The sequence below is a fragment of the Phocoena phocoena genome, chromosome 13 (assembly GCF_963924675.1).
Source record: "Phocoena phocoena chromosome 13, mPhoPho1.1, whole genome shotgun sequence".
NCBI lineage: Eukaryota > Metazoa > Chordata > Mammalia > Artiodactyla > Phocoenidae > Phocoena > Phocoena phocoena.
Window position 1 is genome coordinate 66,964,214 of NC_089231.1, and position 60,948 is coordinate 67,025,161.

At 44.8% G+C, this 60,948-nt stretch overlaps 1 protein-coding gene and 1 pseudogene across 2 annotated transcripts; one reads left to right on the plus strand and one right to left on the minus strand.

Moving 5' to 3' along the window:
• Positions 1 to 22,000: 22,000 nt before the first annotated feature.
• Positions 22,001 to 60,699, plus strand: MORC2 (MORC family CW-type zinc finger 2). 2 transcript variants are annotated; one of them, XM_065890044.1, is made up of 26 exons: positions 22,001 to 22,068; positions 30,658 to 30,711; positions 32,921 to 32,955; positions 38,625 to 38,693; positions 39,201 to 39,291; positions 42,432 to 42,540; positions 46,146 to 46,305; positions 46,410 to 46,521; positions 46,980 to 47,105; positions 47,644 to 47,723; positions 48,332 to 48,414; positions 48,961 to 49,046; positions 50,186 to 50,326; positions 50,421 to 50,575; positions 50,669 to 50,797; positions 51,300 to 51,405; positions 51,698 to 51,830; positions 52,962 to 53,036; positions 53,122 to 53,502; positions 54,055 to 54,186; positions 54,613 to 54,667; positions 55,072 to 55,213; positions 55,316 to 55,543; positions 55,635 to 55,728; positions 59,164 to 59,352; positions 60,631 to 60,699. In XM_065890044.1, exons 1-26 carry the CDS (start codon positions 22,001 to 22,003, stop codon positions 60,697 to 60,699), a joined length of 3,102 nt encoding a protein of 1,033 aa, XP_065746116.1. The 2 variants fall into 2 exon arrangements, with proteins under 2 accessions (XP_065746116.1, XP_065746117.1); XM_065890045.1 differs by having other exon boundaries at positions 59,164 to 59,343.
• LOC136132868 (small ribosomal subunit protein eS27-like) lies at positions 23,077 to 23,325 on the minus strand (annotated as a pseudogene).
• Positions 60,700 to 60,948: the final 249 nt, after the last annotated feature.

Sequence of the window (60,948 nt, forward strand, 5' to 3'; positions counted from 1 at the left end):
GGGATCTTCCAGGACCAGGGCTTGATCCCATGTCCCCTGCATTGGCAGGCAGATTCCTAACCACTGCACTACCAGGGAAGCCCTATTACTTTTCATAATCAAGAAATCTTAAAAAAAATTTTTTAAAAACCAGGCAGTTTGGGCTTCCCTGGTGGCGCAGTGGTTGAGAGTCCGCCTGCCGATGCAGGGGACACGGGTTCGTGCCCCGGTCCGGGAGGATCCCACATGCCGCGGAGCGGCTGGGCCCGTGAGCCACGGCCGCTGAGCCTGCGCGTCCGGAGCCTGTGCTCCACAAGGGGAGAGGCCACAACAGTGAGAGGCCCGCGTACCGCAAAAAAAAAAAAAAAAAAACCAGGCAGTTTGATACATGCCCTTTGTCCTGCTTGGTAAGTCCACAACTTGCTTCTAGATAGAAGTAATAAAAAGAGGAGCCATCCATGCAGCCTTGTTAGTGGAGATTGTCAGATTGTCTAATGTATTTGTTTTCCATTGCTGTGTAACAAGTGACCAGTGGGTTAGTGGTTTATAGCAGCACACGTTTATGATCTCACGGTTTCTATGGGTTGGAAGGCCAGGAGTGGCTTAAATGACCCCTCTTCTCTAGGGCCCACAAGGCAACAATCAAGGTGTTAGCCAGGCCGCATTCTCATCTGGAGGCACGAATGGGAAAGAGCCTGTTTTCAAGGTCACTCAGGATGTTGGCAGACTTTTGTTCCTTGTGGCTATAGGACTGAGGGCCCCAGCTTCTTGCTCTTCCTTTGGTTGGAAGCCACCCTCAGCTCCTAGAGGCTAACTGTAGTTTCTTTCCCCACGGGCTTTCCCAATATGGCCACTCCCTTCAACAGACCAGCAAGAAGGGCCTCTAGAGCAAGTTTGCTAGTAAGATGATATCTTATACCATGTAATGTAGTTACAGGATGATATCCTATCACCTTTGCCACATGCCATTGGTTAGCAGCAAATTGCAAGTCCCACCTCTGGGGGATGTCTCACATTTAAAAGAAGGTCAAACCCTAAAAGTTCTAGAATGGTGCTCCAGGAATCGAGTTTCAGCTGCTGTGGGGGCCCGGGGAGAATCAGGCTCCATGGGTGGTGGGCTGGCCAGGTCTCAGGCAGAGGGGTACTGGGTTCACCCTATTCTAAGCCCCTCTCATTAGGGGTGAGGCTGTGGCTTACATAAACTGAACTCTGACAATAATCCCAAAGGTAACAGCTTTGGGGATACAGCAGCTCAACTACAATGTTATGAGGAGTTTGGAGGGGCAGTTTGGTGAGGTCAGCTGGGGGATGCAGATAAGGGCCAGTGTTACTGGACACCAGAAGGAAAAGCAGTCTTCGGCCATGCTGTGCACGAGCGGGTAGAGCAGCCTCTATGTGGTGACTGCCATGCAGAGGCCGCAGTTTTCTGGCATCCCAAAGAGTGCTTGGCTAGGGAGTAGGGCTGTGTGTGGGCAAGTTGACTCAGGACAATAGTAAGTGACCTTTAGAAATAAAGTATGGGAAACTTCTTGCACTAGGTCTATGAAATAAAATTCACACCAGAAACGTGTCAAATGAGAGGATGCATGTAAATTGCAGAGCCCCATGCCTGGTACATACTAAGCGTTTACTAACCAAAAGGTATTTTTCTATTATGTCAAAATCTCCTAGTTTGAATGCCTATAATGCCTTTGTTCTTACTTATCCACCATCATGGGTCCTATTATTTTCTAGGCTGAGAGATCTGTGGTTTGGAGGATGAGGCTTTACTCTCTACAAAGGGAGGGACCCTGGTTTTCCTCCTCTGTGGTGACTGGAGTACTCTGAATATTAACTGATACAATAAAGGCAGAGGGCTTAGCTCCATTCCTAGCCCTAGTAAATGTTAGTTATTACCCTGTATTGTAATGATGATACCAAATGCTGGCAGACTAGGTGGCAGGGACGTGTTTTAGTCTGTGAACCAAAGGGTATTTGAGCGAAATATACTACCAGGGCCAGATTCCTGGATATATGCCTGTGCAGTCACAAGGGCCCCATACTTTGAAGAGCCCCATGCTCAGGAGGGCCTCGCATTTGGTTTAATGCTCTGGTGTCACCATTTTGAAATTCTTCATACTTTTTGAACAAGGCCCCTGCATTTTCATTTTGCACTGGGCCTCACAATTATGTAGCTGGTCCCATCATACTACATCTTGACTTAAGTTCTTTGGAGCCATCTGCATGTGGAGTTTCTAAATTTCTTATAGCTCTTTATCTTGTACGAGTCTTGATGTATCTTGAGTGCCTTCCTCTATACGAAATTTCAGAAGGCAGGGGTAGGAGAAGGTGGACACTTGAGGATTAGAAAAAGGGGAAGGCGCCAGAGCTGGGGAGAGTGTTGAGGATCCCCTTTGTATAGACCTGGCACCTGCAGCTGTGTAATAGCATGTGCTTTTCTGTAAGGCCCATGTGTGAGACACAGGGAGGCTTGACTCGAATTTTCTAAGTGGAAGACAGCACGGAATAAGAGAAGCAAGATACTGGGGGAGAAGCAAGGAAGGAGGGGAACGAGCAAGTTCTGCTTCTCCTTCTTAGGCTGTTAGGCCCAAGGACAAGTACAGAAAGCGAAGCCAAGGGTATCTAGTTATCATAAAACAGGTCCACGCAGGCGAGGCCAGGCTCTGGGGGACAGAATGCTATTAGAGCAGGGCTCTTTGCCTAAAAGAGGGAACTGGGAGAGGTATCCGGGCAAAGAGTCATAAACACAGCCTGAGCCCTTGTTCCCGTTTTGGGTGCCCCAGGCACAAGGAAAGTGCATTCTATTTGGCAAAGTGCTAAGAACAACTTGGTATCGATTTGCTTTTCGGCTAAAGCCAAGGATGCCTGTTATTATAGACTTGAGGTTTCTTGAAACTTTTCCACAGTCACTTTTGATTATTGCAAGTTTTCCCATCGTTAGAGATAATGAAACAACCCAAAGTGGTTGGAGGGCTTGTTTTGGGCCAGGAAGTGATGGAAAGAAACTGTGTAACTACGCAGTTCCTCTGTAGGATCCTTGAGGAGGTCTGATCCTCTCCCGCCTTCCTTGGAGACCCCAGCTAGGCCCCCCGCTCTGAGGCTGGCTCCCTGGGCTGTCTCATCTCAGCGGTGGTGTGTGTGTGTGTGTGTGTGGCCCTGGACTACTCTGATTTCATGCTTGCTTTGTCATGTACTCTTTAAAACTTGTGGTATAACGCAAATGACCATGCTGTACATTTGCAGCATAAATTGTAAAATTCACAGAATATACTGCAGTATAATTGTGCTGGTCATGAGAGAAGCAGAGTATTTATCTTAAAATGTTAATTCATAGTGCACTACAAATGATGTGTCCTGAAGATGGGACGCAAGTTGAACGCTGTTTTCAGGACTGTTGTCACCGTCTTTTGAGCATGTCAGCAAATCTTTGTGATTGGAGCAAAGTCTGGGCTCACTGGTCATCATGTTCCTCCTTCCCTCCCCCCCATCCTACCCCCACCTCAACTCTGAAGCCTTTGAAGCCCTGATCTGTGTATGTCTCTGAAGACCTAGACCACCTAAAACAGCATCTGGACTTGAATACTTTCTCTGGGCTGTCTTCTCCCCAACTCTAAACAGTCTCCCAGGCATTTTCCAAACTTGAGAAGTCAGAGCTCCTGTCCAAAGAGGCCAGGCATTGAGTCAAGCACAAATGACTGGTGTGTTTCTGTTCCGCTGCTGTTGCCTCAGCAAATGACAAGGATGAGCCCAGGGCTCCCCAAGGCCCTCAGCACTTGCCACTTGATGCAGTTGGCTTTGGCCCATTTCTCAGACCTAACAACTAGGTCTGAGGTCAGCTACTTTCCCTAAGACTTGAAGGCAGTTCAGGATGGCAACCTGGGATAAAGCTATAAGGTCTTCTGGGATATTCAGAATTAGACTTGAGCAGAAAAATATCTTTTATTTTTGTTCATGTGAATGACCAGGGTTCTTAACTCTGTATATTAAACCTATATATATATATATATATATATATTTTTTTTTTTTTTTTTTTTTTTTTAACACAAGGAACAGTGGGGAGTCCTGGGCCTTGATCTGATCAACCCTCTGGAACGTGCTCAGGCTCCAGACTGGCTGTCTTCCCTGATACAGATGAAGGACATATTTCTATTAACGGGAATTGGACCTCTTTAATCCAGGCTTCCTACCGCATTTGCTAACAGGCCAACTGGCACAGGTGGTGTCCAAGGACCTCAGTCCACGACAGGAATGGAATGTGACATGTTTTGCTGCCACCAGCACTCCCAAGGGTGATGGGACAAATAAGGAATTGATTTTCCTTATAAAAGAGACTGAATAATAGCATGTGTGTGTTTCATGGACACTGGCAAGTTGAGGTTAAAAGGATGGCAAGAGAATGGCTGTCTGGCTGAGCCGAGAAGGCTTCCAGGGAATTGTTGCCTTAATAACATTATTATTAACATTTACTGAGAACTTACTAGGTACCAGGCACTGTGCTCGGCACTATGTGTGCATCATCTCTCCTAATCCTCACCATCTTTGAGTTAGGGACTGTTGCTACTCCTCTTTTTATGAATAAAGAAGCAGGCTCAGAGAGGTTAAGTAACTTGCCAGAGTCCTCAGCTTTGCCAATGCAGAAACTTCTGTAGCTCAGTCTATTGGAGATAACAGGTTCTAGCCTGCCTCCTACAAAATAATCTCATGTTTCCTAAACACTTACTATGTGTTAGGTGGTGGTAATAAGTTGAATTGGAATGGTTTAGTCAGGACTCTGTCCACTTCATGAAGACATGACAACTCAAACTGAAGAGGCAGAAAGTGGATTTATTGGCTTGCAAAAACTGTTCAGGGTTAGTTTTGCTTCAGGCACGGCTGGATCCAGCAGACAAAAATGTCTTTGAGATTCTCTTTCTTAGTTCCCTGTGTAGGTTCCAGTCTCACATGGGCAATCCTGTGGTGACAAGACGGTTACCAACAGTGCCAGGCTTGCAACCTTACAGATCTAAATTCAGAGGATTAAAAACAGAAGGAAATGCCTTTCTCTGTTGTTTAAACACCCTTCGCCCACCAACCTCTCAAAATTAGCTGTTTGTATAAGATTGGTTTGGCTTGAATCATATACTCATTCCTTTCCAAATACCTTGGCCAAGGGGCTACAGGGCTCTGGTAGGTCAATCTGGGTTATGTGCTCACCCTGGAGCCACGGGTAGTTAGCATATGGACAGGAAGTGGAGGAGGGCTGAAAACCCAGAGGGCAATTGATGTGCAGTTATCAAAAAAAGTGGGGACGGATACTGGGGAGACAAAAGCAGCAGTGGGGGGTTCTGGGAACATAAAGAAGGGGCACTTAGCTAATAAAGCAAGGGGCTTATTAATTTATGATGGGAAATGTATGCCTGGTTCATGACCCAACTGGACACCCACCTAGGGAACTGCCCTCTTGTCAGTAAGTCCAGCTAGGGGCAGGTTGCTTCAGTAGTATAAAATTAGAACAAATGGAATTACATGTTTCTAAGAAATACTTCCATCAAACTATTTGTGGGCAAACAGGTTCAATTGCAAGGAACAGAAAACCTTAAATTCCAATTATATAAAGAGGATAGAAGTTTATTTATCCTGTAAAGCAAGCCCAGCGGTAAACAGGTCAGGCCTGGTATGGTGGCTCCATGTTTATCACGTACCCAGGCTCCTTCTCACTTGTAGCTCTATCACCATTCACACATAGCTCCTTCTCCTTCACAGTCCAAGTGATGTGTTCAAGTTCCAGCCATCAAGCCCACATTCTAGCCAGCAAAATGGAGGGAGGAGGAGATGGGCACACACTCTTTCAAGGACAATCCCATAAGTTGCTCATGCCCCACAGGCAAAAATTTAGTCAGCAGGTTATACCTATCTGCAAGGGAGGCTGGGAAATGTGTTTATTCTGGGAAGAACAGATACAGGGAGACCACAGGTCTTTGTCAGAAGGGCACCTAACAGACAGCCCCTTCTAGGCTACAGACTGGCCTAACTAATGGTTGAAGACCAGTTACCTGGAACCCAAGCATCTTTCAAAGGCAACCCTAAATATGTAAGATGTAAGCAACTGCTAATCTTTGTTGCCCTCTTTTTTTATCATCAATTAGCATATTTTAATTTGAAAACGTCCAGTTGCAATTTAATTGCTTCTTCTTCAAATTATAAATTATTTTTCTTAGAAATGAGTATGCTTTCTCTTAAAAAAAAAAGCATGTGTTTCCTGTAAGTAGTGAAACAGTGCCAATATGTATAAAGTACTTTCTCCAAACTCCTCATTTTAAACCATAACAGCCTGCTGCATGTCCTTCTATCTTTCTTTCATGATCATTTAGACACATTTGTATGTTTTGTTTGTTTTCACAAAAATGGGTTCTCATGATATACATTACTCTGAAAATTTTTCTTTTTGCTTAAGAAATACATCATGGACATGCCAAGGGTTAAGAGCTAGAGATCTGACTCATTCTTGTTAACAGCTGCACAATGCTCCAGAGTATAGCTGTTATATAAATTATTTGGCCATTCCCTTTGATGGGCTCTCAAGTCATTTCCATTTTTCTGTGACCACAGGCCATGTTGCAGTAAACCTCTTGTACTGATGTCCTTATACCTCAGTGCTCTTAGTTCTTTGAGATGGGGTCTTTGAAGTAGGACTGTTGGGTTAAAAGGTACATTTAAAATTTGTAATCAATATGGCCAGATTACCTTCTAAAAAAGATTGGAACAATCCACTTTCCCACCCACAATGTATGAAAGTTTTCATTTACCCTAATTCTTGCCAGTACCAAAGGTCATTACTCTTCTGATATGTCATTGCTGTCTGATTGATAGTTGACCAATGGTATCTTGTTGCTTTGATTTACATCTTACTGACCACGTGTACACATGATCTTCTTTCATATGCTTATTGAAAAGCAGAAAAGCATAATGGTTTAAAGACTCTGGAGTCATTCCATCTGAGTTTGTGTCCTGGCTCAAGATGTGTGACAACCTATTGTATGACTTGGGCAAGTTACTTCATTCCTCTGAGCCCGTTTCCTTAGCTGAAAAACAGGGATATTATCTATTTCATAAGGTAAGTTGTGAGGATTAAAAGACATAATACTTGTAAAGTACCTGAAACTCTATCCAGCACATAGCAAGTACTAAATAAATGGTTAGTGACTATTACTGTTGATCTTTTAGATTTCTTACCTATTGAATGTTCTCTACTGGTGTGATTGTTTTGTAGTGATCAGTTTGTGGGAACTCTTTGTATATTAGCCATATTAATCTCAATCAGAAGAGCAGATTTTGAGGGGAAAATGGTGGGGTTAGTGTAAGTTATCTGTGTTAATTAAGTGGGGGAATATCCAGATTACAGGTGGTCATTCAGATCTGGAGCTCAGGATATATGCCTGGGCTTAAGATAGGAATCTGGAAGTTATCAACATACAGTTGGAAACCACAAAGCCATGGAACTGGATGAGATTTTTCAGAGCGTCTATAGGGCAAGAAGGCCTAAGACATAGGAGGGATACTGATTCAGCTGGGGTGCTCTGACTGTAAGCAAGAAAAAATCAACTCTGGCTACTGGGCCTCTGCATATGGTTGTACAGGGGATACCTTGTGCAGCCATAAGTAATTTATTGGAAGGATATGAGGAAGTTCACAAAAATTAGAGAAGCTTAACATTCAAGAAAATCAGGAACCTGGGCAACTGAGGAAATCTCAGTAACAGGAACTTACATGCCTCTTATGTATTACCTTCTGGCAGCATGGGAGAGGGCTAGCTTTCTGAAGGAAAGGTGAGGTGCTACTCTCAAAAGAGGGGGAAAAATAGAGTAGGTAAATGCAGCTGTCTGCTGTTCTGTCCCTTGGCTGCCCAGTACATGCATTCTTTAAGAACAATTTTATAAATGACTCCATTCAATGTACTGTAGAAAATGAATTCATCTTCTCCCCAGGGGAGATAACCTAAAATAATTTCCAGTTATCACAACCAGTGTCAAGTCTAGATTTCTGGGTGATAGTCATTCTTCTCTAGATCTTAACCCCCTGTCTTGACAATCTACAACATATGGATTTACTGTTGGATTTACCAACACACCCATATATATTAGTCTGGGGACACTGCCAGCAGAATAGCTCAGTTCCAATGGAGGGGAAGTCTGACTGGGCTAACTTGGATCATGCTCAAACTTCAGCCAGGAAATATGAGAGGTAAAGTACTGAAATGGAGAGAAAGGAGAGGGATAAAAAGGTAAGCTAGGAAATATGGGTAGAGGCTATATAGATCTTATTTCCACAAGTCACAGGGCTGGAGCTGGTAGTTGTCCCTTGGTATGCATGGGGGACTGGTTTTAGGACCCCAGTGGATACCGAAATCTGAGGATGCTTAAGTCCCTTATATAAAATGGCATACTACAGTTGGCCCCCTGTATCTGTGGGTTCCACATCCCCAGATTCAGCTATGGATTTTGATCCACATTGGTTGAATCCAGGTGCAGAACCTGTGGTTATGGAGAGCCGACTGTGCTTATCTCTTCCTCCTTCACTATACACTATATATTTTCTTTAGCCGAAGGTATTTGACTAATGGGAACACCCAAACTTTTATTCCTAAAGTATTTGGGGGTTGAAATTTTCCAAGTCTTTTGAATCTTCCCAGATATCAGTGCTCCGTAAGTCGGTCTCTTTTCTGATTGCCTTAATTTTCACAAAAGATCTTACCAATGCAGCAAATTCAATCAGCATCATAATTCTGCAACTTGTGGAATCAATCTCCAAGTTCTATTGCAATAATTTACAATTATACATTCCTAACTCAATGGTCTTGGCCTTCCTTATCCACTTCAAATTGTCCTATTGTCAACAGCTAACTGGTTATCCAAATGTTGCCTCAATAGGTACATGATTCCAAATGACAAGGGGGAGCATCTTTACTAGTTGTTTTGCCATTGCAAATTGCTCATTGTCCTCCTACCCCCACTGCAGCACACACAGAGGAAGTGTTCCTGCTGCCTTTCAGTCTCAGTGCAGTAATCAATTCCAGATCCCCCATGTTCCTGAGGGCTTGACACCTACTATTTAACTGTTAAAGCAACAGAAACCAGTCATTTGGTTGCAAGCAAGAGAAACCCACTTTGGCTGACAAATAAAAAGGGAACACAACGAAGATATATGGTGGTCTGAGAAACAAAGGAAAATCTGGATAGCTAGGCCTTGACAACAGAAACTAGGGCACCTTTGGGGATGTCACTGCATGAACTACCATCAGAAGGACTCAGCTCCTGTAATTTTGTGTCACCTCTCTCAAGACTCAAAGTCCTGGTGGGAGGGGAATTTAGACTGTACAAGCTTGGGTCACACAATCCAACCTGTCAGCCAGGGAGCATGATGCAAGAATACTGTCATTTATGGTATTCCCACAGAATGGGAAGGAGTAGCATTCCAAAGGAAAAGTGGAGATCTATCACTAAAAAAATGGGGAAATGATTTTTGGCGGGGGAGACAAAAATCAACGGATGTCTGCTATGCCAATATTTAAATGAAAAGAACTAAACCTACAATGGAGCAACAGCCAGGAAGGTAGGAAGAAAATTACACTTGAAGAGTATGCCAAGATGCTGGTGGCAGTTGTTTGCGCTGCTGAAAGTTCAGATATGATGTTTATGTAATGGACTTAACAATAAAAGGCCATTATTGACCTTGACTGCAGCGAGATCAGAATACTCAAAGATTTCAAAGAAAATGAGACTTTTTCCTTCTCTCTGCCTAGTGTGAACCTGCAGTAGAGGTCTTAAAGAGATTAATGTTGGTTGAGAACTGGAATAATCTTTCATGAACACTGAAACTATAAAGTTCATAAGCCAAATATGCTCAGACATTAAAAATTAAGGAAAAATTACTGAGCTCTGAAAGATCCAACAGTCTATCAGTTTGAGTAATGGATGAATATATTTATCTAAATATTCACAAATATAAAGGCAGGTCTTTAAAATTATTTAACAAAACAGGCTCAGTGTTGAGTAACTTGCCAAGGTCAAACAGTAAGCACTAAATTTAATTTTTAAAACTCTTTATTTTAAAATAAAGTTTAAAGTTTAAAATAAAGTTTAATGTGAGTAGTGTAAAATATTCAAATACAGAAATGTATAAAGTCTCATGTAATCTACACTGTTTAAAGAAAGCCATTAATAGATTTTTCTATGCATTATGAACATAAACACATAAATTTTAAAATGAGTTCATAGTACACATTTTTCTAGCAATGGTTTGTTTCACTTAGTAAACCATGGCCATTTTTCCATGCCCATACACAATAAATGTATTTTATTTATTTTAACAGACATGTAGATTTTCTTATATGGCTGAACCATGTATTATGTAATCAATTCTTTGCTGAGAGTTTTTTTTTTGTATATTTTTCTACCATGTAATTAATTTTTATGTTTCTGTAATAACCTAAACATTGTCAGTTCCTGTTCCATTTTATATTCTGGATTGGAAAATAATTTCAGTGTGGCCTTGACCTGTAGTTTAGCATTTGGATCTGTCAAGTTTTGCTATTGGTAGTTGCTATATATAGTAGTAATATTAGGACTCAGTTTCAAGTAATAGAAACCCAACTCAAAGTAACTTAAGCAAAGAAGGGTATTTATTGGTTCACATAACTGAAAAGTCCAGGGGATATACTTGCTTCAGGCACGGTTGGATCCAGGGGCACAAACATTGTCATCAGGACTCAAGTCTCTCCAACATTTGGCTCTGCTTTCCTCTGTACTGGCTTCATTCTTTGACTGGCTCATTTGATATGGTGGGCCCTGTTGGTCTGAGCTTTTCATCCTACAGAGCTAAGCAACCTCAGTAGAGCTTCTGAGCTTCTCCTCCACAGTTCACTAAACTCTTAGGGTTGGGTATCACTGGACCAGCTTGAATCAAATGACCATTCCTGAACCAATCACTATGGTCAAGGAGATGGACTGTGCTGATTGATCAGGTGTGAATTACATGTCCACCCATGAAACCTAAGATTAGGTCAGATTGAACCACATGGACTGAAAAGAAGGAGAGGAGGTTCCAAGAAACATCAGGGAGTTGTTGCAAAGGGATGGAATTGATGCTGGTCAATCAAAAACAACTGATGTCAATGGTAAGACCAGATACTGAAAAAGTTTAATCTCTGCTCATAAAATTGTATGGTAACAGCTGGCATTGTTCCTTCCTTGACAATAAATGTCTTCTGGAAAAAATCATGAGGAGTAAGTTTGTCTTCTACTCAGGAGGCTTGTAATCCATTTGAATGGAATAGTCATGTCCAATAGCACACTCTGGATGATACAATAGAGTTTCAATGTAAGTAAACTCAGTGGTCGTGAGTTTACTGTCTTGCTGACATGAAGCAGGACAACCAGCCTCCCACTGGCAAATAGTTCTGTGACGCTCATCAAGTGAGTGGTAAATTTTAAGCTCAGTGGAAAAGTTTTCTTATGTTCCTTTAAGTCTTTTGCCAGGTTGAACTGGTACATTTCTGTGAGTACTGGCAAATCAGATTCATCTCTGTATTACCGTAGAACAGAGGAATGGACAGTGACTTCAATCTGCTCTGCTCTTTCAGATCTGGTAGAAAGGGTCCCAAGTGCTGAAAATGAGCTAACATATATAGGCATAGAGGCTGACTTTGCAGTTTAAAAAAAAAAAAAAAAGCTGCTGGTCAAAGAGTATACAGCATGGTCCTTCCTGTTGTGAACATTTAAGTCCTGGTGGGTGAGGTGCAGGCTGCTTCTGTTCAAAACCTCTTGGTGGAACTGGGTATAAGGTAGACCGAGATCAGCTATAGTCTTCTCAAGGACAGCCAGTCTGATTGCAGCAATATGTCAAAAAAGCAGGCAAGGGCTGTGTCAGGTAAATAGGCAAGTAAGTAAGGTACTTTCAGCAGGGCCAGCCATATCAATAGCCAGGCTATGATCTAGAAGAACAGGCAGTTTAATATCAAAACTCTGTACATTAGTTTTAACCCTGAGTACTCCAGGGTTAATCCACAGCATTTATTCTGGATACAATTTTCTGATCTTAAAGGGCCAGTCAGGTACAGCAACTTTCATTTTCCTGCTCATCTGCCCAAGAACTTTCAGCTCAGGAGAAGGCTATCTCCTTAATCCAGACTTGAGGTTCTGTTTAGGAGTCTATGCTACATCTGGGAGTGATAGGGTTGGGAGAGCCAGGTTCATCAAGGTTGGCCCTACTTTCTTTGGTAATCAAGTCTCCATCTTCTGTAACTCAGCCCATCTCTGAGAATCATCTTATCAACAAGTCAAGGCCTCAGACTGGTTGAATGGTACTGCTGAAAGATGAGATCTGAGGCATGGAGATAGTAAGATACTAGGTTTGAGTTTTACGCTTTTTCCACCATCAATTCTTATACACAGTGTACATCAGACTCTTGAACAGATGATCATCTTTACCTTTAGTCCCTCATTTTGACAGGATTAAAGGGAATGACTGCCAGTGTAGATCAGTGTCTTTTTCAGTCAAGTACAGGAGAAAAGAAAATTGAGCTGACATTTTGAAGGCAATAGAAAATCTAAGCTTGTAGGTAATTTCTTCTTTACAGATAACAGTTGTATATACAAGCAGGCCAGTCATCAGATTTTATTTGTTGAGGGTGAGCAGTATAGAGTAACCAGACGTAGGCCTTGTTTGATGATTTGTAGACTGACTCATAATCACAATTAGTCTAGAGGATAAGAGACAAAAGATATAAAGAAACATTTCCAACATTTAACCAGTGCATTCGTTAAAGTAGCTGAGGACAGTGGGCCCTTAAGTTGACTCTGAAGAAATGAGACTTTTCTCATGGCACAAATCAAAGTCTACTTGTTCTACATGATCTGGTCTGGGAGGAGTTCATGAATCAAATCCCTCCTGAACAGGTAAGTTGTCTTAATACCTGAGAGTATTTCATGACAAGAAATGAAGTCAGCCACTCTGATTCAGTGTAAAACAATAGTACTGAGACAGATGAAATTCCATGAAAACATCCACAAGGACAGGGGACTGTGGTCTTGTGACATTAGGAAGAAGCAGCAGGAAGCTCTTGAGTCTACTGATAAAATCTTTAGCTGCAGGCTTTGGAGATTTCAAGTCAGTCTACATTTCCAGCAAAAGGTAGATGATACGCAATTTGAGATGCCCACCAAGTAAGCTATCATGGCCTGGTCAAAAGGCCTACCTCCACACATCATTAACATCAACAGCTGATGGTACCAGACATCAAAACACCCATCTTAAAATCTCTCTTGGCTGGAAGAAAATTTTCGAAATGGTCACATTTTAAATCACATAGATGAGAAAGGATGTTCAGAGATTGTCCCTTGTGGATCAGGTATTACATGTAGTTAGAGCTGAGTATTCATAATTTTGGAGGCTAGGCAGATGTGCCAGTGACTGAGGAATTGTTTTAGCGATTTTTCAAAGGTTATTAGCTCATTTATCCTGGAAACAGCAGTTAAACTGAATAAAAACCAAGAAGTAGTGTAACTGCCACTGGCTGATAGTGACACAGTCTGAGAAGATGAATAATAACCAGGTACCCTTTTAGGTAATGTTGCCAGTCTTTGAATTCTGCTTTCAGTTTATAGTTATCCCTTGCACATGAAGTAGAGTACCATGGCTGAGGATGGGCGGTCCAATGTACAGTTGCTCTAATATGGCCTCAATGAGACATCAACTTCAGCATCAGCTTCAATACCTGGCGATTCATGTATCCAAGGAGGATCAAGACTTCAAGGTCATGTATTTCAAGTACCACTAGAGCATCTGGTGTTTGTGAAAGAAGCTGGGTAAGGGGGTTTGTCAGTGTAGAGTATGTATGAATTGCTCTCTGGCTATATCAAATCCAGGAATCACTGGAAGTCCATCTGTAGGTAGAGGGCTATTACTCTAGGTCCATTTGATACCACTTTCGGCCCATATGACTACTCTGGGGGGCAAAGATATGCCCATCTTCTTGTACTTTTCTGAGTTTGCCCACAGTAGTATTCCTAAGAACGTTCAGCATCAACTGAACGTGGATGGTGTTGGGTAGAGGTACAGAACAGAATGCCATTCAGGTTGAACATACTGTTGTCTAGGGCAGTGGTTTTCAAACTGTGTTCTGAAGAATTCTAGTTGTTGTAAAGAAGTCTCCTTAGGTGTCACCATGGTGGTAAAGTAAGATGCTTGTGGCAGGTTTCAGGCCCCCCACTTCTGCTTCCTCCAGAGCAGCTTCACTTTTACTCTGGGCTTCCATAAAGTTTTCATTCAAAGGGCTTCATGGCCACAAAGCCTTTGGAAAACCAATGATCTAAGAATAAGTTGTTCACAAAATGCTGAAATACAAAAAATAGGTCACAGAAACCAGAAACTGTGTGAGCAACGCCTGTGGTAAGCCAAGGTGTTTTCCTATTTATTCTTTCCCTAATGTGGGCCACATTACAAAATGAAGTTAACATTCAAATCTGCTACAAATTCAGATTGCCTGAAATTGGGCTTGTAAGTGACTATCAGAGAACAAGGCTATTGGTTTTAAGTGACAATAGTGCTGGGGGTTTTGCAGTCAGCATACAGCTGCAAAATGCATTCATTTCTTTGTTAATATTATTTCAAAAATTCCCTGGCTGGATGACTTCTCTTCAAGTATTATTAAGATCTCAGTGGGCCACAACTCAAATCCTAAGAAAATATCTCCTTCTCACCCCTCCTCCCCCTTTTCTCTTTTCTCCTCCTCCCTTCCCTTCCCAGTCTTCTCACCCACCTGAGATGCAATTCCCTTAAACTAGATTTACAGCACAATTCTAAGGACAGAAAAGTATATTGCTAAATGTCATGGAATTCATCTAATTTTGTGGCAGAATTAACTCCCTCATCCCCATCCCATGTATCCCCACAAATCATCTAAAGGTTTCTTTGACAGAAAATAAAAGTAACTGTCAAAATGTGGGGCTCTCAGATGAGGAAGACATACTAATTCAAGTAGTTATTGACAAGGCATAAAAAGCGGGGGGGTTCAAAGATGCTGTTTATTCCTGGGTCTCCAGGGTAATCTGTTGGCAATCAGGAAGCACTGGCTATACTGCTTTAGAGCAGTTTTCCTATTCCACTAAAAGGAATGCTGCAAAAATAACTTTCTGTGCTTGATTAAACTTAGGACACACTGGACCAAACAGCTAAATGAGGCTCTTTACAGCAAGCCTTCTGAGATCCTTTAATACACTACACTGCATTATGAATCAGGGAAGGGGACACATTTACAGTATTTTACCACCTTACTGGACTACAGAAGCTCTATGATATATATTATATGTGTATATCAAATATATACATACACACACACATATATATGAACAGTACTGTTCTAAAAAAATTGATGGCTCATTCTATGTAAATATTAGTTTGGGGATAGAGGACCACAGGTAGATCTTGGTGTCCAGGAATATTAGTAAGAATTAAAAAAAAAAAAAAAAAGACATGATATGAACAGGGATCTCCAATCAACTAGGCCATCTTTGGGAAAACCATGAAGATGGATGAAAGATCTAAAAGCACCTCTGTGTTTCATAATGGGTAATCTTGCTGTCAAATGAACATTTTCTTTGTTGACTGGAGAGTCTACCACCATGGAAACAGTCTACTCCTAAACGTCAGAGATGCTGTATTGGAATTCTGGTCTAGGTACAGCTATCACAAGATTACATGTATGACATCCTGACTGACTGAGGGCACCAGATCAGGAAGTTGGAAACTTTTCTGGGGTTCCCACTCTCCAGTTATTTTAACACTGGGTAAAACAGAGGCTAAGTTAATTCCAAGGAGAGAACTGGACTAGGAGTCAGAAGGCCTGGCCTCTACCACTCTGTAGCTGTGTCACCTTGGATAACCTTTTAAATTTCCATTTCCTCATTTACAAAAAGGGATTATAATTTGTGTTATTTGATAATTGAGATTAATGCATGTAAAAGTGCTTTGAAACTGTAAAGTGCTATATAAACATAAGGGATTACCATATAGGTTCTACCTGGATGTATCAAGAGGCCTTTTCTGGAATCTGATTGGAGCTTTGTGAGATGCTGTTAGGTAAAGGGATTCCTTGGTAGAATTTCTTACATTTGTGTGAAAAGTTCTGGTTCCTGAGTAATCCCAAAGAAGATGCTGTGAGTTCACTGTGCCTTTGTTTTAATCCCAATGGGTCAGAATATCTGCTTGCTCATTCAGTAGGTTACTACAGATTTGACATGGAAAAAGAATGGGGTCCAGATTAGATACTTCCTGAATTTCAATCATTTAAGATAGTGGGGCATGGTCCAATGTGGTTCTCAAAAAGATGTTGCCATTCTTCAGACAGTGCTGATAACTAAAAATCCCCTGGTCCAAATTTATTATGTGTCTCTGAAGGCTTTAACTGAAGAAACGAAATGCACACTCATGGAACAAACAGCCTTTGTTGTGATAAAATAGCTTCAGCTATTTGGCTTGAGGAGTTTGACTTCACTACAAAGGGCTGTGTTGAATCTCGGTAGAACAGGACAGGAGTGGAGGTGAAGGCCACATCATGATGATTTGCTGGATGCCTCCTGGGTCACAGTGGTCCACTGGAATGATGTCTTCTTCAGTAGTAAGGTGGTAGAATCACCATGGGCAAAAATCCAGGTACCAGATCTGTAGGCTGATGGAATAGCACAAAGGTGGTCAGATGGTCCAGGTGAACACTCGGCAACCAGGAGGCACAGGACTGGAGGGGAGAGGGACAAAACATATAAGACAACAAATGCTTGGAATTACAAAGAAAGGACTCTTAACACTGGGGTGGGGCTGCTGTCAGCATATCAGCTGCTTGACGGATACTAATTCTTGACAAGCATGGCTTAGAAGCTGACAGATGATAAATGGGGGAAAAAGCCTTATGATTAACTATCAGTGATGATAAGAACAGAAAGAGTTCTCTGGTAAAGACTGTTTCCTGACTCTTGAGGACAAACTGTCTTGGGAAGCAGCAAATAGAAACTGCCCCAAGTCTCAAACTTTGGGGTAGTAATTTGATTGTATTCAGGTTGCTGGGCAGTGGTTGGTGGAGAAAGAAGTGGCTCCAAAGGTGGTATGAGAACTGGATTTAATTTTATATACCAACACCAAAGCAAAGCAAAGGAGATACTGTTGTTCTTCCTTTCCAATGCCTTTCACAAATTGTCTTATGGTCCTGTATTTGTAAAAGCTATCCTTAATTACATTTTCATAAGATTCCATCTTGAGTGCAAGAGAATAAGGTACGCAGGGAATAAGGCCCTGGCCCTTGCACCCCTCTATAATACCCTATGCAGCAGAGCAGTTTCTCTTTATATTTGAGGGCTCCCTAAGTCTCTCTCTTTTTTTTTTTTGTGGTATGCAGGCCTCTCACTGTTGTGGCCTCTCCCATTGCGAAGCACAGGCTCCGGACGTGCAGGCTCAGCGGCCATGGCTCACGGGCCCAGCTGCTCCACGGCATGTGGGATCTTCCCGGACCGGGGCACGAACCCTTGTCCCCTGCATTGGCAGGCGGACTCCCAACCACTGTGCCACCAGGGAAGCCCTTCCCTAAGTCTTTTTAGAGTTAGAATTAAAAAATAATAAAGCATGAAATAAAGGAAGAGACATGGCCCAAAACTAGTGACTTTTTCCCTAATCAGGAGTAATTAGGTTATCACACAGCAACTAAGCAAACATTTATTGAGTGCTTATTCTGAGATCGCCTGTTCTCTAAATTCCTTGTTTTTACTAATTGCTTCATCGTATGTGGTAATATGTCTGGGCAAAGATTCCCAAGACAAAGCCCTTGCTTTCACGGGGCTTGCTATCTGGAAAGAGCTAATGCATGCAAAAAAGGACTTTATAAGCTATTTGTATACAAATATAGATAAAAGATAAAAACCAGCACATTATAAAACTTAAAAAAGATAATTTCTGCCTAAAGTTAGGAAATTCATGAAGGAAAGAGCATTTGAGTTGGATATTGAATAAATGGCAGTTTTGATAGGTGACGAAGCGGAGGAAGGCATTCCAGGGTAGAGAAGAGAGCACAAACAAAAGTGCAGAGATGGTAAAGAATAAGGCATTTTGGAAAATGGCAAGTACCGTAGTTCACTGTGGGTGGAGCATCGCCAGAGTTTGCACTGAGAGTGAGGCGAAAATTCAGGTCTCCGAATTCCCAGTAATAGCGCTGGTGGCAGTGTTTGCTCAGTCATTGTCTCTTTTCTCAAAGCGAGGAAAACAGTCCCCAAATTCAAAAATAAAAAAATCCAGCTCCCAAGTTCCTGTCACATCTTGATAATCTCTTCCAGGTCCCAGATCCAGTTCTTGAAAATCTGGAAATCTGGAGTCCACGCCGTGACTACACTGAAGGACATCTGTTCCAAGAGCAGAACGCTGTAGTGAAACACTTTCAACCTCCTATCCTGGACAGCTCATGTTTTGTCACAGAATTTCAAGCTTTGAGTTCCAGTTGTTTTTTTCCTCCTTTCTCCTGAGGAAAGCATCTTATCACCACAGTCTTAAGATTCTTTTGAGGTACATCCAGATTTAATTACAAAAGAGCTAAAAGACCAACACATCTTTCTCCAAAACAGTCACTCCTCTGGAATTGAGATCCTTTGTCTCTGCCCTCTAGGTAAAGGTAATAGTCAATTGATTTTTTTCCCAGATGTTTGTATGAAATAGCAGAACCGGCTAACACCTAACAAACAAAACACTTAAGTGGGTTTGTGTTTGCTTGCTTAGAACTGTACCACTGGTAAGCACCACTCCACAAATTGAAAATGTTTGAAATCCAAGTGTTCAAACATTTCTATAGTGTTTGCTGGATAATGGCCTGGAATTTGATAAAAGCAGCTGACAATTAACAAAGAAGCAAAAACTGGCATTTTGGCCATCTTAGTAACACACTTGCAAGCAAAGAGAATACAAAGCAGGCCGGAGGCGGGGTGGGGGGGGGGGAGTTAGGTTTGAAACACTTGCAATCTACTGATTTTGAGGTTCAGCAAACATTCTAACAAAACTTTTCAGAGAATGTTAACCTTCAATTAATAAAGACAAACCCCCAAACATCTTCAGGAATTCCATGCCTGGTTCAGTTTGTTCCAGTCAGCCAGCTTGCTAAAAATCCACCTGCACCATTAATTAGCTGGACTTGGCAGCACCATTTAAAAATAAGCCTGCTCACTACCAACCACACAAACTAAGAATATAAAATAGGAGCAAGTAACGGATGGCAGCCATGGTCATGGAAAATGGTCAATGAAACAGAAAGGTAGTCAGGCACCAGAAAATAAAAAGTTGTTGGGCCAAAGATTAAACAGGCTTCTTGATACTAGAGAACACATCCACTCCTACTTTTAGCTGCTTTATATTGGGTGCCACTGTACCATATGCGTCAGCCACCTTTCAGGCAACCCATGGTGAAAAGACTCAGAATAGAAGCCAAGCAGTGGAGTGTTGTAACCCCGAATACCCACTATGCATAGAACAGCTCACATATCCCAGGGATTCAACAGGGGCTTCAAATTGGTTGTGACGGGTCCCGAATGACATCTAGGCCTCAGTTTCCTCCTTGTGGCAAGTGAATTGTGGTTCTTAACTCTTCTGGGTCACAGCCCCCTCTGAAAACTTGCTGCCGATGGATCCTCATTCCCCTAAAATGCATATTCCCACTAATTTTTGCACACGATTTCAGGGAATTTGGGAATATCCAACTCCAATCCAAGGTTCCCAGGTTCAAAATCCAAGGATTGGACAATTGCTAAGTTTTCTTACAACTCAAGACAAACAAAAAAAAAGCCAACCATTACGAACAATAATCATCCCTTACATTCACCGACGCTTTATAGTTTACAAAGCGCTTTCAATCCCGCAAACGTTGATAGAGGAGGAAACTGAGGCGCAGACAAATTACCAAGTGACTTGCCTAAGGTCACTCGGCCAGCTGGTGGCTAGGCCCGGAAGCAAACCCAGCTCTTCCGACTCCGGAGCTTGTCTCTCCACCCCGGAGCTGCCGCCAGAGCTCCCGCCCCTCACTAGGGCGGCATAAGGAGAAAAAGGCAAAGTAGGAAGCCCACCACCAACCATCCCCCGGCCCCCTCCTGCCCGCCCAACTGGGTCCTTGCAGGCCCCGAAGGGTGGCGCCAGGCCTCCAGGCCGGCCCCGGCCACCCCAGCTTCCCCGGCCGCGCCAAATCCCGCCGCCTCCCCGGGAGCGGGGCGGAGCAGCTGCCCGCCACCGCCGACCACCCGGACGACTCCTCGTCGAATCGCAAACGCATAGGCCGCCGCCCGAGTTCTGCGTACAAGAAGAAAGACGCGGCGCGAGCGCCAACGGCCACCGGGCGCGCGCCGCGGCGGCCGGGCCTGCGCCCCAAGAGCTGGATGCCAGAGCAGGAGAAAGAGCCGCCAACCGATCGCTCGATCGACCGCGCGCCCGCTCCTTCGCCCTACCAGACCGGGAAGGGGGGGAGGGCGCGCCAGGGCTTCTTCGAGTTAGGGGCCTGACTCCCCAGCGACGAGACAAGATGGCTCCTCCGGTCCGCGCCGCAGCTGCCGTCCCGGCTGCGTCGCTCGGCCCGCCCCCGGTACTGTTTCTTTAAATGGCGGAGAGGGTCAAGAAAGCAGGAAGAGAGGCGCGCGCACTCACGTGACAGGGGAGTGCCCGGCTAACAAAATCCGGTCACGTGGAGACACGCTACCCACCAATCAGGAGGCTTCGCATCAGGGCGGGGGCGGGAGGAGGGGCGGCTCTGTGATTGGCCGAGTGCGCCGCGGAGGCCTCGGGGGCTTGGGGCGTCGGGGAGTGCGCGAGGCGGCCCGGGTTGTGTGCACTGGCGGAGACAAAGCGGTGGCTGAGGTGGCAGTGGCGGCAGCGGCAGCGGTGGCGGAGCAGCCCTAAACGCCGAAGTTTGTGGTGCTGAGTCCGGTCATCATCTCATCCAACGCGGCGCGCGGGCGGCTGGTTTCGCGGCGGCGGCGGCAGCGGCGGAGGCGGAGGCGGCGGCAGCACATGGTTCCAAGAGCGCGCTGCGGTTGTTGGGTTCCAATTCCGTGGGGAGGGACAAAGGCAGCTGTGAGCGCCGGGCAACGCCCGGTCGGGTGGTGCGCTCGCCACTGTCCTCGATCCGGGCCTTGAAAGCTGGGACTAACTCCTCCGTGAGGAGGAGACCACGGGACCGAGGCCCAGTCAGGGCCTTAGAGGCTGAGGCCGGTGTCTGAGGGAAGTGGGGGAGGGGCGCGGCCCGCCTGAGTTATTTTGGGCGGGTCAATTCTGTGGCTACTTAGTGGGTCATTGTGAGGTAATTTGACCCACTACCCTGACGAAATTGGGGCACACAGCAAGCTAGGTTTGGTCCAGGCTTTGAAAACAGAAATCGGTCTTCAGCGCTTAGGAGATCTTTCAGTTAGGAGGTGGTGAAGCCGGAACTAACGCCATATGCACTTCATCAACATCGTGGTCACCAGTCTGGGGCTAATTTAAGGATCCTGGGATCATTGATGGCGAAGACATGGGTGGTTGTCCAGTTTTATGACTGAAGTTGCTAAATTTCCGGATTGGTAAATTTCCTCACAGGAAATTTAGAGGAACAAGAACAAAAAAAGGCTCGAAGAACATGAAGATGGAGCAGTAATTAAAACACCAACTCCAGTATCATCTACTCAAGGACCAACCACATTCCACTGTGAACTGTCGCAAATTAACGCTGAAGCTCCTTAAGACTACACGTTTATGACATAGTTCCTTCCAAGATATTACATCATAGTCATTGAGAAGATTAAAAAAAATGTAAAGGAGAAATCGATTTTTGTTTTAGACATCTTTTTGAATATATCTTGGTTAGATACTAGATAACCTTGTTTAACTAAGGAGCACAGATTTACCAAACCTTTACTGGAAGGAATCCTGAAAAATCTGTTCCATTGTAAGCTTATAGTTCCCAGTTAGTGGGTAAAGAACTGGAGACCTCATTGCACTCATGGCTTTCACAAATTACAGCAGTCTGAATCGAGCTCAGCTAACGTTTGACTATCTACACACAAATTCGTAAGTATCCTATAGGTGCCACTGAGATCACTGATAACTCGTTGCTTGATATTAATATGGAAATCCTTTTCCCAGAAAATTTTGCATTTTTACTTTTTGGGATGTGTCACTGGATGAGTCTTGAGCTCTTTATGGAAGAACTGAGGTCAGTGAAATGTTTGTTGCTAATCCAGAAGAATATGATCTTCCTTTATTGGATCAAAATTTATTTGATCAAATGCAAGCTAGCTCCTTGAAGTCAGTATATTGAGTTGTTTTCATTCAAGTGTTTGATAGGAATCCAACAAGTACTGTTCTTTGGATCGCCAAAAGTTGGACTATTCTAGTATCAACTCCTTCTTCTCTTTGGTGACAACAGCCAAAACAGTTGGCTTCTAACAAGTCTTTTCTTTCTAAGAAGGAAAAAAGAAAAAAAAAAGGAATGAAGACGTTTAAATGGCAACTTGTGAGAAGAAATTTTTTCCCCAGAAAACAGTTGGTTTTATTTTTCTGGGAAATTCATCCTCATCCACTGTAGTTTTTATATGCTAAGTAGGAAGTGATAACTTGGTTAAACCCGTGATTTAAATAGCCTTTCCCCAAAATGTATGCAAATCATTGAACACATACTGTGTTCATAGTTCTTGAGTTTGTGAGGAGATAACCATCACTCCACATTGGTCTGGAATGTTTTAGGGTTAATCCTTACGCCCACTCTTTTGGAAGTGATGCAGTGGGGGTATAACTATTTAGTCCTTTAGTACATTCATTTGGCACTTTTGAGATGAAGGTAAGTATTTTCTCATTTTGGTACCTGGAGAGGTGGCAAGCAGCTAAATGAATGGCCCAGAGTTCAGAAGAACCACCTTCAGGGTTGAGAACATAGACTTCAGTTATCTAGTAATAGTACAATAACTTAGCCTTTTACGGGAAAGAACCACATATTTGTGATAACGTCTGTATTTTTTTTTTTAAATCCAAAATATGTTTATTGGGATGGTTTCCCATTCATCTTGATTCTGGGGGCTTTTAGTGCCGCTTCCATCTGAAGGAGCATTCTTCCGTAAGCCTTGCTTTTCCTTCTGTAGGCTGACAGAGGACAGTAGAGTAGCCAACACACAAAACTACTGTTTGTGCATGGCTAAAGATGGTGGTGATTTTATAGCGTCCTGGGCATTTCACATCCATGAAATAGGAATTGAGGCTCTACACCAGGTGCTTCGTCTTGTGTTTCCTCTTTTCTGGAGAGGGATGAAGGAGATCCTTTGTGAGAGGCATGATCTTGTGGGGAGGCCATCACTGTTGGAAAAGACGTCTAATTATTTTTTGTAGTTTTTTTGTTTGCTGTTTTTCCTATCGAGGAAATCAAACTTTTCTGAGTAGTGAAGCGAGTTGCCAAATGAGAACCTGGTTTTGTTTTGTTTAGGAAGATTCTTACTGAACTAGAGTGTTTAAGTAGGTATTGCAGAGTCACCTAGGTGAATTCTCAAGCTGTGGATAATGAATCTGAAATCCAGCTAGATAAGGTCTCTGATCAAAGGTTATACCCATCTAGCTCATAGTATAGCCAAGGGCAGTTTCCTTTAGTATCCTTTTGTGTATTTGAACTGCCACGTTAAGAACAAGTAGTGGAAGGCCACTTAGATGTTCACGGATGATTGTGTTTGTTAAATTCAGTTGTGAATTTTGGAATGAGGGGCCAAAACACTGATATTCTTGGAAGACCATAACGAGAGTTCAGAAACTAGGTTCTTGTTCCAGCTTCCCCAAAGACTTTATTTGATAATAAAATGATAGTAACAACAGTTAAGTGCTTCATGCCAGTCACTTTTAAACATGGTCTAAAGTAATCTTTATAGCAGCCCTACTGGAATAAGGGTGATTCCTATTTTGCATTTGAGGAGACTGAGGCTCAAAGAGATTAAGTTACATGCGAAAGGTTACACAGCTGGTAAGTGGCAGATGTAAGGCACCAAGATTGAAGGCAGTAAGATTTATCTGGCCACATGTTTAGTGCTTTTAACCATTAGGCAAGACCTCCTACTGTAGTCAGTTTTACCTTGTTTCCTTGTCTATACAGCAGAGGGTTTACTTACCACTTTAAAAGTCTTCAATTTTAGTTTATCTCGAACCTTTTATTTGAGGATTCTGAGATATTTCTCTGTATTTCTTTTGCTATTTTATAGTTTGTTAATAGAACAGAGCAAAGGCAAAGAATTGAACCTCAGTTGAGTCACTTGTTTGAAATTGGAGAATTTCCTGGGAATTTGACTTACCGTGTTGAATTGGAACCACTTGCTTGCATAAGCATTTTGAGGGTTGGATGTATCATTTTGGAAGCTCTGGAATTTATTACCTGGATCACCTTAGAAGTTGTTTACTTCTGAATGTGTCCAGTCCTGCCAGAAGAAAATATGAACCCCCGAACACCTAGATAAGTTTTTGGTTTGTAGCCAATTTCAGGACCTTTCTTTATTGTGACTTGATTGGAAGTTCATTTCTAGAGGAAACAAATTTTTAATTTTCATAAAATGTGACTTGTTAATCGTAATGATGGTAGATACATCTCCTCTGGGTTAAATGATGCAGTGTTACCTTTGGAGAAGGGAGGACTTGCCTTCTGCTTTATTCTAATTAAAAAAAAAAAAGACGATTTTAGGGTGTCTGACATCTACAATATTGCCATATTGAATTGTGAAAAAAGTGACCCTTTATCTCCCATTTAGCAGAGTCCAGGATAGAAATCAGTGTGGTGCAGTAAAAAAAGCATGGGCTTGAGAGCCAGCCAAGCTTATGTTTGACTGCTTCCTGGCTGTGCCCTTGGGTAGGTCAACTTATCTGAGCCTCAGTTTCTTCATGTACAAAATGGGGCTAATCTGACAATGTTTATGAGAATGATGTAAAATAATGTTTATAAGGTAATTAGTTCCCATATGGTTCACAGTAAATATTGAATAAATGGTGACAGTTATTTGTTTTATTTATAATATTACCTCATATAAACCAAAAGTTGGTCAGTGTGGTAGCTACTTGCTGTTTGGTGGTAGTCATTAGGCAGATTAATTTTTAGTAAATTCTGGAGCATCTGTTGGAGATGATAAACCCCTGCCTTAAATTTTTAAATTTTTTTTGTGTTAGGTCTACAGTAACTGTTGATGGTTATTCTCTTGATTATATCAGCATTAAGGTTTGAAGCAGGCCTGGGAAATTCTAACATGAAGGCCTTAGGCTAATTTGTTTTAATATTGCATGTTGCTCATATGAAATGATTGAAGTTAGAATTAACTTCAATCAATGAACTACTAAATGTAGTTTTATGCTGTTACTGCTCTTTGGTGATGGATTTTGTGACTGCTACTAAAATGTTCACGAGTAGTCAAGGGCCAGATACCAGATGTAGCGATGGTAGTGATGTTCCTTTGGCATAAGGGGCGTATCTTAAATCACTCTGTATGCAGTATTGCTAAGTGCTCTGATAGAGCAGGGTGCTTATGTATAAGATGCCTGTTTTCTATGTCTCTTTGTGTCTGCACATTTAATAACTTATTATCTTGGCCATATATTTTTGGGTTGTTTTCTTGGTATGTGAAGTGAATGTAAAGGAACCTTTCATCTCTAGAGACCATATATCTTATAATTTATAATCCTGTTGAAATGTGGGTTCACACTCTATGTTAAAACCATTAGAATGTAGAATGGTTGCTCTAGAATTTTTATCTTTATTTTCTAGCAGTTAAGGCAATTAACTCTTAACAGCATATCCAAGAATTCAGCAGAAGCTATCACTGTGTGATGGGGTTATGGATAATCTATGGCTTTAAATTCAGGCTGAATATAAATAGACCATTTTCCTTACATAATGAGTAGATTTACACTTGAATTTGTCACTGGAAATGCTGAGCTGCAAAGTTATTTTGATCGTAGCACAAATGGTATAAAAGCCACAATCAGTTGAAAGTGAAAGAGGTTGTTAAAAATCTTTGTCTTTTTCCAGATGGTTGATCTTTCTTGGATCACATGCAAAGAATCTTTAGGTCTGTGAAGAAAATAATTTCCTTTGATACTTATACAGATATCTCTATCTCAACTGCCAGCTAGCAATGAGTACACCTCTTTGAATGTTATTTGAAAAAAAGGGGAGAGCTTACACAGTTGGTACGTTTTTGGTTCTTATGAATTTAAGAGATACTTAGAACTTTGGCTTTAGCATTTGTTAGTAGGATCAGTTATTCACTTGGAGGTTTGGAGAAGAATCCGAGTGTTGTCTCTGACCTTACCAACAGTTGTCACAAAAGGCTCCTTTTATGATGTGTCAGCACACATCACAAAAGCACCCCTTAGCTACATTTTAAAGTATCTGTTAACTTATCTGAAATATGTATTGTGGAACAGCATTGATACTGTGCGGAACGGCAAAGACATTTGGAATGTTTTCTTTAGATTCTAAATGTACAAGACACTTTTCTAAGCATTGTGTAGAAAGCAGTAAAAACTTAGCCAGAAGTGCTCTTTGTGCTTGCTCTTTTAAGATATTATTGAATTCTAAATGTCTTTAATTTTCATGTGAAACAATCAGAAATATGTATTGGTGAGAAGCAATTGCTGTTTCTGTTTTTGATTTCTTTGCCCTGATGGCAAAGGTATCAGAATTAGTTTTCCAGATTATTGATATTCACCATTGTCACTACCAAAGGCCAGATAATCCCAAAGACTTCTACATACAAATTGTAGTCTCATTCTTACTAAGATTGTACTCTTTTTTTTTTTTTCCAGGAGCTATATTTCTGATATTCCTTGACTTCAAGTACAAATTCTTTTTGAAATGAGAAATATTGCAGTAGAATTTGTTACTTTACATTTTAGCCTTCAAAATTAAAAAGAAAATTTAGGGGGCTTCCCTGGTGGCGCAGTGGTTGAGAGTCCGCCTGCCAATGCAGGGGACACGGGTTCGTGCCCTGGTCCGGGAAGATCCCACATGCGGCAGAGCGGCTGGGCCCGTGAGCCATGGCCACTGAGCCTGTGCGTCTGGAGCCTGTGCTCCGCAGCGGGAGAGGCCACAACAGTGAGAGGCCCACGTACCGCAAAAAAAAAAAAAAAAATTAAAAAGAAAATTTAGAGTATAGAAAACTAATTCACTTTATAAGTTTCTTAGTCATTGCTTAGTCAGACAGGAAAATGATTGGTTGAAAGCAAAGATTTACTTTTATATTACCATCATCAAATCACTTTAATTTTCCAGCTTATTTTCCCTATTAGTTGAAGTAATCAGAATATTTTTTTGTTTCTTCAATTGATAATTTGAAGAATTTAAGGTGATGATTTTGGAGACAATTTTTTTTTAATGAGTTTGTCTTTTATTTATTTATTTAAATTAATTAATTTATTTTTGGCTGCATTGGGTCTTCGTTGCTGCGCACAGGCTTTCTCTAGTTGTGGTGAGCTGTGGTTACTCCTGGTTGTGGTGCGCGGGTTTCTCATTGCAGTGGCTTCTCTTGTTGTGGAGCAAGGATTCTAGGCACGTGGGTTTCAGTAGTTGTGGCTTGTGGGCTCTAGAGTGCAGGCTCAGTAGTTGTGGTGCATGGGCTTATTTGCTCCGTGACATGTGGCATCTTCCTGGACCAGGGCTTGAACCTGTGTCCCCTGCATTGGCAGGTGGATTCTGTTTTTTTTTTAATATTTAAAAAATTATTTTAAATTTTATTTTTTAACATCTTTATTGGAGTATAATTGCTTTACAGTGGTGTGTTAGTTTCTGCTGTATAACAAAGTGAATTAGCTATACATATACATATGTTCCCACATCTCTTCCCTCTTGTGTCTCCCTCCCTCCCACCCTCCCTATCCCACCCCTCTAGGTGGTCACAAAGCACCTAGCTGATCTCCCTGTGCTATGCAGCTGCTTCCCACCAGCTATTGGTTTTACATTTGGTAGTGTATATATGTCTATGCCACTCCCTCAGTTTGTCCCAGCTTACCCTTCCCCCTCCCCGTGTTCTCAAGTCCATTCTCTAGTAGGTCTGTGTCTTTATTCCTGTCCTGCCCCTAGGTTCTTCATGACCTTTTTTTTTTTTTTTTAGATTCCATATATATGTGTTAGCATACGGTATTTGTTTTTCTCTTTCTGACTGACTTCACTCTGTATGACAGACTTCAGGTGCATTCACCTCACTACAAATAACTCAGTTTCATTTCTTTTTATGGCTGAGTAATATTCCACCATATATATGTGCCACATCTTCTTTATCCATTCATCTGTCGATGGACACTTAGGTTGCTTCCATGTCCTTGCTGTTGTAAATAGAGCTGCAGTGAACATTGTGGTACATGACTCTTTTTGAATTATGGTTTTCTCAGGATATATGCCCAGTAGTGGGATTGCTGGGTTGTATGGTAGTGCTATTTTTAGTTTTTAAGGAACCTCCATACTGTTCTCCATAGTGGCTGTATCAATTTACATTCCCACCAACAGTGCAAGAGGGTTCCCTTTTCTCCACACCCTCTCCAGCATTTATTGTTTGTAGATTTTTGGTTGATGGCCATTCTCACTGGTGTGGGGTGATACCTCATTGTAATTTTGATTTGCATTTCTCTAATGATTAATGATGTTGAGCATCCTTTCATGTGTTTGTTGGCAATCTGTATTCTTTGGAGAGATGTCTATGTAGGTCTTCTGCCCAGTTTTGGATTGGTTGTTTGTTTTTTTGATACTGAGCTGCATGAACTGCTTGTAAATTTTGGAGATTAATCCTTTGTCAGTTGCTCCATTTGCAAATATTTTCTCCCATTCTGAGGGTTGTCGTTTTGTCTGGTTTATGGTTTCCTTTGCTGTGCAAAAGCTTTTGAGTTTCATTAGGTCCCATTTGTTTATTTTTATTTCCATTTCTGTAGGAAGTGGGTCAAAAAGGATCTTGCTGTGATTTATGTCATAGAGTGTTCTGACAGGTGGATTCTTAACCACTGTGCCACCAGAGAAGCCCTTGGAGACATATTTTTAAAATAAATAAAGATATGGATGTTTCTTGCAGGTGTTTTTCCTTGCAAAATTGTGGGGGTGGTTTTCATGTAAAATAATTAAGAATTGGATTTTAGTCAGAAGAATTTGAGCTCTGTTAGGGGACTTGGAGATAAAATTTCTACAATTTGTTAATACATCATGGTACTGCCTTTGGATCAGCAGCAGATATATTCACTGATCTCATGGGAAAAAGTTCTTCCTAAAATTCCAAGAACTGGTAGTTTTAATTAAAAATTTGCATTTATAAAAATTTGAAGATTTATTTGAGGAAAAAACCAGTGTTCCTGGACACTTGAAATTTGGGTATTTATTTTATAAACAAGCATTTTACAATTTGTTTTGAACAATATAGTAAGTGCTCATAGATCCTAGACACTGCTTATTTAGTATTGGTATATTTCATTCTCAATTTTTAGAAATTTTCACTTTATCTATTGGCTGAAACTTTACATACAAGAAAATCAACTGGAATAACATGGTTATTTTTGAAAAATTGATGATGGTAATATGTGGGTTAATGCTTTTATATTTTCTTTAATCAAAAGTCAGAGTTTCAGGACTCCCCTGGAGGTCCAGTTGTTAAGTCTCCGCACTTCCACTGCAGGGGGCACAGGTTCCATCCCTGGTCAAGGAACTAAGGTCCCACATGCCACAAGGTGTGGCCAAAGAAGAAAAATGTCAGAGTTTCTAGGTGGTTCTAGGTAGACACATCTACTTTTATATCTAACGAGGACTATTATGGGAAACAGCACAAATTAAAGAAGGTGTAAATGGAGGAAGAAATGTAAGGAGACATCTTACACATAAACATCATCTTTATTGAGTTCTGAATAACATGGTAATTGTGAACTTATCCCACTCACATTTTGAGCAGCCTCCTAGAGGAGGAGATGACCATTGGCTACCCTCCTTGAAAGGGCTAACTTGAACAAGGGCCCTAGGAGGCCACACCAAGCCCTTATCCTCTTAGGATAAGGAGGAATTGTTTAAGAGGGTCTTGGATTCCTTTCTTTAATGTGGAAAAAGTTTTGTTTTTGGCCAGAATCAGGGAATGTCAAGAAATGGATTATTTTCTTTCTCCCCACTTTCAAATGGAGTATTTTTGCTTATAAATTGCACAAAACTGAATGGGTTTTCACCAGTAAATCACACAAAGGTATTGGTAAAGCTGAATGCTAGCAATTTGTCCTTTGAGAATTCTTAAGAGATATGCAGAAACTGACAGCTGGTTAAGGCAATGAAAAATGAAATATAGGCATTTTTCAGGGTAGAATACGAATACTGAAAAACACTGTTTTAGAAGTAGTACACATAGGAATCTTTGAATGTTTTAGAGTGGGTTCCTCTACTCAAAATAGTAAGAATAAACATTTTTGAGTAGATAGCAGGACTTGACAGGTTAACACTTGAGGTACTAGTGAGCTCTGGAAAGACTTGAATTGTGGGGAAATTTAAACTTCAGTAATGTAAATTGATGATGCAAATGACAATTTTAGGGTTTTTTTCCCCAAAATCTTTATAACCTTGACTTTTTGTTAGGAATCATAGTTTAATTCCATAATTCTTTTCCTGACTCTCAATATTTATCATTTCAGAACCACTCATGAATTCTTGTTTGGTGCTCTTGCTGAACTAGTTGATAATGCAAGGTATGTAGTCTTCAAGCATACAGTCTCTGCTTGAAAACTTTTTGGGTCGTGTGACCTTTGCTCTCTGAAGACTTGGGAGAAGGGCAATTCTGTTGCAAATGCGACTCATTCCTAAGAAGCCTCTTACCCAAAAAGTATTTTTAATAGCACATTAGTTGATACCTTAATTCATTCATTGCTGTGCTCCAGCCTAAAAATAGTGAATTTATGACCTCCAAAGCTACCTTCCCTTGTGTATTAGAGCAAGATAATTGTAGTGAAAAACAGGGAATTAAGATAAAAATTTAGTTAGCTAATTACTAGGACAGACAAGCTCTGTTTTAATTTGTGCTACCAGGACAGTACACTATCTAATGTCTTTAAAATTATGTCAGAGTTCTGTGTCTTCCCAAAATGTATAATCAGCCCTCTGTATCTGCAAGTTCTGCATCTGTGATTCAATGAACCATGATCGAAAGTATTTGAAAGTTCCAGAAAGTTCCAAAAAAGCAAAACTTGAATTTGTTGCATGCTGGCAACTATTTACATAGCATTTACATTGTATTAGTTATCATAAGTAGCTAGAGATGATTTTAAGTAGACGTGAGGATGTGCATAGGTTATATGCAAGTACTATACTATTTTATATAAGGGAGTTGAGCATCTGTAGATTTTGGTATTCCTGGGTGGTCCTGGAACCAATCCCCTGCAGATACGGAGGAGTGACTCTATTTTATTGTCAGATGACTCAGGTTGATCAAAGCATCTTCCATTGTTAGCAATTGTGCTTAGAAGAAATCATTCTTTAGCACTGTGTTATACTGAATTCTTAGTGATAGAAGCCTATAAATGTTACTGAGCAAGACTGAAAAGTCTGGGTTGGTTCAGAGATAAATAGCAAAGGCCAAATCAGAAGTCTTTTTATAATTATATCACTAAAATATTATCTCAGTCTTGTTTCTGAATGCAAACATAAAATTCAGACATGGCGTTTATTGACCAAGTGTTGATGACTAATGAAGGAAGAAGAGGATAAGAGTTGACAGGAGTACTTTCTAAACAGACCTCCAGTTAATGACATAATGATAATTATGTCTACCTATGTCCATGCTATAAACCTATACTATTATTACTTTTATTGTTATTATCCACTGGACTGCTTATGGAAGTGTGCTGGTTAACAAGTTGTTTAACTAGAAAGCTCCCATTTTCAGTGTTTTCAATTATTTCAATCCTGGTTGACTTATAATTTTTATATTCAATTTAAAAATGTAGCTTAATGGAACTGTGTTTGAATTTCCCACTTGTTAGTTTAGTGAGACTGTAATGTGTTTTGTCAGACTGCTTTTTTGTATATCATACGGTGAACTGGAGATTGTCTGGCAGTGTATGTTCCTGCTCATGCACACATTTTGCCAATCTCTTTTATTTTTGAAAATGTTTTTATGTCTTTGAGAATAGGCACGTGTAGAGTTGTATGGATTTGAGTGGATTTTTCACATTTAAAACCAATGAAACTCTGTGCCTCATTTTCCTTGTCTACAGTTGGCAGAACTGGACTAGATTACTTTCAAGCCTTCATGGAAGACTTCATTGATAACTGAACTTTTATTTCAGCTGATGGCTGGAGTCTAATGGGCTGTCCCGACTTCCTTTCAAGTTTAGGGAGGATCAGATTATGGGCTTATGAATCAGTCTGCTGACTATAGTGTGTATCCCATGAGACCTGATTTTTCTTAGGCTTTGTGGCAAGTTGTTGTTTTCTTTCTTCTCAAATCTTGGTGAGAAGAAAAAATGGACAAGTTATTGGAACATTGTTTATGATTGCAATCAAATGAGTGATTGGAGTCATTTCCTAGTGTGTAAAAGAAATGTTCTTTTTTATCCTCTAAAAAAGGATAAAACATTTTCCAGATGTTTTTAAACATCTAAAACATGTTCTTTTTAGATGTTTCACTGTGAAATTTTTATTAAAAAAGTGTGTCTAGGTCCTGTGTATCCTGTGATTATTTTAAATAATTTGGAGCTCCAGAAGTGTTTCATAGACATGTAAGGAAAATTGTGTTACCAAATGTAAAAGTATATCTTTAATGTATATAGAATTTGTTTATGACTTCCTGAAGATAGATTCAAAATAGTACGTATCCCCCTCAAAATATTGTGCATCTTGATGGTTGATATTTTCATATTCTCATTTGAATCTTGATTTTTTTTTCTTTTAACTTTGCAGAGATGCTGATGCCACCAGAATCGATATTTATGCAGGTAAGACAGACATCAGTCCTTTCTTCTAATGCCCAGTTCCCGAAAGCATTTATTGCTGTGCCTAAGAAGAAATGAGTGGGAAAAAACTGGTTTTTGGAGCGTGGGTAGACAGCCTGATTACTATAGGTCTTAGGGAGAAACAGGGCAGCCCTCGTCAGGCATGTAATAGAAATCAAGAATATTGGTGTAAAGGAAGTAACACAGGGTGCCCAGATCTATAGATCTATTTAAATAAATCCGCTAGGAGATTTATGGGGGTGATGGGGAGTGAAATGACCAAGTACCACTGATTGTCCTGATTGGAGTTAGCAGGTGACCAGATTTGTGGTTCCTGCAGCCAAAGAGAGATCTTGTTGAAGGCCATCTTCTCCCTCTGCAGCCTTGGTGAGGACAAGTCCCAACTTGGAGACTTGCTGGTGTCAGTTGTATAAAACAGTTGTGTAACGAGGTTGACACTGAGGTCTGCAGAGATGTTCTCAGGCAGAGAAGTTATGTAGGAAGAAGGGCTGCTTTGCTTCGAACTTAAAGATATTGACAGCATCTACTATTTTGCCTAATTGGCTCTGCTCTTTGGCAGTAAGGTCCTTTTTTTTTTTAATGGAGTGGGTACAACAGTGGAAGAAATCTTAGTCATTATTTATTTATTTATTTATTTATTTATTATGTTATAAATAGCTTGCTTTTTGCCTGTTCAGTGTTTGCACCAGCACGTTTTTTGGTCGTTTGAATGCTAAAAATTTGGAAGTGGAACAGAGGAAGATGGCTTTTAAATCCAATTTGGGTAGCATTGTCTAGCTTTTGAGAAAACTTGAGTGTTTTTATGGGAATATATGGTTATCAAATAATCCCTCTTTTTCTTCACAGACCTGTTTGATAAATGGGGATAATCACACAATAGGAAGTAATTCTTAGAATTTCCAATGCCATATAATTATAAAGAATCTCCCCAGATATGAATTTCTTTTCCTTTCTTTGGAGCAAAGAAAATATTCAGAACAGCTAAAAGTCAGCTATACTGCTTAAATTCTAAAGCCTTCTGTTCAGAAGGCTCTGCCAAAGTGGTGAAAATAAGACTACTTTTATTTTTAGAAGAAAATAACAAGAAAAGGGGGCATAACAGCAGAATGTTAGAAGATGGTTACTAAACCCTCAGGCCAGATGGAGGCATCATTCCCAAGCCACAGTATGTCTTACATCCCAGTGTGCTTTAGTGAGGAGTATTAACCGCTACCTCTGAAAGAAATGGTGGCTGTTTTAATCATTGCACAGATGGCAAAGCACAGAATGGGCCTCCACTCCAAGTGATGTTGAAGGGACAAATCATCATAGCCAAATCTATTTGGAAGAAGCTTTTTTTTTATTTTGGCTGCGCCACGCAGCCTATGGGAGTTTAGTCCCCAGATCAGGGATCGAATCCGAGGCCCCAGCAGTGAGAGCGCCTAACCACTGGACCACCAGGGAATTATTGGAAGAAGCTTTTTAAAAGAGATCATCCCTGCTCCTTCTTACTACCTTTGGTGGGTGAATTTCAGCAAGGAAATTTAGTGCTTTACCCTTAGAATGCAGCAGAACAAACAGTTGGATTTCACTTTAAATGAAAAGGGCCCAGTGTGCATTCATTCTGTGCTCAGTGTTACTGCTGTTGTGTTTTGGGAGGAGTCGAGAGAGCATGAGATGGGGCCTTTGCTAAATTCTCATTAGACAACTTAGTCACTAATTGGAGAGACAGCACTCTACAGATGATTAGAGAATAATAACTTGATCTTGAGGGAACTGTCAAGGTAGTTAAGGATTAAATGGTGATAGAAGCGCTAAGCACTAGAGCATTTTGGAGAAAGACTTGATTTACTCTCAAGTACCTTGAGATTGGGAATCTTGACTGAGGTGCCCCTAACTTCACACTTTTCTACTTCAGTGCCATATTAACACATTCAACAGGAGGAATAAAAGCAACCTCATTTTACAAGTAGAATAATAGAATTAGTAATGTAAAGTTTTTGTTCTTACTATATCAGGGAAAGTATCTTCCTGTCTCCCATTCTGAAACTAGATGGATAACCGAACTCGGAAATCTCCCCAAACATCAGATGTAGTTTGAATTCGCCACACATTCACATTGTAATTTAAAGAAGGGTGAGAAAGGAATCAGACTCCCGTACTCAAAGCATTCCTGTTAGGTTGGGCCAGACCATAACGTGCCTGTCAAAAGTAGAGTGTGTTTTTATTGATTTTCTGGACTTCCTTGGATAGGGACTGCCATGCCTCAAAGAAAGATCCCTTTTGTGATGCCAGGTCAATGGTTAGTAAATGGAAAATTAGAGCAAATGTAGCTGAAACGAATACTGCTCAAACACATTGCAAAGTACGAGGAACTTGAGTGTTGTTCTGTTACAGACTCTGCTGAGGACAACATCATTTTATCGCCTCTGACTTTTGACTTATAGCTCCATTTCACATCTCCTTTCCAGCTTCTTTCTTTTTCCTGTTCTCCCCAGTGGGAGTTGGATGGAGGAACGTTAGGCTAACTTGGAGAGGCCAGACTTGGTCATGTTGGGGGAAACTTAGATGTGCAGCCTTCCACACTGGGTCTGTGATTGTACATAGCTGCTACCAGGGCCTGAAGCACAACTGCAAAGAAGGTAGTTTGGCTTTGCCCTCCTTGTCTTGCTTCTGAGATGTATGTTGGGATGGGGAGCAGACAACCTCCAGCTGCCTAGACTCCCTTCTGTCCAGAACTCCCCCATCTTCATAAAAATCCTTTGCTTAGAGGCTTTAGATAGCACTCAATTGACTGACTAAAGTGAATAGAATGTGTTAGGAATGCATCTCTAACTGCTGGAATGTCTGGGGAGATAGGTTCAAGCAGAGAGGCCTTCTAGTTCTTGCTAGCTCTAGCTCTCTGCTTCTCAAAGAGTGGACCAGTGGTGGACAGTATTGGCATCACCTGGGAGCTTGTTAGAAATGCAAATTCTCAGGTACCACCTCCGACCCACACTACTAGACTCTGCAGGGTGGAGCCCCGAATCTGTATTTTAACAGGCTCTTCAGGTGATCCTTATGCACACTGCCTTTGCTCTAGCTGACACTCTTCTCAGTCTCCTTCTGCTTAAACCCTCCTGCTTACTGATCTGCTACAGGGAGTAGCTATCCTATGGATTGTAAGCTCCCTGAAGGCAGTGATCACATCCGCATTATTCTCGGCTATTATCTTCATCACAGAGCCAGGCACATGGAATAACTGAGTGATTGGGATAAGCATTTTAGCCAAGTGAAGATGCCATACTGCCTCCTTACAAAGTTGAAGGAGTTACTGCTGTGTCACCTAGTCTCTTTTGGCCCTGAGGCAGTGCCACACGTGACTGTGGACCTGAGCACTGCTAGCTGCTTACAGACTGTTGGTCAATGTGTGGCCAGGAGCACCCTCCATAGGTGGGTCTCTTACTCTCATAAACATATGAAAAAGCTTTAAAATGAAGTCCTTGGGCAAGAAAGGGATCTCAGACCCACTGTTAAGTGATGATTGTGTGTTAAAACAGCCTGTGTGGACTTCCCTGGTGGTGCAGTGGTTAAGAATCCGCCTGCAAATGCAGGGCACACGGGTTCAAGCTCTGGTCCGGGAAGATCCCACATGCTGTGTGTGGAGCAACTAAGCCCGTGCGCCACAACTACTGAGCCTGTGCTCTAGAGCCCGCGAGCCACAACTACCGAGCCCGTGTGCCACAACTACTGAAGCCCGTGCGCCTTGAGCTCATGCTCCACAATAAGAGAAGCCACTGCAATGAGAAGCCTGTGCACCGCAGCGAAGAGTAACCCCCGCTTGCTGCAACTAGAGAAAGCCCGTGCGCAGCAACGAAGACCCAACGCAGCCAGACATGAATAAATTTTTTTAAAAAAGCATCAAAATTAAAAAAAAAGAAAACAGCCTGTGAGTCCTGTTCTACCAAACATAAGGACCTAGAAGTAATTCCTACATAGTGTTCAAGGAATGCCAGTAATCAATCCTTGATTTTCAGATACACTTGGCTTGAACCAATTTCTAGATCCCAAAGCAGAGTCTTCGTGTACATTTTATGGCTAAAGCATACAGCAAATGGCTCTTGGCTAGATTTAGAACACTTCCTTTACCACGCTCTGTTCCTGACCCAGTTTGAGTCTCCATCTGACACTTTGCTTCCTCCAGAAGGAAACTGAGGAATTTTTGCACTTGCTTCTGCTTACTAGATCTCATTTGGGTTCTCCAGACTGATAAAAGGCACTGCCACAGGAAAAATTTTCTTATCTACCAGTAGTACTTCCAAGAAGGTCCTTATTCTCGAACTTTCAGGAAGCACCTGTGATTAATGTTTCAGCAAAGTTCAGCTTCCTGAACATCGAATGATACTTGAAAATCTCTGTGGCTTATAGTACTTCTGAAATAGCATTTTAAATTACATTAACTAGTCCATTTAACAGAGGTGGTTATGACTTACTTGAATATTTAACTTGAGGGGAGGACAAAGAGCATTTTAAACTGAGGTTCCACTGCTTAGATAGTTGGGTGAAGTTGGTGAACTGCAGCTTGGGGGAGACAAAAATGTCCTCAATTAGGGAATAGACTCCAAGGCAGCCTTGGGCTTATCCCTGTAGTACCTTAAACTGACCTTCTTCCTTTTTAGTACAAATGCTCTCCTGATTCCAAGGCCTGTGCCATTCCTCCTTTGCCTGCCTAGTCCTCATCACTGGGGTCAAAAGGCACCTTGGAAACTCTAGTGTGGTTCCCTTCCCTGTTTGGGAATCTCTTCTCCAGTGTTTCTGATGTGTTTGGACCCAGGCTGCTCTGAGTGACCACTTGCTGCTGTAGAGACAGCTGCTGAAGGAAAGGGTTCTTCTAGCCACTGGAATGGCAGCCTTAGTCTCATACATTTCCTTCCTGTCGGTCAGGACGCCCTGCCACAGCTGCTCTGTCTCTTATTGTCGAAGGACTGTTCCTCTCTCCAGTCGAGCAGGTCCAGTTGGAAACCAGGCAGCTCTCACTACACTCTGTGCCATCTCACTTCTGGGATGGGGAGCTATTTGAAGGACCCATAGCAAGGAGGGGATGTGATGATGAATACTGATGGCCCAGAAACTATGGCTGGCCTCGGGATTGTCACATACTGACTTAGTAATTCACCTTCTAGATAGCAGCTGCTACCACTGTGTCCATAGCACGACTGGCTCCATCACTTTATCTGAAGGCTACCCCAAAATTAACCCACAAATGAGGTGCCCTGTTGAATTTGAGCACTGTTGATAAGGTACAGCATGTAGTAGTTGGAGTACTTTAGTGTCCACAGCAGAAGGCAGAGGTGGAAAAAATCCAGGTGCAGAGAGGCAGAAGGATGGTTGAGGTGTGTATGAAATCCGTGCATGTTCAGTGGCCCTGGCTGTGGCTAGATGCTGGACTAGGTATTCTCTGTCCCTTCCTTATACATTCTCTTATGCTTTGTCGTGAACTAGAATGCATTGGAGAGCCTTTGATGGAAATTCCTACCATCAAGGGCCCTGACATTTAACTCACACTAGCTAGGACTGTTAGAAGGAGAAGGCCTTTTTGGACTAAGCTTCACATTGATCCACCTTCCGATCACAAACAGGTTGCCGCCCTCTGGTGGGTAACTGCCCAGTAATGGCAGCTCCTTCTTTTACAGAAAGGCGAGAGGACCTTCGCGGAGGATTTATGCTTTGTTTTTTGGATGATGGAGCAGGAATGGATCCAAGTAAGTGTTGGGCTGATTGCTTCTTTTGGAGAGGAAGTAACCATTTTTACAAAATGCTTATTGTGTTAACTTGTTTTTCTGCCTCACTCTTGTGACTAGAAGGGAAAGGGAGGTCTCTTGCAACATCTCAGGCTTAATGCCACTCACTCATTTGCTGGGTTTTGTTCTAGCATGGGAGATAGGATCTGAATGGCAGCCTGAAGTCCATCAGATTACCTGTCTCTTGACATTGTATTTATCAACTTGTGTAACATCCTGGAGCTGGAACTGTGGTGGCCTCCCCCAGCCTTATTACCACGTTCTGGTAACAGAACAAGGGCCTAGTGATGGCGGTACTGACAGGCCAGTCAGAGGTTTCCTCCATTTGCCTCATGGTTGTGAATTTCCTTGGACAGAGGTTTTCAGTAGACAGACAGCCCTGCTTGGATTTAACAAGGCTCAGACCTTTGATTTTTGAGAGTCTGGGAAAGGCAAACTTTTCACTTTGTCTTGTGTCCGCCACTTCAGGTGATGCTGCTAGCGTGATCCAGTTTGGGAAGTCAGCCAAGCGAACGCCTGAGTCCACCCAGATTGGGCAGTACGGGAATGGGTTAAAATCGTAAGTATACTAGAAGCCTGTCCCAGGACTCAAAACAAAATCGAGCAATGCCCTCCTGCTTCTGTCCAATGAAAATATTCCTCATCCTTGTCCCTCCATCACTGTAATTCTGGAACAGGAGGAGGGTCGGGAAGGAGTTGTGGTTTGGGGACTTAGCAGCTGATGTCCAGCCTACGTCACAGATCAAAGAGTATGAACATCCAAAATCATTGAGGTGGGAGAAGCTGTAGGTTTCTCTTGGCACTGTGCTCTGGAACAGCACCTCTCCTCCTACTGAAAATTCTTATTTTTGCCTTGTGGTTGAAGATGCAAGTGGCTGTTTTGTGGGCTTGGGTTGCTTATGAGATGGTGAGGGGGTCACTCCGTGGTGCAGCGTGTCCCCTGAGCACCTGTCACACTTTGTGCCAGGCACTGGGGATCCAGGGTGGGTGAGTGAGAGACCCGAAACACCCCCCCACAACACCACCAAAGGACCTGGTTGCTACTCACATGTCCTGCCAGGCCCTGTAGCAGGGACCTACCTAATGTCTCCCCATCCCTTGAGACTTCTTTCTCAGCCCTTGGTTCCCACTTGTTTGGCATTTGGAATGTGGTGTTCTGGTTTTGAGTGAAGCCCCAAGAGAAAGATTTCTATTTCTGAAATGCTCACTTCCAGTTGTACATACCTTTGGATGGAATAAGATTTAGTGGGATTGGAGTTTCTACAAATGGAATTCTGAGTCATGTTTCTAGTCTTGCTGTGGAAATGTGTTGTTTTATTTGAGGGTGGTGTTTGGTTGGGCAGCAGCATCAATTGTCCCTCCATGCAACCAGCTTGGGTGTATGGGGAAGAGAGAGAGTGCTTCCCATGATGGCAAGGACCTGGTACCTGGATCTCCCACTTGTCTCTCAATAACAAGCACTTACCATGTGCTGGGCACTGTGCTAAAAACTTTACTTGGATGATTTCGTTTAATCCTCACCATAGCCCTGTGAGGTAGGTACTATGATTCTCATCTTCAGATGAGAAAATTGAGGTTTATAGGGGTGATGTGACTTGCCCAAAGGTGTGAAAATGCCCAAGTGTAGAGCTGAGATATGCACCACGTCTTTCTGACTGCAAGGCCGGAGCTGCTGTCCATCTCACTTAGTCAAACCAAAGTTCAAATCTGACATCAGCCGCTTAATTTGCTTCTGTGAGCCTCAGCCTCCTCCTTTGTAAATTGAGATTATAACACATATGAGTAGGTTAAGAATCTATCATTACTGTGAGAGCCCTAGCCTAGTTTCTCCCTTCTTTATCTCTCCTTTGATCTTTCCATGGTAGATTTTTGGCCTGATTTGGTGGGTCTGGGGTAGGGCCCAGGTGATTCTGGTGTGGTGATCTAAGTTTCCAACAACTGAGTTCTAGAGTCAGATGTAAGAAACCCTGACTTCCCTTCTGGATTATAGATAAAACCCCTTCCTGGTTTTATCAGCTCTGTGACTTCAGACAAGCCATTTCACCTTCTCTGAGTATCTGTTTCCTGATGTAGAAAATGGGCTTCTAAACGCTGACATTCTTCCTAACTGAGGAAGCTTCAGGAGCAAATGAAATGTGATTCTGGAAGTGCTTAGAAGACCAGGAAGGAAAGCATACCGAAGTTGAGAGTGTTGCCATCAGCGTATTCTGGTAGAACGACTTTTGAGAGGGCGCCATTGAGAAGGAGCCATCTAGTGTTCAGAGTGAATTCATTTTGAAACCAGTGTAGAAGTTGAACGAGTTTCAGGAGGAAGTGATTTGTGGTGAGAATAGGGCTGTGAAGCAGAGAAGTGGCGTTTCTGGCTTGTTGCTATTTACCCTTCAAGGTCAGGATCAAAGACAGGGAAGAGGCACAAAGTGAGAAGTTTTGCAAAATTAGTGTAAGAGCAAGCTTTGGCAGAAGGTAAGCTAATGTGCCTCGTTTTGCCACCGGTAAGTTTCAGGGAGGCAGGAGGAGGAGGACTGTGAGATTGTCTGGGGAGGGAGCATTGCCAGCACCTCGGGAACTGGAGGAGGAGAAAAACAACTTGGCAGCCACCGGGGCATCTCTGGATAGTGTCCTGGAGTTTTCCTGAACATTCGGGGAAATGGGGCATGGCGTTCATTTGCATACTTGGCACACTGGCCCAGTTTGTATTTGTATTTACATAGAAGGGAAGTAATAAGGCTTCCCACCGCTGTCACCTCCCTGGGGTATTAGGAGGACTAATGAGGTAATAGCCATAAAGCCAGAAGCTGCTCAGAAGACAGGTCAGTGGGTCCTGTTCCCACTGGTGCTTCATGCTTTTGCCCTCTTCAGTGTTTCCCGGAAAGGCCTGTCCTTGCCTGCTCCTCAGAAGGATTAACTCAGCCAAATAGAGGAAGGAGCAGTTGATTCCGTTCAGACTTTTGCCTTGTGGAAGTCAGCCTGGAGGCACATTTTTCAGAAACCAGTTGCTTCCTAAAGCAGGGACCTGTGGTTTAATGAGTTGAGGTGACAGAACAATTCAAGACACAAGATGGTTGTGGTTACAGGACATGAGCCAATTGTAGGCCTCCTTGGAACTGTGTTCAACAGTGATACTTTGGTTAGCCCTGTGTTTGGCTGAGCCTTGGGGTCATCCTGGTTTTTTGAGGACTTGTGAGCATAGGCAGTGGGCTCTTCCCTTGATGGTGCTGCCGTTTGATGAGTGGATGGGAGGGGAGTTTGTGTCAGTGAAGGAAGGACAGGGTGAGACCTGGATGTGCTCAGTGTGGAAGATGATGTGTGTGTTGGAGGTGTTACTGGAGTGAAACCTGGTGGCTCACAGGCCACAGCAGCCCTGTGTGGCTGGGAAGAAACCAGAGCACAGGCAGCGACAAGCTGGGGTGAGACTCCCCTGGGGCTGATGCTTGGTGGCGAGAGAACCCTGCGTGCTGGGAAAATGTGGTTGAGAAGGTGATGAGGAGAAACTGAGGCCCACGGAAGAGCAGGAGGAGGAGTGTCGGGAGGTGGGGGGCGGGGAGGAGGGGGAGCGAGGGCTGTGGAGCTCAGCTCAGGGTCCTGGGTCCCAGGGAGGCCTTTAGGGGAGCCCTCCAAAGGCAGTCTCATCACGTCCAGAGGGGGACTTTGCTCCTTCTTCAGCCCTAGGAGAATAACCCATTTCTGCTTCCCTTTCAGGGGCTCAATGCGCATTGGGAAGGATTTTATCCTCTTCACCAAGAAGGAAGAGACCATGACCTGTCTCTTCCTGTCGCGTACCTTTCACGAGGAGGAAGGCATTGATGAAGTAGGTCCCATCCTCGTTCTCCCAGTCACCATTCCACTTCCTAGTTCTGCCCAGGCTGTTTTCATAGGTCATTTGCCTGCTGGGCTTATTGGCGTTGCAGGATTGCAGCCACATCCCCTGTTATGGGATTAGCTGGTTGGTTGGATGAACTGGTTGAGGGGTTAAGGCAGGTGTCTTTTTTTTTTTTTTTTTTTTCTGTACGCAGGCCTCTAACTGACGTGGCCTCTCCCGCCGCAGAGCACAGGCTCTGGACGCGCAGGCCCAGCAGCCATGGCCCATGGGTCCAGGTGCTCCGTGGCACGCGGGATCCTCCCAGACCGGGGCACGAACCCGCGTCCCCTGCATCAGCAGGCGGACTCCCAGCCACCACGCCACCAGGGAAGCCCAAGGCAGGTGTCTTAATGGAAGAGGAAGTAAAATCTCACAGCTTCAGAGAAGAGATGTCCCGGTTCTGAGAATGAGGCCATCAAGTCAGGAACCAAGAGTTGGATTTGTAGGTCTCCTAGATCTGCAGCTTGAATTCAGTCCTGGGGTAGGGGTTGTCACTGGGGAGAGCTGTTTTATCAGGGGGAGTATTTGGGGCTTCCCTGACGATGGGTGGAGACCACAGCTGGTGATAATAATAGGAACAGCACTGTCTTTCCCATATGATGGTAATTTTGTGGAATGTGCTGTGAGTGCATTTTCCTTTTGAGGAAATGTGTTACTCTAACCATTTATATCAGAAGCTACAAACAAGTCTGATACCTGCAGGGCCTGGACAGGTAGTGAAGCAGGTGAACACATGGAAAATCATTTAAGTTTTTCAGTAAGTGGCAGCTGACACACAGCCTCAGCTGATTATTGTTATGCTGGAAGGAAGGCCTAATGACTCTAGAATATTCTGATTTTGAAACCCTTTGGTAATTAACTGTGTAAGTTAAACACATGCACAGCTGATTCTCTTTGGGCCTGGTGGCTCATATCTGTAGAGCTGGTTTGGTGAGGTCTGTGCCAGCTCATGGGAGGATCAGGGAAGGCCTTGGCCTGCCTAGCCTCAGACTGGACTCTTAACTCCTTTCCTGTGTGAGAAATGGAGGCCAGAGCTTGAGAGGGGGCCAAGAGGGTCTGCAGAGAGAAATCCACTCCTGTCACTTAAACAGGTGAAATGCGGTCAGTGTCAGTCTAACTCATCTGTGTTGGTTGGCTGTGAGTAAATTGGTACTGGCCTTGTTTAGATGTGAGCCGAAATCATAGCAAATCAGTTCATGCTGGGAACAAAAGGCTCTTTTTCTGCCGTTTTACTTCGTGAGCCACTGGGTTTGTTTGCCTTTTTGGTGAGTGAGAGAAGTGCTGCAGCTGGCAAGCACTCCCGGGAAAGGTGGGGCAGGAGGATTTGGCCCCGGCTGGGCTTTTCAGGACTGCTTCCTGGTGGACTGAGGGTGGTGCGAGCAGGGGCTGCGCGTCAATAGAAACGGTCTGTTCCTGGCCTGAGAGCTGGTGGGGGCTGTGGGAAGGGCAGAGGGGCCACCTGACGAGAGGTGGTGGCCTCTGGAGAGCAGAGAGGGTAGGTCGGGCCTGACCTCTGGGCCTTGGGGAGTGTGTGGGACTTTATTAAAAGCAGCCAGGAAAGGGAATCTAAGCAATGTATTAGATCCTCTTTGAAAAGATCAGTTTGGTTACTGTGTGGTGCCTGGATTGGAAAGATTGGGGTGTTGGTGTCAGAGGCCCTGGCTGTCTACAGGACTCCAGCAGGGAGGTGAGAGAAATAGGAGTGGCCGCAGATTTGGTGTTTAATCAGTTGGAAAGGGGAAATGGGAAGGGGGGGTTGTAGATGGCTGAGGTCCTGGTGTGGCACTTGGGGGTGGGCTGTCTGGAGCTGGGGAAGGATGGAAGAGGGGCAGTTTGGAGGGGAAGTGTGTACGTTTTGTCCTGGACACGCAAAGTTAAGTCTGGGTCTGGAGCTCGGGGGAGGCTTAGACTCCAAGGAATCTTCGTAGTGAATGGGCTCACCTAAAAGGGCGTGTTGGAGAAGGGGGCCTGGGGTCTTAGGCATGCCCACCCACATGTAAAGGCCAAGGAGAAAGGGAAAGCAGCAAAGGAGGCAGGAGCGGCCAGAGGGGTAGGAGGAAAGCCAGGTGAGTGGTGACCCTGAAAGTAAAGGAGGAATATTCCAATGGTGGGTGGGTGTCAAATGAGGTGAGTGCCCAGAGGTTAAAGTAATGCCGTTGTCACCTGGGACTGCTGTGAAGATTGGGAGGTGTAAAGGAGGTACCAGTTCTCAGAACACAAATGGAACTCAATTCCCCTGGTGAAAAAGCTAGGTTGAAATTTTTTCCTTACTTGGAGCTAGAAGGTCACTGTTTTGGATTGTACTCTAGTGTGAACTCAGCCAAGATTTCAAAATAAGATCACTTTTAGCTGGGTGGGAATGTGTCCAGACCAGCCCCAGGGCTGAATACTGTAGCTTCTTAGAAACCAGTAAAGTGCCTCAGAACTCTTAACAGTTTATCACCACAGAGCTTGTTAAAATACAGAATCCCCTTTTCCGCAGGGTGGGCCAGCCAGCCATTTTGAACCTCTGAGGTGCCTGGGGTGGTTTGCTCTGCAGAGGGAATCCCAGGCTACAGGGCTCCCGGGCACCTGGGAGAGGGGTGGGGGCGGGGGGGGGGGGGGGGGGGCGGGAGAGATGCATGTTGATGCCTCCGGGGAAGTGGCGTTTTGGTAGGGTTTTTGAAGAACGAGTAGGATTTTTCTCCCAGCTTTATTGAGGTATAATTGACAAGGGTAGGATTTTCTAGAAGATTACGTAGATGTAAGATTAAATTTTACACATATGGAAGAGTGTATTAAAATCTATGTGTGTATATATATATATATATATATATATATGTATAACTGAATCACTTTGCTGTACAGCAGAAATTAACACAACATTGTAAATCAACTAGACTTCAATAAAATTTTAAAAAATAACCTGCGTACAGTTGAGAGTAATTATAAAGCAAATACCCACGTAGCCACCACCGTAGACTGATGCTAGAAGTCCCCATGTGTCCCTCACCAATCATATTCCTTATCGCACCTCTTAAGGAACTACCTTGGTGATGATCAGTCATTTCCTTGTTTTTCTTTATAATTTTGTCACCTGTGTATGCATTCTTGAATAATAGTTTATTTTTTGCTTATTTATGAATTTTATATAAATGGACTCATAGTATAGCGTTTTGTTTTTAGATTTTATTTCTCCTAGGATATATACCTGGGAGTAGAATTGCTGAGTTATAAGTTATGTTTGTGTGTGTCTTTAGATTCACTAGATCATCGCAAATATGTTTTGCTTAGTGGAAACAATAACTTATTACCAGATAGGGAAAATGACCAGGGATATCCCAAGCAGGGAACTGCTCATGCAGAGACCCCCAGGCCATAAGGCAGCATACCCCAGAGGACCTAGCAGTGTGAGGCAGAGTCTTGGGAAGGGGCAGAAGCTAGAGCCACTGGTGCCAGACTGGGGGCTTGGGCCTCCCCTTGGGGCAGTGGGGAGGGAAAAGATGGATGCACATTTGCGGGGGGAAGGCTGTTCTGGGGCTTCCTTCAAGCGTCTGCTTGTGCTTCCTCCAAAGGTGATAGTCCCATTGCCCACCTGGAATGCTCGGACCCGGGAACCTGTTACAGACAACGTGGAGAAGTTTGCCATCGAGACGGAACTCATCTATAAGTATTCTCCCTTCCGCAATGAAGAGGAAGTGATGACTCAGTTCATGAAGATTCCTGGGGACAGTGGTAAGTAGGCCTGCGGCCTCTAGCATCAGGGAGCTCCAGAGCCAGGAGCAGTATGGGGATTGGCTGGGGGTGCCTGGTAGAACCACAGGATTTCTATTCCCTAGGAACGCTGGTGATCATCTTCAATCTCAAACTCATGGATAACGGAGAGCCAGAGCTGGACATAATCTCAAATCCAAGAGATATCCAGATGGCAGAGACTTCTCCAGAGGGCACGTGAGTGTGGCTGGGTAGGGAGGAAAAGGGAGGTGACTTGAGGTTGAGACGGGTGAGCTTGTTCCCTGAATTCCCCAGTTTTAGAGTTGGTAAAGCTGAGAACTCAATGCCTTCCTGCCACAAGGCAGAAGGGATGAATAGAAGGACAGCAGGTCCTCAGCTAATCCAGATCCTTGCCCCAGCTCCTTAACTTGAATGGGAAAGAGACCGAGGCCTAGAGAGGGGAGAGGAATTGCCAGGTCCATGCTGGGATGGTGGGGCCAGTTTAGGTGTCTGTGCCAGGGACGTGAGAGGAGGTGGGATGTGGTGCCCACACAGAGGAAGCACCCCTCAGGGCAGCAAGAGAAGCCGAGATGGGAGGTGGAAAGGTGGAGAGCCTGCAGAGAGGCTGTCCACCCAGGCCTTCGGTTGGACTGGTGGTGGGAGGGTGACAGCACCCTCCATTCTGCTGCCTCCAGGAAGCCAGAGCGCCGCTCCTTCCGCGCCTATGCTGCCGTGCTCTACATTGATCCCCGGATGCGGATCTTCATCCACGGGCACAAGGTGCAGACCAAGAGGCTTTCCTGCTGCCTCTACAAGCCCAGGTAGGGGCCTGCCCACCCTGGCCTGCTGTTTCCTTTGGGCCAAGAATGGGGCCTGGCCACGTGTCTCTGGGGCATCTTTGGAGTGATGGTGGATGAGCGGCTCTGACAGTGTTGACTGCGTTTGGGTCTTTAAGCTGCTTGATTAACTGCAGACAAACTACTGGGTCCTGAGGGAGGGGCAGAGGTGGCTGGTTAGGCTTGTTGAGTGTGCCTTCTGTGAGGTGGAGGGTGCTCAGCCTGACACGGTGAGCTGTCTGAGCCTCTGGTTGCAGGGCCAATGGCCCTTTAGACAGTACACAGGGAAGCAGAGGCCCTGCTCGTTGCTGAGGTTGGTTTCTACTGTGGGATTAATGACACACTCGGAGAGTAGTGAGGTTGCTTTTCAAAGATGGAGCAGGATGGCAGGGGGCAAGTGGAGTAGGGAATTGAGTCTTTTTGCTAAAATAAGCTTGGCTTTGACTCATCGGAGGGCCAAGATAGTTGCTGCCCTGCACCTCTGGTGCTCAGGCCCTCTGGTTACTCGCCCCCCGCCCCTCAGGATGTACAAGTACACATCAAGCCGGTTCAAGACCCGCGCGGAGCAGGAGGTGAAGAAAGCTGAGCACGTGGCACGGATTGGTAATGACCCCCTGGGCAGGAGGGTCGTCTGGGGGACGTTGCTTGTGGCAAAAGCAGGATCCAGGCAAAAGCTCCATGCAACACCCAGGGGTGGGCTTTCCTGAATCACTGGTCCAGTTTCTCTCCCACCTCCCCCTCAGCAGTTTTTCTTTCCAGGCTACTCCTTCAGCCATTTACAGGCTGTTATCTAAGGCTTGCCTGCCCAGAGTGAAGAGTCCCACACTGTCCTCTGGCACAAATACTTGTGAAATTGGTTTTATTGACTCCAGGGCAAAAATCTCAAGGTCTCTCTTGCTGACAAAGCTTCTTGGCTGCTCAAGGAGAGTGGTTGGCTGAGGAGTGTTGGTAACTTCCAGCTCCTGCTGAGCGTTTAACTCTGGTTGCCTTGGGCAGTGCTTGACCTGTTCTGATTCATTTGAAAGTGAAAGGTGTCTGTTTTCCTTGGGGCCTCCTTGACTTTCCAAGCAAGGAGGCTGCTCTCCCAGCTCACCTGTTCCCTGACAGTGTACGAACGTCTCATACGGCAGGGACTGCACTATGGGGTCCAGGAGGGATAGCTAAGAGTTTTGACCTTTTGAATTCTTATCATGGTTTCTTCTGGGTTTCAGCTGAAGAGAAGGCAAGGGAGGCGGAGAGCAAAGCTCGGACATTAGAAGTGCGCCTGGGCGGAGACCTCACACGGGACTCCAGGGTGAGGCCCCAGACCCAGCAGCTCTTCTCCAGCGTTGCTGCCCTTAGGATCCCAGAGCTCGCCTGGCTCTGTCTCCCGCCAGTCATGAACCCCTTGCCCTAGAGCTGCAAAATGGGATGTGATGATGTTTCCATAGTCACTATTGAACACACTGTATGGCAGGATCTTGGCAACCATGTGAGGTGGACACTGTTAGTATCCTCAGTTTATAGAAAGAAACGGAAGAGGGTCACTTGCCTCAGGTCACACACAGCAGTAAGGGTCAGCAGTTCTCCACTCCTCCCCTGCGACACACACACCTCTGCAGACTGTTGTTTCAGTTGGGGGTGTTTCCTCCTCCGTGTCAGCAAGTCTGGTCAAGTGAAGCACAGCTTTTGTGTTTGTCCCTAGCGAGGGCCCTTTTCTGTGGAAAGGAAGTAAATTTCCAGGTCTGTTTTTGTGTCCATGTGATTTAAAGTGAGAAGTTTCAGATGTGTTGTTAATGATATTACCAGCTGTGGCCCATAGCACTTCCTCTCCTTACTTGGTGCTGGCGTGTGTTTCCAGGTGATGTTGCGACAGGTCCAGAACACGGCCATTACCCTTCGCAGAGAAGCTGATGTCAAGAAGCGGATCAAGGAGGCCAAGCAGCGGTGAGTGCCTGGCTGGCCTTGGGTCTTTTAAAATTATGTAGCTTTTGTATGGATTATTGACAAAGAAAGAGCTTGAGGAATCCCTCTCCACCCGACAAGGTTGCTATTCTGTCACATGCAGATTGCTTTGAGAAAGCCATTAATGTTGTGATTCCCAGACGTTTGTCACATGCCCACCACAGGAGAGGTTACCCAGCTCAGTTCTCCCCTGAGCCAGGAGAAGGTGGGCAGAGCCAGCACCTTGAGTTGAACACCAACCTGTCCTCACTGGCAGCGCTCTCACCTTCCCTCCCCCCTCCCTTCCTTCCTTTCTCCCCTTTTCTCTCTCCTCCATTCTCTCCCCACCTTGCCCATCCTTTCCCTCTTCCTTTCCTTTTTCCTTTTTTTTTCTTTTCATTTAAAGGATGTATAAAATGCTTGTAGTATACAACTTGTAAAATACAGACTATTTAAGAAATACAGCTGTAAACTCCCTTATACTTCTCCCACCTGGTGATATGTACTCTTAATAATGCTATAGATTGAGTTTGTTCCTTTTTATCTAGACTGGGCATTTGTCCTGGCTCATTACATGATCTCCGTGTCCCCCACCACGTCTGGAGCCTCTGCAGGCTCTGGGCCTGAGACCCTGCTTACTTCTTGGCCTCCTCACCACAGGCCTAGGTTTCGGGTATCTGCCCTGTGAATCTGTCCACTGATCATCTGTCTGCTTTTCAGTTTCCATGATTTTGTTGACGTTTATCCCATGATCATTTCTTCTCTCACATGTTTATTGTTCTTGTGAATTTTTGTCTTTTTAAAATTAATTACTGTCACATTAGTGGAATGGTTATGCAGATGACCTTGTGTTTATTCCACTAAATAAGCATCTTTGCAGAGATTTGCAACAGCTTCACAGAATCCCATTCATACTAAATACATCCCTGTTTGATACCAAAAGCTAAAGTCATATGCTTTTAATTAGGGAGCTTAGAGTGACTGCACAGTGAGTATCCTTGTCAAGTCTACAGGTTGCATATTGAATGCAAAGGCAAAACTTAAGTGTCTCAAGTTTCAGCTTAAGCTTAATACATCTTAAACACCATGGTATTTGTGTGTTAATGGGTTGATCTGTTTGAATTTATCTTTTGTCTTCTCAGAGCGCTTAAAGAACCCAAGGAACTGAACTTTGTTTTTGGGGTCAACATCGAACACCGGGACCTGGACGGCATGTTCATCTATAACTGTAGCCGCCTGATCAAGATGTATGAGAAAGTGGGCCCACAGCTGGAAGGGGGCATGTGAGTGCTGCCTGAGGAGAGCTTCAGCCCAGGATGGTTGGCGGGAGAGGTTTGGTCAGTGGGGTGACAGAGCCGTGTCTGCCTCCTCCTGCAGGGCATGTGGCGGGGTCGTTGGGGTTGTAGATGTGCCCTACCTGGTCCTGGAGCCTACACACAACAAGCAGGACTTTGCTGATGCCAAGGAGTACCGGCACCTGCTGCGGGCGATGGGGGAGCACCTGGCGCAGTACTGGAAGGACATCGCCATTGGTAATGCCCTTTCGCTTCACCTCCAGCCTTGAGATCCTCTCGCTGCCTCAGGGGGCTGACTCCTCACGCAATGTGTGGGTGCTTGTCTTCCAGCCCAGCGGGGAATCATCAAGTTCTGGGATGAGTTCGGCTACCTCTCTGCCAACTGGAACCAGCCTCCATCCAGTGAGCTGCGTTACAAACGGCGGAGAGCTATGGAGATCCCAACCACCATCCAGTGTGGTGAGTTGGGGGTCGGCACCTCCTCCTGACTCCTTTCCATCATAGTCACCGTGCTGGCCTCCTGAATGCACTGACATTCAGGCACGTATGTCCCACTAGGGATATGAGTCTGTTTGGTGATGGCCCTGGGAGCTCAGTCTTGGGGCTGTGCTGTGCCCACCTGTTCCTTCTCAATGAGGCAGGAGGTCACCTACCCTGCCGGGTCTCACAGGGTTTGGTACCACATCGGTAGAAGTGTGAGTGATGACTGAGTCAGGATTTTGCTGGAGGAGGGAGAGGGGTTGGGGCCGCTGAGGGTCCGTGGTATAAAGTTTCCATCCTTGCTGGAATCACTGTCCCTGAGAAGAGTGACTGTTCTGTAAGGAAGGCAGAGTTGGAGCCAGACTGAGGATCTTTGCATAGAAAGTCGGGGGCATCTCTGCCTTGGGCCTGGCTGGGAGGAGCCTGGTTATTGTTGGTGGGCATGGCTGATGTTTTGTTGGGGGTATGTTCTGTGTCACAGATTTGTGTCTGAAGTGGCGGACCCTCCCCTTCCAGCTGAGTTCTGTGGAAAAAGATTACCCTGACACTTGGGTTTGCTCCATGAACCCTGATCCTGAGCAGGACCGGTGAGCACTTTTTCTAACAAGGAGTTTGTGGGCGTCCCCACCTCCTCCCGTGCTTTTTCCACTCTTCCACTATGCTTCTTGAGGTCAGCTCATATCCTTACATCTCTGTCTTGCTGTGTATAATAAGTGCTTGGAAATAATAGAAGTGTATCCTGCAATGAGTATTAATTCTGTGCATTTGGGAAGTCTGAGGTTGCTCTGGTGAGAGAGAGCACGGGTTGGCTGAGGAGGAAGGACCCTGCCCTACCTGGAGCTATCTTGCCACACCCTTCCTAGCACTTTCTCTCTACAGGTGTGAGGCTTCTGAACAGAAGCAGAAGGTTCCCCTGGGGACGTTCAGAAAGGATCTGAAGACACAGGAAGAGAAGCAGAAGCAACTGACAGAGAAAATTCGCCAGCAGCAAGAGAAGCTGGAGGCCCTGCAGGTGTGTGGGTCATGGGCAGTGGGCACATGGGCAGGACCCCTCAGTGTCTCCTCTGTTCCCTCAGGCTCAGTTTCACCCTTCTGTCACCCATGAGTGCTGCCCAAGCTTTCCAACCCCAACCTCCAGGCACACTGGTTCTCCAGTATGCCTTGATCATTCTTTAAAAAAAAAAAAATTTTGTTTATATATTACAAAGAGGTCCGATTCATTTAGAATGTTTTGAAACTCCAGAAAGTACATATCCTGTCTTAGAGGTAACCACCATTAACTGCACATCCTTCCAACTTTTTATGACCTCTACATACACATAAATACATATATTTTTTATTAGAAATAGAGATCACGACTTACTTGTGTCATATCACACACACATACTTTTTTTATTAGTGCATAATTATTTTCTTGGGGTAGTTTTCCAGAAGTGAATTTGAAAGAGTGAAAGGATTTTTTAAATTCTATGTTTTCTTTAAATAACTATTTCCAAATTATTCTCCAGAAGATGTATTATGTTTTGTTTTTTACCAGCAGTACATTTATTTTTAAATGTTTTTGTAAATTTGATAAGCAAAGATACACATCTTAAATTTGAATTTAATATTTCTAAAATTGAACTTTTTCGTGTGTTTCTTTTAGAACTGCTTATTGTTCTCTTATATTACTGTTGTTTTAAATTTTTTCCTTAATTGACTAGTCAGGTTTTTTTAGATATATGTGTGGTATCAACCGTTTATTGTATTTATTACAAAAGCTTTTCCCTTTCTGACTTCTGGGCAGGCACATGCTCTCATTGTGTGCATGCCTCCCTGTCTGCCAATTCCCACCTGTCCTTTCCGGCTTTGGCCTTTTGGGATCTCCAACCTTTGTGGCTTGTTTTATAGGAATCTAGTCTACTGACACTTTTCCCCAGTCTCTCAATTGCTGGATTAATCATATAGAATCCTGTAATTTGCTGGTAGTTTAGTGTTTGTGAATTTTTGTCTTCTCAGTGAGAATGGGAGGCTTGTAATAGTAGGACTGTGGCCCAGGTGTTCTTTTTTATTTGCCCACTGTCCCAGACTGTGGGGCTCCAAAAAGAGTTTGCTTGAGTGTACCAGATACGCAAACGACCTCCTCATCATGTTTACCCTGCAGAAAACCACACCCATCCGCTCCCAAGCTGACCTGAAGAAATTGCCCTTGGAAGTGACCACCAGACCTTCCACTGAGGTAAAGCCCAGGGATAGGGGCAGGGCTTTTCCTCAGGTGTCTCATGCTGGGATCCATGTTGTCACTCTCTCTGGGCCTCTTTCAGGAACCTGCACGTAGACCTCAGCGTCCTCGGTCACCTCCTTTACCTGCTGTGATCAGGAATGCCCCGAGCAGACCCCCTTCCCTGCAGGCTCCCAGACCAGCCAGCCAGCCCCGAAAGGCTCCTGTTATCGGCAGCGTCCCAAAGCCTCCTGCCTCGACAGCACGGGAGGAGGCCAGTACTTCCAGGCTGCTCCAGCCTCCTGAGGTGCCCCGAAAGCCTGCCAACACTCCAGTCAAGACTGCATCCCGGCCCGCCCCTCCCGTGCAGCCACCATCACCATCTCTGCCGCCCAACTCCAAGAGCCCTCGGGAGCTCCCTGCCCCCCGAGCCATCAAGACTCCAGTGGTCAAGAAGCCGGAGCCGCCCAGTAAACTCTCCCTGGTGAGATGCTCCTCTTTCTCCAGCCCTGCCCACAGTGGTACAGGAATGGAGGGGGCAGCGCTGACTGCGTGGGGGGCGGTGGGGGGTGGAGAAGCCTCAGTGGAGATCAGCCTTCCGTGCTGCCCCTGCAGAGGAGGAGTCTGATAGCTGAAGGCACTCATGGCGGGCACAGAGCTTGCTGGTTCCCTGTCCAGGGAGCTCTTTGGTGCCCCCTCCAAGGTTTGGTCCTCCACAGACTTGAGTCGCCTTCATTGGCTTCTCACGCGGTGGGCAGAGGTTGCAATCTGGTGACGGCCTTGGTGGGCTGCAGCAGTGGTTGCTGTGGTTCACTGGGGAGTGAACTGAGAGGCTCCCCTGTGACAGCTTTGAGCAAAGGTCCTCGTGGGCGTAGAGGCCGGGGGTTGCTGTGTCCCTAGTACTGTTGGGAGCCCAGCCCTGGTGGGGACTGAGACCCACAGACCCCTTTCTGAATGGCTCCTTTAGACCAGATGGGATCTTCCAGCACCTGAGGGTCTGCCAGGGTCCCTCATGTTCCCGCTTCTCTTGCTGTAGGCCACTCCTGGTCGGAAGCGGAGTCTTGGAGTCTCTGATGAGGAAGAAGCCGAGGAAGAGGCTGAGAGGAGGAAAGAGAGGTCCAAGCGGGGCAAGTTTGCCGTGAAGGAGGAAAAAAAGGACTTGAATGAGGTAGGTTCTCAGCATTCTCCCTCCCCAGGGTCTCCACCTGCCACTTGCAGTCTGTGACACGAGCCTTTCAGAAGCCTAGTCCATCTCTGAAGGACACTCAGTCACACAGACAACTAGAAACACGGTACCTGGTAGGATCTTGAGTGAGACTGGCTTGTGGCTCTACTCACAGGCTTGAGGTGACACCGATGCAGATGTACTTCCGTGTCTGTGACATTCTGCCCCTATGCCTGCTCTCTTGTTCACTGACGTTTTTGGAGGCAGGTGTGTACATACTGAGATAATGGTTGAGAGAGTGGCTCTCAGTGAGGCCTGGGGATTTAAACAGCCGCACAAGACGACATGAGGTGATGGCTTACGACCCTGGGTGGACAGTCTGTTCTTTAGGGGCACTGGCGGTGCCTCTCACAGACTCTGTTCTTGCAGCTCTCAGACAGTGCTGGGGAAGAGGACCCAGCTGACCTCAAGAGCGCTCAGAAAGGTGAGTTTAGGGAGGTGCCCAGAGCCTGTGGGGAAGTGGGAAGGGGGCCCCTTGCCAGCAGCACCGTATTCCGAAGGCTCATGGAGGCTTTCCTGGCTCCAGGCTCTCAAGCAACAATGCTTTCAAGTCTAATTCTGAGAAGAATGCTGAGGCTAGTACACCCTCGTGTTTATTTTTAGCATCAGTTCCTTGGTGTTCACCGCTGGCAGTTACCATGCTGCTCTGCGGCACTCTCATGACAGTTGGGGAGGGAGACCAGAGTGGCTGGGCTCCGTGTCCCTGGCATAGTGGCGTCAAGCTCCTAGGGGTTCTTGTCCCTGTGAACCTGGGATGACCTTTCTCAAGGTGGCCCTGGCTGGGTCGGGGGCTCTAGTCTAGTTTTCTAACTCCATCTGCACTCTCAGATAAAGGGCTGCACGTGGAGGTGCGTGTGAACAGGGAGTGGTACACAGGCCGTGTCACAGCTGTGGAGTTGGGCAAGAACGTGGTGCGGTGGAAGGTGAAGTTTGACTATGTGCCCACGGACACGACACCAAGAGACCGCTGGTAATGCCCCTTCTAGGAGGCTGGGTTGACAGAGTTGGGCAGGGGCAGGCAGCCCATCCTGGGAGCCTGGGACACGTGACACAAACACTGGGTCCTCCCTAGGGTGGAGAAAGGCAGTGAGGATGTGCGGTTGATGAAGCCCCCTTCCCCGGAGTATCAGAGCCCGGACACGCAGCAGGAGGGCGGGGAGGAGGAGGAGGAGGCAGCAGTGGCTCAGCAGGCTGTAGCCATGGCGGAACCCTCCACCTCAGACTGCATTCGCATTGAGCCCGACACCACCGCCCCGAGCACCAACCACGAGACCATTGACCTCCTCGTCCAGATCCTTCGGTGCGTTGTCGTCCTGCTCCGGGGTCAGCACTGGTTCTCCACTAGCTCTGTGCCATTCTGATTTCCAGTCTCCACCTTCTTTCTTGTTTAGGAATTGTTTACGGTACTTCCTGCCTCCGAGTTTCCCCATCTCTAAGAAGGAGCTGAGTGCTATGAATTCAGATGAGCTAATATCGTTTCCTCTGGTGAGTCTGCCCAGCCTTTGGTTTTTGACTCTGCACGCCCCCCTTGGTTGCTTGTTGTGATTGTCAGCTCCCAGCTGTATGCGCCCTTCCCCGCTTGGCCAGCTTCCCTTTCATCTGCTGAGGGAAGGGAAGAGGGGACTTTACATTGTGGAAAAAGAAGCTGCTCAGCCGGATGACTGGTGTGCAGCTGGTGAGATGCTGGGGTGGAGTGGAATCCTCGCTTAGGGACAGGCCCGGTGTGACTTGTGTGGAGTGTGTCCCTTTTCCTCTGTCAAGGCAGGAAACAGTAAAGAGCTTAGGTTCAAAGTGCCGGAAACGTGACTCTCGGAGGTATAGGGAAGCTCCGAGGTATAGGGAAGCTCATGGTGTGTGGAGATAAGCGTGGGATCTTATTTAGCAAATGCAGATGCAGTGCCTCAGTGCTGGAGCCTCCAAGTGGCTTAAGAGTCAGTAGAGACTGAATTTTTAGCAGGTACCTAGACATGAGGCTGAGAGCAGTAAGTGCTCTGCAAGGTGGGTGGGAGGGCTGGGGCAGCCTCTGGGAGGGGGAGAGAGTGACCAGGGCTAAAGAAAATGTGGGTTTGGGCGAGTGTTTGTAGAAGTGACGGGAAGTGTTTGAGGCAGAGGGACTGTTGTGAACAAAGGCTCAGGGATGCAAGGGCAGGTCGGGGCCAGGGCAGTGGTCTCTGTGGTGAGCACTCAGGGAGAAGGGCCCTCAGAGCCAGGATAGGAGGCATCGGGGGCACCCCCCTGAGGTGCAGTGGCTTAAACTTTGTATGAAATGGAGGCCCAGCTAAAGGTTTGAGTGGATGGAATTGTCGACTTGAACCATGTCTGGGGCAGGGGTCAAGAGGCTTATTCTGTAGAGGCCAGTTAGCAAATATTTTCAGCTTTATGGGCTGTAAGGTCTCTGTTGCAACTATTCAGCTCTGCCGTTACAGTGTGGAAGCTGCCATAAGACCATATGCAAAGGAATGGATGTGGCTGAGGTCTAGTAATGCTTTGTTTACAAAAACAGGTGGCAGGCTGATTTGGTCACAGGCAGTGAGTAGTCTGTTGACCCTGCCCCTAAGAGGGTAACTCTGGTTCTGGGAAGGAGGGTGGATGGGAGACACAGGGACAGGGAAGCTGGTCTAATCGTAATAGGTCAGGGAGGGGGGATGGGAGCTCTGACAGGTGAAGGGGCCGTGTCAGGGGTCCTTCTTTGACTGAAGGCAGGTGATGGTGAGGAGGCAGAGGTCACGTGCTTCCCTGTCTCTCAGGCCTGTGGGAATTGGAGGTTGATGACAAAGCTGTTAACTGGGAGAGAAACAGGGTGAGGGTGAGGAAGACGAGTTGTGATTTGACTTGGGCTGGAAGTACCAGCACTTCATTTCTGGTGATGTCCAGTGGACAGGACACTGGAGATTGGGGCTGGCACTTGGGAGGGGTGGGAAGGGCAGGGCTGGAGATGGGGATTGGGAGTCATCCACATCAAGAGGATGTTTCTGCTGTAGGAATAGCTTAAGTTTTCTAGGGAGGAGTTTCTGGAGAGGACAACTGGAATTGAAACTGCAGGGTTAATATGTTTAAGATGGCAGGCCCTCGTGGGCAGCTGTATGCTTGATAAAGTTTGCCAGAGAGGAAAACATGGAGTTTTGTCTCCATTCTACTTTAAAAAAGGGAAATGAGGCTAGGAGCTGAAGAAACCCAGGGGCAGAGAGGTGAACAGTCTGTCTTAATAGAGCTCAGATTTGAACCCAGAACAACTTGTTAGGACAAGGGTCTTGCTCCCCTATGAGATGAGGGGGCACTGCACCCTGGGGAAGCTAGAAGGTGCAGAACTCATGGTGGCTTCACAGAAAGCTGCTACACCTCAACGCTTACCCTTGTTCAGGCTGCAGGCATCCTCTGCAGATCCCAGGAACAAACAGCTGATAGGCCGGCTAGGTCGGCCTGGCATGTTTGTTGCTTTTGGTTTAAAGTTGTTGCCAAATTCAGAGTAAAGCCTGGGTGCAGTGGGATCTTTGCAGTGGCCCTGACCGCTCAGACCAAAGCACAGTCAGTAGGAGCATCTGAGCCTAAAATAGTCTGTTGGCTTATGCTTGTAAAGGGAGGTGTACCACTAATGCATCAGTTTAATAGCCACCTAAGTGAAATGCCTAAAATAACTCAAACTTTAATTTTTTTAACGTTCGGGACACAACAGGAGTCTAATGTTCATTGTATCCTTGTCAGTTTGTAAATGACCATCCTTTTGCTCATCATGCTGGACTAGGAGTTCCAGACCATCAGGGGTCCTGCAAATACTAGATTAAAAAAAAACAATAATATATATATATATATATGTATATATATATATATACTTTAAAAGTAACGTAAAACTGCCTGTGAATCTTTAATGGCCTAAAAGTGGAAAAAAAATTAAAATGAATACAAATCATAGTTAGGCTTAAGACATTGTGTATTACATTTTAATACTTTTGGCACCTGCTTGAACATTTATTTTTGTGCTGCCAAGTGATAATTATTTTTTGTGCAGAATTTGAAGTTTCTGTTGCCATCTTGATTTACTGGGATAGTATTCTAGATTGTAAACAATTAGTTCTAACACGTTTTAAAAACAGCAGTTTTTAGCCGTTCAGTGCTAGGTAGTTCATACATCTTCACAGAAGTAAATAAATGCTAGAGTTCGTGAGACTGTAGTTGTTAGCCAGGACCTGCTGGTCATGGGTTTGTGTTCATCATAATGGCCTCATCATTCACATTGGTGGTTTATGAGTAAATCATAATGTTATAACTTTGAAATTAAACATAAAGAGTTATTACCCAAATTGGTTTTTTTTTTCCCCAAATTGTTTTTTATACTGAGATTCCATGTAACTTTCATTTGAAACAAGTGTTCTGCTACTTTCTAAAAGTTTGATAAAGCCTCATGTCTAGAGAAAGTGCTAGTTAACATTACTGCCCCACCCCCGGGAAGTTTCAGGTACTCAGGGAAGATGGTGAAAAGTTCTGATGCTGTATAAACATACTACACAAACCTGGAGGAATCTGTTGTTGATAGGTGCTTGATAAAATACTTGTGGGAGAGAACTTTTGATCTTGACATTGTTGGTTGTGACTTGGAAGTGGTTTGCTGAAAGTGCTGTTGTGCACTTAGAAAGGTGAATGGTGAGAATCATCCCTCACATTTACTCACGGCTGGCAGTCTGCCAGAGCACTTTGGTACGTGCTTCATGTGTGATCCTGTCTTCGTCCTCGTGGCAGCCCTGTGAGGTGGACGTCGAGGTCTTTCTTCTCTGGAGCTAGAGAGATCACTTGCTTCTGGGTCCAGCATCCCTTCAGACTGAGCTTCCTTGTGCTGAGCCAGTTGGGGACACCATTGCCCATCTAGAAGGGCACTGGGGACCCTCGTGAGCTCATGCACTCACCTACCAGCTCCTCTCCCAACAGAAAGAGTACTTCAAGCAGTATGAAGTGGGGCTCCAGAACCTGTGCCATTCCTACCAGAGCCGTGCCGACTCGCGGGCCAAGGCCTCCGAGGAGAGCCTGCGTACCTCTGAGAGAAAGCTCCGCGAGACAGAGGAGAAGCTGCAGAAGCTGAGGACCAACATCGTGGCACTCCTGCAAAAGGTGCAGGAGGTGAGCCAGGCAGCCCTCTCATTGTAGCGGACCACCTGGTGTCTCAGGGAGGCGGGGCTTGGGCACCTCCTGCTCCCTTCTCCCCACTCACAGGAATCTGTGGTTCCAACCCTGGCTGCACAGCATCCTGACCAGGAGGGCTGGAGGTGGTGCGGCTGCCTGGGCCTCATCCCAGCCAGACCCACGGTATCAGACTTTTGCCCTTGTTTAGACATTCTGATATACAACCTGGTTTGAGAACCCTCCAAGTCATAACAGAAAAACATTCTCAATTTTCCAAATGACGCCCAGATGGGATTAGGTAGCCCAGAAGCAGGGAGCGCCCTGTAGGGTCTCAGTCCTTTATCCAAGCAGTAAACATTGAGGACAACTGCTCTGTGCCTGTCCTGGGGACCCTTGGTGAAGCAGACAGGCAAGATAGGGGTCCTGCTCTCATAGCCCAACAAGTGGAGGAGACAGAACTACTGTTGGTGGGAAGTGCTGTGAAGTAAATATGAGAGAGACAGAAAACAGGGATGCCGCTTTACTAGGGTGTTCAGGGGAAGCCTCTCTGAGGAGGTACTTGAGCTGAGGGCAGAACCAGTCACGCAGGAGTGGGATGTGAGAGCTCTGGGGAGAGGGAAGAGCAGGGCCTGAGGCCCAAGGCAGGGAGATGTGGGTGATAGAAGAAGCAGGGCCCTGTGCCAGGTGGGATGTCTCTGGAGGGTGTGGCACTAAGACGTTTGCAATCTAAGACATTTACTCTGGTTGGTTGTAGGAGGGCCTGGAGGGGGCGGAGGTTAGAATCCGGGACTCCAGTGAGGAGGTTCCCACAGTTGTCTGGGTGAGAGATTCTGGCAGCCTGAACCTTGGATGGTGACAGTGAGGAGGGAGAGAAGTGGGCAGATTTGTTGTAACGTCTTGAGGGAAGGGGAGGAAACAAGGGTGATGGTTGTGGTTTGTCTGAGCCCCTGGGTGGAGGGGAGGCGGTGGTGGCCTGTACCAAGATGGAGCAACTCGGGGTGGGAGGTGCCATTGAGCTCTTGGATGTTTTGAGTCTGAGAAGCCTGCAGCATGGCTAAGGCAAGCTGGGAACTTGGGGTAGAGGCAGGGTAGGAGCAAGAAATCTGGGCGTCATCTGTGCACAGAGGAGGGAGTGGGCGGATGATCAAGAAGGGACAAGGCCTGACAGCCAGGGTGGAGGGGCAAGAGGAAGGGGCACGGGCTGCAAGAAGGGTGGGGAGGCGGGCCCCCCACCACCTTGTGGCTCCCGGCTGACCGTGCACTGCTCTGTTCCAGGACATAGACATTAACACAGATGACGAGCTGGATGCCTACATCGAGGACCTGATCACCAAGGGGGACTAAGAGGCCTGGAGCCAGAGATCAGCTCCCCTGCCCCTCAAGGCAGAGCTCCTGGGGGTGGAGTTTCATTTATGGGTTGATGGACTTACCTTGGTTTGACTCACATGGGATATTTGTGCTTTTGGAGGGAAAGAGACTCTGATTCTTTGAATCTTCCTCCCTACGTTTATAAATATTTATTTTTTAAAAGAAACAAGATGCTGTGCCTGCTGTGAGACCATACATTTTTTTTGGTGACTCTTGGGCAGAGAA

Coding starts and splice junctions, on each gene's coding strand:
- MORC2 (XM_065890044.1), top strand. CDS start 22,001: ATGGCTTTCACAAATTACAGCAGTCTGAATCGAGCTCAGCTAACGTTT. Junction 47,106..47,643: donor TGCTGCCTCTACAAGCCCAG/GTAGGGGCCTGC, acceptor CCCGCCCCTCAG/GATGTACAAGTACACATCAA. Junction 47,724..48,331: donor TGAGCACGTGGCACGGATTG/GTAATGACCCCC, acceptor TCTGGGTTTCAG/CTGAAGAGAAGGCAAGGGAG.